This window comes from Brassica napus, chromosome C7 (genome assembly GCF_020379485.1).
Source record: "Brassica napus cultivar Da-Ae chromosome C7, Da-Ae, whole genome shotgun sequence".
Taxonomy (NCBI): domain Eukaryota; kingdom Viridiplantae; phylum Streptophyta; class Magnoliopsida; order Brassicales; family Brassicaceae; genus Brassica; species Brassica napus.
In genome coordinates, this window is record NC_063450.1 from 28366231 (window position 1) to 28438319 (window position 72089).

At 35.9% G+C, this 72089-nt stretch overlaps 3 protein-coding genes and 1 pseudogene across 4 annotated transcripts; 2 read left to right on the forward strand and 2 right to left on the reverse strand.

Moving 5' to 3' along the window:
• Positions 1-19031: 19031 nt before the first annotated feature.
• On the reverse strand, positions 19032-21771 carry LOC125590530. Its single transcript, XM_048764129.1, has 4 exons — positions 21373-21771; positions 20097-21030; positions 19252-20003; positions 19032-19058 (listed from the first exon to the last, which is right to left on the reverse strand). The coding sequence occupies exons 1-4, from the start codon at positions 21769-21771 to the stop codon at positions 19032-19034; spliced, it is 2112 nt and encodes a 703-aa protein (XP_048620086.1).
• A 4453-nt stretch (positions 21772-26224) lies between these two features.
• Positions 26225-34802, reverse strand: LOC125590532 (annotated as a pseudogene).
• Positions 34803-45415: 10613 nt separating this feature from the next.
• Positions 45416-60121, forward strand: LOC106399983 (U-box domain-containing protein 34). Its single transcript, XM_013840410.3, is given in 10 exon segments — positions 45416-45782; positions 53544-53671; positions 53766-53881; positions 53960-54081; positions 57613-57726; positions 57880-58109; positions 58193-58294; positions 58403-58834; positions 58964-59713; positions 59799-60121. Coding segments are annotated over 10 exon segments (2433 nt in total). The 5' UTR covers positions 45416-45553; the 3' UTR covers positions 60009-60121.
• Positions 60122-63823: 3702 nt separating this feature from the next.
• On the forward strand, positions 63824-71237 carry LOC106401396. Of its 2 annotated transcripts, none has more exons than XM_013841904.3 (15): positions 63824-63967; positions 64693-65190; positions 65260-65500; positions 65967-66262; positions 66740-66922; positions 67075-67833; positions 67948-68045; positions 68143-68202; positions 68287-68375; positions 68814-69272; positions 69363-69437; positions 69594-69664; positions 69747-69804; positions 69911-70127; positions 70213-71237. In XM_013841904.3, exons 2-15 carry the CDS (start codon positions 64790-64792, stop codon positions 70806-70808), a joined length of 3603 nt encoding a protein of 1200 aa, XP_013697358.2. In that variant the 5' UTR covers positions 63824-63967; positions 64693-64789; the 3' UTR covers positions 70809-71237. The 2 variants fall into 2 exon arrangements, with proteins under 2 accessions (XP_013697358.2, XP_013697359.2); XM_013841905.3 differs by having other exon boundaries at positions 68152-68202.
• The last annotated feature ends 852 nt before the right edge of the window (positions 71238-72089 follow it).

The window sequence follows — 72089 nt, forward strand, 5'->3', positions numbered from 1 at the left end:
GTAATTATTTAAAATATAAATTTATATTTCATTTTCACTAAAATAAACCGTTTTAAGTATCTAATTAATTTTGTAATTATATTAAACTCATGCATAATTTTGTATTAAATTTGTGATATTAATTTAACATAATATTAAGTAAATCTTTTATCTCTAACAGTTAAGATTTGTTAATTTAGAATTTTGTACTACACTATTGACAATATGCTATCAATATGAATGATCAGTTTACAAATGTTATTTTGAAAGTGCATTCAGTTTTTGTTATTAAATATACTAGCTGGTTTAGTTTTATTGTTCAATATAATCTATATTATAATGAACAAGTTTTCTCTCTTCTTAAGGTGTCCACCTAAGCATGTATGGGTCCCGTTGGAATAAGAAAATCATTTGCTTCTTTTTTTTTTTTTCAGTCAGCAATCTTTTGCTTCTTCTAAACTTTCAAAATTAAATTATTAGGTGACCAATTTTTAACTTAATTTGGCTCAGAAGCCCAAATAAAAACGCCCCACGTCAACTTAAGTGGGTTCCGACGATTGACCGTAAATTGCTGAACACATGCTTCTCCATTTAACTTTTCACCTCCCTTGTCTCTCGACCTCCCACTTCTACTGACCCTCCGACGAAGGGCTGTACTGATATCATTCAAATTACCTTAAGAAATAAATTATTCTCTCAAATAAGAGGTTCAGTTGTAGTACTCAAGGATCGAATCCACAAAGAACTAGTGAACCTAATAATTCTAAACAGATTTGTTAAGCTAGGTTGTTTAATGTTTTATATGTAAAGTTGCAGGTTTGTGAACAAGTAATTGCTCGATAATTGATTGGGGTTTTGGTACTTAAATGGAAATAGCTAGACTTAGGGTTTTTATTCAGGAATTCAGGATTATAATCCTACAGATGCCTAATAAGTTGTATGCATTATATTATAGAGCTCAATACTTAATAACAAACCCTTAGCCTTTCGCTTTCTAGGTTTGTCTATTGACCAGTGTCGATCGATTATTCTATAGGAACATCGATCAATACACTTGGTGAAACGTCGACCGATTATTCTATTGGAATATCGATCGACGCTCTTGGTCAAGCATTAATGCGCAGATTGAATATGCTCGCTAAGCTTCCTATATGAGCTCTCGCCTACTCTAGCAATCTTAGCTCAGTTAAGATGGATTCAGGGTGAGATGCAAGCTATCGCTTATGTCTACAACTCCTAGGGTAAGTTCTAGGTAGCTAATCTAGAAACAGTCATTAATGACAATCCTAATGATAAATATCACAACTTAGCAATCTATAGTTGGGGCCTAATGATAAATATCACAACTTAGCAATCTATAGTTGGGGCTAATCCCTAATAACCTATTTAAACCCTAAATTTAACAAGAGAACTACTCAGACATGGCCAAGCAATTCATAACAACAATAAGGTATAAAAACTGCATAGATAAATAGATAGATATCAATGGAGTTCCAATCACAAATCTCTTTGGATCTTCTCTCCAATCTACTAAAAATCCTAGAAAACCTTTGCTGTAAATCAGTAAAACAAGAAATCACACTTTGCCTCTAACATGTTGGCAAAGCTTATATAATTAGGTTAAAACTCGTCAGGGGTAATCTTGTAAATAGGTGAAGATTTGGGCTCTAAGTCGGCTGAGACAAAACGGGTTTTCTGCGCGCTTCGCTGTCGATCGATGTCACGATGTGAACATCGGTCGATTATTTCTCTTCTGTGTTGACCGATGGTCGTGCTCAATGGTCATCTCGGGTGCTTACTCCAAATATCTCCAAAATGCTCCAAAATCATCACTTTCCTCCAAATCACTCCGGATCCTATAAATATGCTAAATATACTCTATAATATAATAATTAGTAGTTAAAACACTTATAAAGCATGGGTAAAAGTGGGCCAAATCCATGGTCTATCAACTACCCCAGACTTACCATTTTGCTTGTCCTCAAGCAAAACAAACAGACAGTCTCTCTCAAATAGGTTTGAAAATAGCAGGGATTCACATAATTTAAAACTTAGAATCAACACCTTAAACAGTCCTAGTCTCAGAAGCACACTATACCATATCCTTGTCTAGCAACCAAGTTTATCTAGTCAACAACTTAGCAAATCATGTCTGACAATCCCCTCTACCAACCTCAATTCTTACATAAATAAAGTGTAGACTTTACTTTGGGGGTATCGATCATAGGATGCAAGGATGTTCAAACAAGTATCTGGACCTGCAGGTAAACAATAGTTCTTATCCTCTCTCTCTACTAATTTTCTCTCTCAGTCAAAGTCTGCAAATATTGCAAGATCATTGACCAAGATTGGACAGACTTCTATGAATCAAGCTTTAATGGTTTTAGCCACCAAATCCTGTTCACTTCTTTTTGACCTATATCCGAGGATTATTTGTGAATCAAGCCTTAATGGTTGTAGCCACCAAGTCCTGTTCTAATCCTTTACCTATAGAATTCTTATGAAGCAAGCCTTAATGGTTGTAGCCATCGAGTCCTGTTCGAATCCCTTCCTAATAAATTTATCTATATATATATATAATTTTTTTCTTTGAAAACTATATCTATATTTCGAAAATAGAGAGAGAAAGTGTTAATAATGTACACAAGGCTTTAACTTTCAGACTTGTTTGAAGAATCCGATCTCATGTATACCAAGCCCCAAGACAAGCGGAGTTGAGCTCAATTAGGTTGGAGGTCAGCTTTGGTTCCTTCAAACACTCTCAGCAAGTGTAACATAGTTGACAGGTTGATCCACTTTGGTATCTTTAGTACTATCTGCAACTAGTAAGTCTAGAATGGTGTGGTTAGATAACAAGCAAAATCAATAAGTTCATCATCCCCTTCTTGACTCAATAAAAACTTTTTTGAAAATATTTTAATAAAACTCATAAATAAACTACTATCAAATTCAGTCGGAGTTATGGTGAGAACTAAATCATAAGGACTCAATGTAATAAGTTAGAACGATATACCAGACCGGAATGGATGTCGATCGATGTAAAGGTGTTGATATCGGTCGCGGCAGGTGATGTTCTGTCGATCGATGTCGGCAGTGTTTCCTCGGTCGATACTCACGGCAATCGTCTACTCGGATCTTTTTTTATATATATATGACCTGTAATAATGAAAAACCAACATAAATACTAGATTAATAAAAACCAATTAAATATTACCTATTAGTGGGTTGCCTCCCATTCAGCGCTTTGTTATAGTCATTTAGCTTGACTTTTTGGAGGTGATTTGGCTAGTAATGTTGAAATCTGGAACTTGCTGGGAAACAGGTCTCCATCTCTTTTCTGCGCTTGTTGAACCATGTACCAGTGAAGTCTCTTATTGCTTCATCTCCTCTGCGCCATTTGTCCTTCATTTTTACAGTTGTGTTCTCTATCTTCTGCAATCTAACTCCAAGACTCTCAAGGTTGAACTGATGACTCATAAGTGCGGCGTAAGTGTCAGTTGAGATCTCCTCTCCATGGTTGTGTGTACCAGATCTGTCTGATGTCACCTTTGGTACTAGCCTACCTCAGTTTGTAGCGTCGTCGATCGATGTCATTTTGTGACTGTCAATCGATTTTTTGTTGTGTCTGTCGATCGATTTGTTGTTGTGTCTGTCGATCGATGCTGATGCTTCTGGTTGACGGGTGTTGTATCCGTGAATCTCTACTATCTCCCTCTGTATTGCTTCTATCTTGGAAGTCGAAGAACTCATGCTAAGGTTCATTGGGAAATAGATGTCATCACATCTTCTATCAAGCTTCTCTTATGTAGTTTCCAGAGTTCTGTAGATCTCTTCTACCAACTGATCAATCTCTACTCTGGTGTGAAAATCTGGTTGAGACTTCAACGGATGTGAGTGTGGTAGCTTGTCGTTGACCGATGCTGGTAAGCGAATGTCGATCGATGTTGGTCGATGTTTGTCGGCCGCATGCTGAATTTTGGCTATGTCTTGACTCATCTCCTCCATGCATGTAGTCAACCAACTGATGCTATCATTCAGTGGATATTAAACACCATCAAACTTCATCTGGAAGTCTCATTCATTCTTCTCGTAGGCTCCACAGACTCCATAGAACATCTCATTGATCTCGTCTTTGGTGTAGATCTCTGGTACCTGCTTGGTCTGTGTGAATGAGCGAGCATGTTCTGGAAGACATATGTAGATGTGCTCATCTCTCGAAGCTCTTTCCATTAGCTTTCTGATATCATTCTTGGACACATGGATGATGTGTCCATCCATATCACTTGCATATCCCTGATCATCTCTGTAGACTCCATATTCATCTTTCTCCTCCCAGTGGAATCTCCAAGTTCCATAACGGTCATAGGCGTGTTTTCCAAACTCGGGGCGTCTGTCGACTGATGTTGGCTAGTCAACGTCGATCGACGGTCGAGTATGATGTTGAATCTTCTGCTTGAAATGATTGTCTACTCCACCAGCTGTGTTATAGGACTCGTCTGTAACCCTTTGCTGATGTGCTGGGATGTTGCGTTGTTGTATGAAGAGATTATCTGCTCCATTAGCCATCTGAAGAATGTCTACAATGTCCTCTCTGGATACGTGCAGTGCATGTCCATCTATTGCTCTTGCGTAGCCATCTGGGTCTCTGAAAATACCAAACTCATCATGTGTTAGATACTGGTCATCATAATTAGTATTTCTTCTTACAGTGGATGGTGGTTTCGGACGGATGTCGATCGATGATGGAGGGTTGTTGTCGATCGATTTGTTGTTGGCTTTGTCGATAGGATGGCTGAAAAAAGTGTCCTTTCCCAACAGGTTTCTGCTTGATGTTGATCTGCTTCATCACGTCTTTGCATCTTGAGAAGTTCCTCATATGTGAAACCCTCATGAAGTTCATCTGCTTCTGACTCATGAATTGCAGTTTCTACTGCATAGCTTTCGTGATGGTGATCATCTGCCCAACTGCCAATCGAGTAGTCTTCTTCTCGTACACGGTTGACTCCAGTGTCAATTGATGGGTAGTAGGCAATGTCGGCCGATGCTCGTTTTCGGCTTGTCTGATGAAGATGAGTGTCGATCGATGGTGAGACGGTTCTGTCAATCGACGGCGCATTCCTTTTCCAAGAGGAATGGTGGAGAAGTCCATCTTCCTCATCAAGAACGGCTTTGTACTCTATAGCTCATTCCTTCTCATAGTCTTCATCATACTCTTCCGTATGCATGGTGTGTCTGGTGTGTGCTGCCATAGTGGGATTGTAGTAGTCATTCTCCCAATCTTTTGGACTACTGTTGACCGATTCTTCTTTGGGACTGTCGATCGATTAAATGGTGAGCATTGTCGATCGATGTCGCATTGTGAGTTTTGATCGATGTCGAATATTATGTTTCATACTCAGCTCCACAGTGGCATGCTGCGATGAGTCCTGGATCATCAATTCCTCTGGAGGACGTATGTGGCCTCTTGACAGGAATAGGGTTGTAGTGGACATGAGGATCTATGAGCGTCAGGCACAACTGGTTGGTTTGCATGTTGCACACTGTTCCTACTGTTGACAAAAAGGCTCTCCCAAGTAGTAGAGAAGATTTCCAGTTTAGCATGATATCAAAGACATGGAAATCAACTGGAACTAGGGCATTACCAATCTGCACCTCTAGGTCTCTTACAATTCCTCCTGAGCTCTTCTGAGAACAATACACAAAAGTGAATGACTCCTTGGAAGGCTCCACCTTCAGACTCAGATGGTCTGTCATAACCCTAGGTAGGATGCTGACTGATGCTCCTGTGTCGAATAGTGCATGTGGGAATTCAATACCCTTCACCGTGCATGGTATTGCAAACTTCTCAGGATCACTCTTCTTCTTCAGTGTAATCCTCTTCTTCATCTTTTCTCTAGCTTCACAGAACATTCTCCCAATTTCCTCTTCGGTCTCTCTGGTTTCTCTGAAGAACATCCACAATCTGTTTGTAAAATAAGTCTCCTCGAATGGCTTTTCTAAAGGAATCCTGAAGACTCTCTTTTAGAAACTTTTCCTTTCCTTTTCATTAGCTCCCCTCTTCAGATGTTTCGCCACTTTTTCCTTTCTTTTCCTCAGGGTTCTTCCCATGGGAACCCTATCAACTTCCATAGGATCTGCTGCATCATCAATATGTGCACTGGTGGCCTCTGGTGGGTTATCTGAAGGTTTGGGTTGTGGCCTAAGTGCATTGAGACGGGCAACATCTATCTTTGGCATCTGCACTCGGTATGTAAGAGGTGTGCGTCGATCGATGGGTGCTGGAGGTTGTTGATCGATGGTGTTATCTTTCTGTCGATCGACGGCAGTATCAGAATGTCGATCGATTTTAACATAAACAGGGTTGGGCTGATGTGAATGTCTTGCTGCGAACCCCTCGTGAGTCAGGATCCTCACGGCACTGCAAGATGAGGTTGACTCCGTAGGTGTCTTCGATCGATGCTCCGGAGAGCCTGTTGATCAGTTTTGATCGAATTCTATCGATCGATGTTGGAAGTTCGGCGTCGATCGACACCAATGCGATCCCCCGTAACTCATCGAGCTTTCTACTTCGAAATCTCTTTCTTGCAGCTTCTCCTACTTCACCACTTGCCAAAAATCATCATCTATGATGGCATTCACGCGGTGCTTCGTCACATCATCCCCTATCCCTCTTGCTAAGGCTTCCTGCCTCTTAACAGCTTCTCATGTCTGAACAACCTGCATTGCCAGCTTCTTCACATGGGTGCTCAAAGTCTCAAACTTTGTGTTCAGGTTGGTGTAGACAGAGTCAATCTTCCCATTGAAGTCCACCGTCATGCGCTGCTGTCCCTGAAGAACCTTTTCAAACATCTCTTCAATCTTGTTCTCTTGAGTAGGTGGTGGTGGCTTCTGGTAGTAGGAGTTTCTGTAACCCTTGTTGTTGCTGCTGTAGTTGTTGTTGTAGGGTTTCTGCTGCTGCGAACTCTGGTTGAAATTACTTCTTTGTCCATAGAAGTTTCCATTCTGGTTTCCAGACCTCTGAAATCTTGTTCCACTAATGAAGTTCACATCTTCTTCTACCTCTGCTCTACCCTCTGTGTCTACAGTCTCTGCATCCTCAACTAAGCAGACCTGCTTCCTGAGAAGCTTGTGAACACTGTCCAGCTTTGCCTTCACCTCATCCATCTGATCATTCCCGAGAATGGTTGCAGATCTCTTCCTTTCAAAGTCAGTGTTCTTGATTCCTGGTGTTGAAGTTCCAACTGTTGGAAGCATCAAGAGCCATCTGATATTGCACCGCGATGCCTCAGTAGAAAGTACTGAGCAGCTGTACTTCATTGAATCCATGGTGTGGACAATCTCTCTGGTAAGACTTGATTCTGATCCAGGAGCTTCTGAATGATTCTGCAGGCTCCTGAGTGAATGTAGCGATCTTGCTTCTCAAGTCTTCAGTACACGCCTCATCAAAGAAGTTGCATAGGAATGCATTCTTGATGTCGCTCCAGGATGTGAGAGATCCTGGTGGTAACTGCTTAAGCCAATGCGAAGCATCTCCGGCAAGTGAGTACTTGAAGAGCTTGCATAGGAGGTAGTCTTCAGAGACTCCCTCGACTTTAATAGCAGATATAAGATCCTCGAACCTCTCCAGATGGTCCATAGGATGCTTGTGAGATAACCCATAGTAGGGTGTCTGTCCCACGAGTGGGTAGTACTCCGGCTTCAACTCGAAATTCCCCCTCTGAATAGTTGGAGGACGAATGGCTGATCTGTTGGTGTAGAACTGATCTGGATGGTTGTAATCAGCCAACGTTCTGGGTCGAGCAGCGTCATCAACAGGTAGAGTAGTGCATGTAGCATCAGTATCAGACTCAGGGATTACAGCCCCTTGAGCGTCTATCCTTTGACCTGCTGCATTACGTAGATGACCTTTCTTGTCATGCAGATCTCCCTTCCCATCACGTACAAGTATTCAGGTTGCAACCATGTCTCGCGGTTCAGTATCGATCGATGTCGGATGGAAAATTTTGGTCGATGGAAGAAGAGTGTCTTCGGTCGATGGTGATGAGCGAGTGTCGGTCGATGAGACTGGTGTCTGGGTCGACGGTGGCTGACGAAAATCGAGCAACGAACAAGTGTTGTTGCCGATCGATGGGGAACGTATTCCTTTGCGGATTGAACGCTCCAAGCTTGCAGGATCTGATGAGAATAGCAGTTGAATTTCCTTGTTGCTTTTGGTACTGCTGGGCATGTACCTAAAATGACAAGAAAAACATTTTGTGTTAGAAAGTGGTTTTAGGAAGAAACATATACTAAACAAGATTAAATCTATAAGGCGATCAAAGCTCCCCGGCAACTGCGCCAAATTTGATATCACTCAAATTCCCTTAAGGAGTGAATTACTCTCTCAAATAAGAGGTTCAGTTGTAGTACTTAGTTATCGAATCCACAAGAAGCTAGGGACCTAATAAATCTAATCAGATTTGTTAAGCTAGGTTGTTTAATGTTTTAAATGTAAAATTGTAGGTTTGTGAGAAAATAATTGCTCGATTGATTGATTGGAGTTTTGGTACTTAAATGGAAATAGCTAGACTTAGGGTTTTTATTCAGGAATTCAGGATTATAATCCTACAGATGCCTAATAAGTTGTATGCATGATATTATAGAGCTCAATACTTAATAACAAACCCTTAGGCTTTCGCTTTCTAGGTTTGTCTATTGACCAGTGTCGATCGATTAGTCTGTAGGAATATCGATCGATTAGTCTATAGGAATATCGATCGATACACTTGGTGAAACGTCGACCGATTATTCTATCGGAATATCGATCGACGCTCTTGGTCAAGCGTTAATGCGCAGATTGAATATGCTCGCTAAGCTTCCTAGATGAGCTCTCACCTACTCTAACAATCTTAGCTCAGTTAGGATGGATTCAGGGTGAGATGCAAGCTATCGCTTATGTCTACAACTCCTAGGGCAAGTTCTAGGTAGCTAATCTAGAAACAGACATTAATGACAATCCTAGTGATGAATATCACAACTTAGCAATCTATAGTTGGGGATAATCCCTCATAACCTATTTAAACCCTAAATCTAACAAGAGAACTACTCAGACATGGCCAAGCAATTCATTACAGCAATAAGGTATAAAAACTGCATAGATAAATAGATAGATATCAATGGAGTTCCAATCACAAATCTCTTTGGTTCTTCTCTCCAATCTAGTAAAAATCCTAGAAAACCTTTGCTGTAAAATCAGTAAAACAAGAAAGCACACTTTGCCTCTAACATGTTGGCAAAGCTAATATAATTAGGTTAAAACTCGTCAGGGGTAATCTTGTAGATAGGTGAAGACTTGGGCTCTAAGTCGGCTGAGACCAAACGGGCATTTTGCGCGCTTCGCTGTCGATCGATGTCACGATGTGAACATCGATCGATTATTTCTCTTCAGCGTCGACCGATGGTCGTGCTCGATGGTCATCTCGGGTGCTTACTTCAAATATCTCCAAAATGCTCCAAAATCATCGCTTTCCTCCAAATCACTCCTGATCCTATAAATATGCTAAATAGACTCTATAATATAATAATTAGTAATTAAAACACTTATAAGCCATGGGTAAAAGTGGGTCAAATCTATGGTCTATCAGTTACGTTGACGTACTTTGCATTGAGTGTGCCGCTTTCATCACACTCTTAAACTCAACTCTGTCGGTCTATCTCCCTTGATATCAAAACCCGAGGCGTCTGGTAACTGGAAAACACCGGATCCCTATAAAATTGTGTGGGTTGAGACTGGTATCAACCATCTCCCAAGCGCCTTAATAAGTTTCTCTACCGCCAAACCTAAATCACTTCTTCGAGAATGTCTGCCTCTGCTGGTATAACCACTCAACCATCTCATCATGCAACAACGATCTCCGCCTTGGTCTTTCCTCCCAGGTGATTGTTGTCCAGCTACTCCATTTATGGGATTCACGAAACAGAGGTTGGGAGTTCATGGGTATAACCTCCTGCTTGTGGGAACCGAAATTCGCACTGTCGATTTCCGTTTAAATTAGGAAAGTTAGGAAAACCCTAATTTCCCAGAGGTCTCGGATATCTGCTAAACCACGAGCCAAGCAATCAGAACACGAAATAAAGACGAGAAAAATAAGAAATCGTAAAAACATAGCAAAAAGAAGTCTTATTCCGAATTTGCGTATGAGCATTACAACAAGGTAGAAGCCTCGGCTACGAGAGCTGTCGGTGAGATTCCTAGTTCTAACAACCTAAGACTGTAAAACCTAGTTGTGTCGCAGCTCGAGATAACAAAAACATAAAGTTGCCTAAATGCTCTAAGTGCTAAGTTTGCTATTGAAAAGTCCCCATTTGTGCCTCTCGCCTAGGACTCCTTATATACTCCCTCCATGGTCGGTTTGAGCTTTCCTCTTCTACCCTTAAGCTGTCATAACTCGAAAATGGAGATATTCCTTTTTTCTCGATCTTCATGATTATCCACGGAAACTTAACATTTATTTGCGGAAATTTGACATTTTAACTTTTCTTGCGGACTGAGTATAAACCGCCATAGTATCTATGGACTTTTCCTTAAAAAATCGTAAGTGGGCTTCTAATCACGTTTTAGACCAATTTGGGCCGTATTTCGACTCGAAACGTTTATTACGATTTTTATCGATAAAACTAAACTTTCCGCGATTTTTATCGTAAATTTTAAGTGATAACTCCAATCGATGGGAGTGAGAAATGATATGGCTGCGGTACATCGGAGCTAGCATTAAGGAACAGACGAGAATGCATGGATTTGGGTCGTACCCGTTGATCGACGTTCGAGACAGTTCGGTTGCTACGTAGTGACCTGATCCGCGCTGGATCGGTCGCTACGTAGCGACTGAACAAATGGCTTGGTCGGTCGCGGGTTGGTCGCTACGTAGCGACCGACCGAGTGGCTTGGTCGGTCGCTACATAGCAACCGACTCGTTCGCGGGTCGGTTTCTACGTAGCGACCGGCTCGTTCCTGACCGGTCGTTACGAGGCAACTTTGTTCGGATTCTTTTCTGATGTTTTATGAACGTGTTCTTGGACTATGGGTGTTTAGTTTCGATGGATCAACCGAGATTAGTGCAAGATTTCACCGCAAGGTTCTTCGTAAAGATTTCTCTACGAAGATTTCTTTTTCGTAAAAGCGTTCATACCTATTTTTACGGATATTTGGATGTTAACTTTGCCGTGTCCGTTTTTGACCCCAACACTGGTACTAGATGAAAAGGTGAGAACATCATCACCTTAACGTAATCGCTTTATTCAATAAACCCTTCCTCAAGATAGTTAAAGTTTTACAAGTTTACTCCTCTCTCTATGCAGAATTCCATGATCCCTGGATACCTGGCAGTGCCAATCAATACAGTCAATCTTTACGAACATGTGTCATTGTGCAGGTTGTGTAAGAAATTTTCAAAGTCGGTGGTTGGGACATGTGAGTTTGTACACTTACTGAATCAGTTGGGCTACGGACGTCAATGCAGTTAATCCAATTTGTTGGTAAACACTTCTTTGGGTTATTGTGGAATTATGATTACCACTTACCAGCGAGTGTATTGACTTTTTCAGTGAATTAATTTTGCATAAGGATACACACATGGTCAAAACAGGCCGTATTTGATATATGTATGTTTATGATATACACCAAACACTAATTAAAAAAATGTGTGCCTGTTAAGACATGCTGCGTGGCTGTAAGTTCTAGGGAGGTGTTGTTTGGGTTTGTTTCCTTATGCTGATGACAAGAGTTTGTTTTGATCATCCATGTCGTGAAAATGTTTAACTTAGTTACTTACAATTTGTGTTTGCCTTTAAACTAATATGAAACTGTGTTTCTCGCTACAATAAACCAAACACACCGAATCAAAATTTATGTATACTGTAGCTTCAAATACGACAGCATTTCTTCGGAGCGAACTGCCAACGGTAAAATCAAGCAAAATAATTTTTAACTAGGATTCTATTAAGCAACTCACATTTTTTTCTGTTTGTCTACAGATGTGTGTCAGTCAGCTAAACATTGCTCAGTCCCTCAATTCCAGTGTTCAATCATGCCAGGCCAGTCTCAAATTTAAACATTGTTTGTTGATGCTTTTTGGTAATTCTCAATTTTCATCTTATCTATTGTTTGTTTAGAATTTGCCCATCCAATTATGTTAAATAACTTCATGCTATCAGTTGTGTAGTACGATCTCAGATCAATGACACTTCTAAATTCTGATGTACGTCCCGTTGGCAACAACAAGGCAAATGATGTTTCTTCTTTTGGGTTTAAGAGTGTTGCCCACAGATGTTATTGGGATTTGCGTTAGCTTCTTAGCTTCGACTATATTTACAAGGAAACATGCCACTGCTCTATGTGAGAATGATGTTAACTTCTGAATTAATTTATCCATGAGAGTAATCCTGATTAGGGCAAACATTTGCTCCACATAGCTGAAGGTATGCGACCTTAAACTTTTTTTCCTTTGTAATTGAAGTTAGTGCCCTTCCACCATTCACTTAAGGTATCTCTTTTTTTTTTTGATCAAAAGGGTGTCTCATTTCTGTTTCATTTTTCAGCTTAATCTTAAAACGAATATAGTAATTTCTCAATGTCAGCAGTTCGTTAGGTTATAAGATACATCTGCTATCTTTTCATAGTTTTGGGAATGAGTTTTCTGGCTATCTATTTAGGGATACTATTAATCTTGTGGATGTTCAATCATCAAAGTTAGTCCCTCCCGAGACGCTCTCTCTCTCTCCTCCCATACGCTCTCTCCTCTCTCCTCAGCTTACAAAATTGCTCACGTCCGCTCCGGCGTCCGGCGGCGCGTGCGCGCGCGTTCCGGCGCCGGAAGCTCACCTTTAACGTTCTGTTTGCTTTTCCTTCGATGTTGCCTCTTTCTCTCTGTGTCTGCGTCGATATACTCGCGGATCTGTGTTTCGGATCTCGCTCCGGGAAGTTCTCCGCCCGAGAGGAGCGACGGTTCTGGTGGCGACTCAGTCTCTTCTAGATTCGTGGTGAGACGCTGGATCGGTGGCTCGAGGTAATGGTCGGCTTTTGGGTTCAAGAGTAGACCAGTTTTCCATTACAGACTCTCTGGTTTTCGTTGCCCGGGTGGTGGTCGATTCGCTTGTTCTCCCGTCGATTTGGTCGGAGATTATCTCTGGTTTCGATTAGGGGATAGGTGACTCCTGTGGGCGGTGTCTCGGCTCCTGGCGGAGTCGTCGCGAGTCAGACTCCTCTTCATCGGCATCAGGTGAGCTCCGGTGGATTCTTGTACCACGGTGGCGAGTCTTGATGAGTCAAGTATGCAGGCGGTCGATGGTACTTGGCTTAGCTCTGACTTGTGTAAGTTTCGGTGTGTAGCTGTGAAAGGTGTCGTCTATGGCTCCTCGATAGCTGCTCACGGGGCTTCTCATTTTGAATCTCCACTTCTCGGCCCTTGTCTGTGTTCTCTGTGTGAAGGCCTCGGCTTTCTTTATGGAGTATCGCCTTGTGGTTTATGTTCTGTTTGTCTCTGTTTGGCACCGGAGATGGACTCTTACAGCTAAGAGTGTTGCTCTTCGGTTCTCGAAGACTTCAAGTGTGGGACGATTCTCGGTTGCAGTCGTTGATCGCTTCAGTGGCTCGCTTGGTTCTGCTTACATCCCAGCTCTGTAGAGGATCAATTGTTCTTGTGCAGTGGTGCAACATTTCCTCTCTTTGCAGGTTTCAAGGCTTCAGGTCGAGGGTTTGGTGGCGCTTACAACCCGTCTTCTGCTTGGATCGCATTACTTCCGAAGTCGATCTTAAAGTGATTCCAGTGATCTGGTGTTGACTATCCAGAGGGCGCGGATTAGCCTTCGGGTGCGGGATGAGGTTAGTAGCTTTTGGACTATGTACTAATACCACCGGTTGTGGTTGGTGGTACAGATCTCAGTTGATCTCGTGGATTTTATATCAATCAATTGGAGGAGCATTTTCGGGGAGGCCAAAATTACCGAGCATGGTCTCATGTTATATCAAAGATACTCTCTCCATTTGGCAATGCTCTTCCCATGGTCCTGCTCTTGCCTCTTATCTAGCATGTTAGCTAGTGTTATTTGTTTCATGTCTTCTAGGTCATTGGGTTGCTTTCCCTTTCTGCGTTGTTTAGTTTTGTTTTCCATTTTTCTGCTACTTGTTCATCATTGTAAATTCTGTCAAAAAGCAAAACTTTGGTATAAAATTTAACATTTATACCAAAAAAAAAAGTTAGTCCCTCCGACTAAGTGAAATGTCTTTTACTAGCGTTGATATAAACTAATATCTGCAACGCCACAATCCAAGTTTAAGAATTTTTGGAAAATGTTTTATCCATTCTGAGATTGAGTAACACTTAAATAATAAATATACAACCCGCGCTTGCGTGGGGGATCGCCTCTAGTGTTATCTAATACAATAAAGTAGCCTTTTTCTCATGGGGGAAATTCGACACGTGGCATCTCCATAATTTTCTAATGTTTTGTCTTCTTAGCATATGCTGTATGGGTTTCGGTGTTAATTGTGAAATCAAGTGGACTTTGAGCCTTGGCAAACCCAGCATAATTAATGGAATCTTCGTAATATTTTAAGTGTTTCATTAGTGTTTTTATGTTGCTAGGATCAAGGCCTATAGGCCCATTAAATAATTTATTTTTCACATAATCTGTTTTTTTTTTTCATGTTCTCTAGAAACCGCCGGTTGTCTGAAACTTTTGATGTTACACTTATCATCCACTTCCCTGCAATTGAGTAATTGCTCTTAATGATGTAATTCAGTCGAAGGATTCAGCTCTTTCCCAACCATCCATCTTCCATGTCTTTGTTCCGCATAACTCAGTGTTTGGCAATCTTCCTTCCGACCGAAACCTTCTCTAAAAGCAGCGTTGATTATGGGGAATTCTCAAGTTCTTCTTTCAGAGTTGAAGGCAGGTTGGTGTAGACAGACTGTTGAATGTTGTTTCACAGTGACGTCTCATATCATCACAATTAGTTTTGTCCTAGGACTCGTCTCTATCAACCAAAAGGTTTTCTCTCTCTCTCATCTCCACCGGAAAAGAAAATACCACATCGTTAGGGTTTCATAGCGGAGGGTTTCGGTCCTTGATAGGAGAAGCTTTCAGTATCATCCTAGATTCTTATTAATGGCAATCAATAACTAAACTTTTTTAGTTCTTCCGGTCCACAAAGAATTTACATTTGCTCAATTTTTTCGCATGTGTCTGACGATTGAAAATAAAAATTAAGTTTTAAGTCTTGGATTGGATTCTGGAGACCGGGATGCTGACAAGTCGAAAACCGGAGGAAACAGACTAAGGCTCTTTGGCAAAGTTTCTTTCTCAGCGGTATCCACATGTGTATCACTGGTTTCATATGTTGTTTGCATGTTTCACATTAGTGTGTGGCGGTGTCCTGTAAATTGAGCTTCTAAGGAGCTAGATGGAGAATTCATGAAGGTAAACCAGTCAACCAGAACAACTCTCTCAATCTGATTCTTGCCAGGTGATGTTAGACTTATGTAGTTAATTTGTTAAAACTCCAGATTATGTTATGTACATAAGATATTATCCCACGTTCGTCATGGGCGTGTGTCAAATCCGCAGTTCTTTGGTCTACACAGCAGCCCGCCATACAGGGTTTATTGATTGGATGCATTGTTTATTCTGATGAACTGGTACCAGTTAATTGCAACAAACTCTTTCAATGTCAGAGGTAACAACATATAACAGTGTTCTTTTATTACACACTTATTAGCCTTTCTTTGTTTCTTGGAATATTGGCAGTTTATCAATTAGTAAGAGAGTTATTTGATGTTTCTAAATTTATATGATCATATAAAACCTTTTTTGAAATGATTTATATCATCTAGATATGTTTTCAGAGGCTTTACTCGGTGTCTAGCTTCAGGTACTGTTTCAAGTCTACGGAAATGGCTGATTTTAACTGTTTTGTTACTATGTTGATTATATTGTTGTCCATGTCCAAATCATGTTTCCCGCCAAGAGATGCAGTTTTGTTTATGCGTGTTTCCGATCTTGATTTCTTAGTCTATTATATAATTGATTGATATTGTGTGATTTGACTCCATTAGGTTCAGTTTCTGTCAACAAAAAAGTAGAATCAAATGAGAAATCTGCCATGAGAAAAAGAAAGAATCGGTACATAGGATTAGGATGCGCCCTTGGGAAAATTGGGCCGCTGAGATATGTAATCATAGAAAAGGCTCTCGAGAATTTCTTTGAACATTCAACACCGCTCAGGAATAATCAAGAGCTTATGATGTAACTGCATGCAGGATCCGTGGTGATAAAGCTAAGGTGAATTTTCCAGAGGAGATGATCCCTTGCGTCTCCAAGAAATGTCATACTCCTAAGACATCTTAAGAAGCCAATGGCTAAACCAAACAAAAGCTCAACGCCGTCAACACATCTGAGTCAGTACTGCAACAATTCTTTTGACAACAACTCTTTGGTGATGTGAGTTTCATGGAAGAGAAGCTTCAGATGTACACAAATCAGTTTGAGTTAACAAACTCTTTTTCTGTTGGAGATAACAACAAATACCAGTATTCCAGCTCCGCTCAAGGCAGTAACTCATTCGACTGCTCTTGGATTTGGCTGGAGTGATCACGAGCCAAGATCTCTTCAATGCTAGATACTTTGAGAGTTGGAGGCATTTCGGGCATATGTATACCCGTGAGATTTGGATTTTCACGGGGATGACTGGGAGAAGATGTAGAAAGAATACAAGCAGCCAAAGAACTGAAACCATAAGAGGTAACTCCCATGTGAGGTCTTGCAAGTGAATGTGGATTTATTTTCTAAAGATGAATTAGAAACAGCTTTGATAAGATTTTGACAGCCGTGTATTGGTATAATTTTTATCATAAAAAGCAAAAAGTGTAAATTCTTTGTTTGAAAAATAAAATTAGGAATTTATCGATCGAAATATCAATGTGGCCATGTAGGAAAATATACAGGTTAGATTCCTGTTACTTTTGCTTTTTCTGTGTTTTTGGGAAATATTGGTACTTTTGTTAGTGACTTTTGATTTTAAAATTTGGTTCATCAATTTTTCTGCCAGATTTACTTATTCCCATAAATTTTTTGCGTTAGTGAGATGGACGAGTTGTTGGCTTCCTGCCAAAACAACTGTATCTTTGGGAATTGGGAGAACAATTTTATCAAGAATTTTGGTACCATCTATGTTTCATATATGCAATGGGACCAGTGCCGGCTTTGGCCATGTGCTGGCAGTGCTTTTGCACAGGGCCCCACTTGTTTTTGGTAAATTTTCTTTATAGTTTAGGGCTCTTGAGTTTTGATTTTATACAAAAAAGTCCTAAATTTTTGATTTGTACAGCAAAAAAGAAAACTAAAAATTTTGATTATGCACAGGGCCTATATATGCTTTGGGCCGGGTCTGAATGGGAAAACTATCTTTACAAAACACAATGGCATTGCTTGAATTCAATGAAGGGATCAAACATGACACAACATGGTTTTATTTACTGGAAGTGGAATGTTGAGTACATTTCCTAAATGGATGTCCTTCATAGATTGGTATTGTCTGCAATGATGGCAATGTTTCTGGTATTGTTTTGAATTTTTTTTGGTTGGTGTTGTTTTATATGAGCGTTTTGGACAACTTTTTTAGAAAAAAAATCTGATAAAAGAGTCAAAATAACTTGAAAGCCCACAAGATTATACGTTTACGTTTGAAGGCGAATATAAGGTGCACCAAAAAATTAAATAAATGTTAGAGGGCAACATAGTAACTTAAAAACCAAAATAACATATAACAATAAAAGTATAAAAACAAATATTAAAGAAAACTACTAAAACAAGGTAAAGCACAAAAAGATATTCAAATTTAGCTATTTTTCAAAAAATTGAAAATCAACAAAACAAAACAAAAAATCTGATATTTTTGGTAAATTTTCTTTTAATGTCACATAAATATTTATATTAAATTAATAAAACTGAATTCAACTATATATTAGCAGTCAGATATTTAGTTATCATATAAAAATAACTAAATAGTAATTTTTATTATAAAAACCGGTGCGTAGAGCCGGAAAACCACTAGTAGAAGTATATGGCTGTTTTGTTTACAAAAAGATAATCAAGCTTATTTTTATATAGACCATATTCGTGTATTATTCATTAATGTAATTGCTTTTGTTTCTTTTATTTGTGCAATTTCGAAAGTGCAATAACTATTGTACCAATTTATGTCATAAACATAAATGACAGATGAATGATTAAAAAAACATTATTTCATGTGAATACTTTTATTTTCAGTGTGTTTATTATCAAATGTTGTTGTAGGTTTAAGTGTAAACTATTTTCAGGGTATATTTTTGTTTTATATTTTTAGAAATTTAATTTTTATATTTGTGTTTTTAGTCATATTTTTGTTTTTTGTATAATATTTTTCTTAAATGATTAATAAGAGGTTTTCCACCAAAACATAAAAAATGTGTTTTCTCGCTAAAACCGAAAAAACTTGTTTTCCCGCCCAAACCGCAAAAAGAAAACTCGTTAATTTTGAAATAATTCTAATGTAAATATATTAAACTAAATAATTAAATGTAATATAGTTAAAATTAATATTAAACATATGATTAAATCAACACAATGATATTTTGGTAATTTCTTTACTAAACTCATTTGAATGGAAATAAAAATAAGGAAACAAACATAAGATCCATTTAGATGATTCATCTAGATGAGTTATGTGGATGGACAAACAAACAATCACAAAAATCTGAATGGATCATTTGAATAGATCATACAAATGAATCATTTGGATGGAGATGGCAAATGGTGAAACAAACAGCCCCATTAAGATTTTATTGTGTTTATTATTGTGTTTTTATTTAAGATAGGTCCAAAATAAGATAGGTCCAAAATAAATAAATAAGTTATACAATATTTTTGAAAATCGTATGCCATACAATTTCATTAAAAAACTAATAGTTTTTGTTTTTGTAATAAATAACATGTTTGTAGTAGACCAACCCAAACAAATCACAAGAAATCAACCATTTTTAATAATGGTACGAGTTAGTCATTCCCTATACGAACTACACAACGTTTAAAAGTCGTATATTTTTTTTTTTTTTCGTCGAAAGGCTATTCTATTACTCAAACTTGAGGTGACCTGGGTAACCAAACCGGAATAGAACAACCAATAAAACATAACTCCCTATGGAAGGATCTAGCAGTCTTAGCCAAAAAGTCAGCTGTTTGATTGCGTGCCCGTGGGACGTGAACGATTTTAAAATCCGGAAAGCATATCTGTAGCGTCTCTATCCTCTCCAATTCCGTCGCAAAGCTTGGCCACGCCTGAGGTTCCCTCACCATTGCTATCAGTTCCTTACAATCTGTCCCGAAGCTCTGGCAGTTCGAATGTTGCAGCATATTCTCCATCGCCCATCGCAGTGCCTCTACTTCCGAGTGCAAAGCTGATTCACGCCGAGGGAAATTCCTTGTCCCCATAAGCTGTGCATTCCCAGATCCATCCATCCACGCCCATCCACATCCACTAAAGTTAGCAGAAGACGTCCAAGATCCATCTAGCAAGCAAATATTTCCCAAGCTTATGGCTTGGGGCTCCTCATTTGTATTAGCTTGTGTTACAGGTTGTACCACATCATTAGCATCAAACCAGGCTTGACATTCGCTCTCCGCATGTCGGACTAACTCCAAAGGATCTCGATCTATGCCCCTGAAGAGTTTCTCATTCCTAGCCTTCCAAATGTACCATATTATCCAGGGATAAGGGTCCATATCACGATCAGGCTCAATAATGTTATTTTTCCTCCAAAAGAGATAATCCATATTCGTGTAGATGCTTGATACTGGAAAGATGTTCGGGCTTGTCGGAGTTGAAGCTAAAGACCAAACTTGAAGAGCTGGTGGGCATTCAAAAATTGCATGTGTGACAGTCTCCTCTGCTTCTCCACATCTTGGGCAGTAGTTATCACATCTCATATTGTGTCTTACCAGGTTCCTTGTTACTGCCACATGACCAGTTAACAATTGCCATATAAGATGACATATTTTCGTAGGAGCCTTCAGTTTCCACGCAACCGCTTGGAGCTTGGTAATACTTGGGTCCAAAACTTCCCTTTCCTCTGTTTTATTCAATAAATTCTGAGCCACCCAATATCCAGACTTGACCGTGTACTGACCATTCCTTGTGAAGTTCCAGCAGTAAGAGTCTCGACGATGAGTTGAGCTTATGACCAAACTCCTAATGAATGGTATGTCATCAGGATGAACATAGTTCTCCAGTAAGCCCACATCCCAATCCTTCGATTCCTGATTAATAAGATCGCTTACTCGCATATTAGGATGCATCACTGGTGCCATTGGGGCAGCTGGCCTCGCGGGATTCGTTGGAATCCATGGATCCTCCCAAACCTTAACCTCATATCCAGAGTGTATCTTCTGTCGAATGCCCAATAATAGCAGATTCCTTGCAGCAGAAATGCTTGTCCACACATAGGATGGGCCAGTAGCAGCGTTTACTCTTAGTGGAGAACTCAGCCTATAATATCTCCCCCGTGGCACACGGGCCACCAGAGAATCAGGGAATTGTACTAATCTCCATAGTTGTTTTGCCAACAATGCCAGATTAAACTCATGGATCATGCGAAAACCAATCCCTCCCTCTTCTCTGGATAAGCAAACCTTGTCCCATTTCGCCCAGTGAATCCCTCTTTTTGGTGGATTCGAGCTCCACCAAAACTGAGCGATAGCACTAGCTAAGTTTTCACATATCTCCAATGGGAGAAGGAAGGTCGACATGACGTATGTCGGGAGAGCGAGCAGAATGGATTTAATCAACACTTCTTTTCCACCTTTCGAAAGCCATCTACCTGTCCATCCATTCATTCTATGCATCAGCTTATCCTTCAAGAATGCAAAAAGTTTGCATTTAGAACCACTTATGTCTTCGGGAATGCCTAAATAAGTTCCCATTCCTCCTTCATTCTGTATCCCAAGCACATCTTTTATCTCCTGTCTAGCAATTACACTAATCTGCTTACCGAAGAGTAAGGACGATTTATCAAAGTTGATACATTTACCTGATGCATGACCATATTTCCTGACTACTTTCATTATTTCTTCACATTCACGGGGCTCCGCCTTACAGAAGAAAAGGCTATCAATAGCAAAGAGAAGGTGGGATACCGACGGACACGCGCGTGTGACACGCATCCCCGTTATCCTCCCTTGATTCTCTGCATGATTAAGAAGGCTAGCGAGCGCTTCCGTGCATAGAATAAAAATGAAAGGAGACAAAGGATCTCCTTGACGTAGTCCTCTACCTGGAGTAATATTTCCTCTTGGCTCTCCATTCATAAGGACCTTATACTTTACCGATGTAATACATCGCATGACCCAGCTGGTCCAGATCTCTGAGAATCCCATCTTATGCAGAACAGCTTCGATAAAGGACCATTCCATCCTGTCATATGCTTTGCTCATATCTGTCTTGATGGCCATCCTTTTATTGCGCCCACTTGGTTTGGTTCTCAGAGCGTGAAACATCTCCTGAGCAATCATGACGTTATCAGAAATCTGTCTCCCAGCAACAAAGGCTGACTGGGTTTCCGATATCAAACCAGGAAGCACTTTCTTTAACCTCTGACATAAGACTTTAGAGATTATCTTGTAGCTGACATTGCACAGACTAATGGGTCTGAACTGAGTCATCGCATTGGGCTTCGTTACCTTCGGGATAAGACATATATTTGTATCATTTAGTCCATTCGCCATCGTTCCCTCAAAAAGGAATTTGTTAACCATAAGAGTTAAATCCTCCTTCACAATATCCCAGAATTTCTGATAGAAAAGCGCAGTCATCTCATCTGGTCCTGGGTTTAAAAGTCGTATATACTATCTACAATTATGTATAACTCAATATAATAACATGGTGGATATGCGTGGATGTTGATATGGTCCTTAGACCACATCTCGGTCTTCATAGAAGTCTCTTTTCCCGAAAACCGATGTGTTAGTGTGATTCGTCTCTCTATGATTTTTAAATTCCCATGGGATGATGTGGTCTGATGCAACCACATCATGAGAGCTACACATTCTCTCCGGCCAATTCTCTGCTTTTAGATTTCGAATATAAAAGATATGCAACTAACAAAAGGTATCTTATTCAAATTTTTACATTAGATTTCTATTACTCCCTCCGTTTCATAATACTTGATGTTTTGTAATAGTGCACAAAGATTAAAAAAATTACATTTCCCTAGAAAAATATTTTAAATATATAATTTTAAAATCAGTTAACCAATTATAAAAAAAACTGTAAAATCTAATTAATTGAACAGTTTCCAATAAAGTTAAAATTAACCTTAAAATCTCAAAACTTCTTTAAAATCTCAAAACTTCAAGTAAATTGAACAAAATAAACCTTCTAAAACATCATCTATTTTGAAACGGAGGGAGTATATATTATGTGATAACCCTGAGGACCTGAGGTATATATATCCATTATGCGATGGAGGTAATGCCAAATTTCTATTATCGTTAGTAACCTTTCTATATACATAATAAGGTTTAATAAATAACTTTTTGTTCAAACAATAAATCATTTATCTTAACGTCAATGCGTTTCCAACGTTCAGTCTAATTTTATATTAACATGTGTCAAACAAAATTATTCAGTTATAGATGATTTTTGGTCTTTAAGCAAATATATAATGGATCACAATTCACAACGGAAACTAGAGATGTTTGGCCACTCCTCTAGTAGTACACGAAGGTGCTCACATCGGTCCCATAATGAAGAAACGAGACATCGCGATGAGTATGGGGTCCAACGAGGTGACAACTCAGCGGACCATTGGGACATAAAACATAAATTACAGTACGAATTAAGAACATGAGACTGTGTGGGATTGGGAACCAGACGTAGAACGCCATCTTTCATCCATCATCGTACGGTCACTTTCCATCTCGAATCAAATAGATGGAATTCATATTGTTGATAACGATTGAAACTCATCATCATATTGACCAATCCCTTATTGTGGAGTAACTTAACGACAACTTAACACATTATTATAGTTAAAAACCGATAAATAAATTTTTATTTTCACAAGTCTTAATATATATATATATATTGTATGTACACAAAATAAATAAAAATTACCAGGAGAAAATCAATAACTGAATAAGAGTTAATTATATTATAACATGTAGTTCAATAACTTTTTGTGTTGTGTACAATCGACAAGCTAATCAAAACATGATTATGTCTGTTAAGACTCAAGATAAAGAGACTGGAGAGAGCTTTTCAAATTTGGATTGCATATGTGAGAACATAGACTGATTATTTTTTCTCAGTTTTAAAAAAGTAAAAAACAAAATAGTATTTGCTGTAACAATGTGTATCTTCTTTTGAATCAAATTTTAACATTTATTTAAAAAAAAACTTTGTGTACAGAAAATAATTTCAGTGAGGTCCAAAACACTTCAATTGACAGTAAGATACAATTTATGTACATTAATAATTTAATCAGAAGCGGCGGCTTTGTGGTCTCCAAGCCACCTTCCAAAGTTTGTTCACATCATTCTTCTTCATACTATTGTTTAACAATATAAAATTATACAAATAGTTTTGGATCGTATGCAATATTTTATACAATATAAATAGTCCATAAAATATGATAAGTTTTGATGTAAACGAAAACTCAAATTATGTCAAAAATAATGATATTCAATGATAATAACAATTTTATTTGATTTTTTTTTTAAAATACATTTACAAAAATATTGTTTGAAAGAAAATTCATTTATCTTTCAAATATAAAATGAAAATATTATAATTAAATAATAAAAAATATAAATAAAAACCATAAATTTAGCAAATGACAACTATTTTCAGTGTGTTTATTATCAAATGTTGTTGTAGGTTTAAGTGTAAACTATTTTCAGGGTATATTTTTTGTTTTACATTTTTAGAAATTTAATTTTTATATTTGTGTTTTTAGTCATATTTTTGTTTTTTGTATAATATTTTTCTTAAATGATTAATAAGAGGTTTTAATAATTGTATTAAAATAGTTAGACCACACCTATATCAATAGGTTATCTTCCTGTTTTAACAGAATAGATTTGTATTTTTTAGTCATATTTATGTTTTTTGTATAATATTTCTCTTAAATGATTAATAAGAGATTTTAATAATTGTATTAAAATAGTTGGACCAAACATATATCAATAGGTCATATTTCTGTTTTAATAGAATATATTATATAACATGATGTATGACATATGAAGATTTGCAAATAAAAGTTTAACATTGAAAAAGTCATTGTAAATAATTCAAGAGTTTAGTGGTAGAAAAGTCTAAATCACCAATGGACAACATAGGAAACTTCAAAAAAACATAGATAATAAAGACAAACACACACATTGTAATTTCTGATTTAAAAAGACAAAACCAAACAATTGTAATTTCTGGTTTAATAATTTAAATAAAGCGGACGTTTCTATAAATTACACTTAATATAGCTTATTCAGTCAAAGATTTAATTCATACAAATAATCCGGTTAACATATCTGTATGAACAAAACTTAAAATACAATAATAATCGTAAGGAAATTAATATCAAAGTTAATATTAAATTGGACAAAATTTGTCATAAATATCACATAATGTAAAGTTTTAATTAGTGTTCATGTTTTAATAAGAAATATATTACTAATCATTTGAAACAGTAAATTAAATTACTGCATGCAAACTATAAAATTTATGTTTAAAATATTATATTAAACTATTAGTAATATGGTAAATGGTAAAGTTATATACCATTATAAGTATAAAAATGAAAATAATCATTTTCACAGTTGCGTAGGTCATGATCTAGCGTCATAATGGAGAGCCTTTGTAGGCCGATAGGTTGATAGACTAAAATCTCTTCATTGGTAGGATAGATATGATCAAATTTCGGTAAACTAGTCGGTCATTGAAAGTTTTAGCATTATCAGATTTTCTGTAAAGAGGGAAAATCTTTTTTTTTTTAACCACTATCAAATTTGATTTAATAAAAATGGATAGTAGACAAAGAAAACACACCAAAGTAAAATAAATAGGTAGTCACTTCTATTGATCAAAAAAAAAAAAGGCAGTCACTTCTCTAATTGGACCACCAATCAACTTGACTTGTTTTCGTAGGATCCTCCTGCATTGATCTACAACATTTTTGTCTTTTTCTTGTTAAAATATCTACAAGTAAAAGCTTTTACTAGATTTAGTCTAACAGCAAAAACAGAAAAAACAAGAAAGAGAAACCCATTTGTTCTTTTTTATCAGTACTTTAGTAACAGTCGCCGTCAAAAACTATTACAAACAGTTGTGACTGAAATTTCTTTACACATAACAAAATCTAATATCTCTCAACCTTACTTTTCTCTATGGGCTTGTTGAAGACGAGAAATAGCAGATCAAGATCCAGTGACTGAGACAAAGAGAAACACAATTCACAGTGACTCTTCTCTTCTAAGTCCTTTTAACACTACTAAAACCTTTTGCAGATACCTCTGCTTTTCCAACCTTCGTCAATTGACAATTGGTAAAAACCACAATTTTTTTTTCTGCATCAGAACTCACTCCTGAGGCGTACGAAAACCCTGTCTTTTAGGACATGGATCCTTTGCGGTTCATAAGGTCATGCCGTCATGGTAATAAAGGACACACATTGGTTGTCCGAAAATGCAGAAGGTGAACCAGAATATCATGTTTCCTACCTAATGATCAGTGATCACATTCCAAAACTAAAGATGTAAAGTGGCTATGATCAGAAATAGAGTTATACGGTCTTTTTATCTTTCGGGTTTAGACTTTAGAGAGCATACCATGGAGCCAAACCTTTCTTGTAGATAGTTTGTGATAAAGACCAAAGGGAAATAAATAAGGTATATATAAATTTGCTGGTTAGAAAATGTGAAAGAAGCTTCAAGATTATTTGTGAAGATCGACTGCAAGGAAATTATGTAAACACGAGAATGTAAGTAAGAACAATGCTTTTAGTGCTAGAATTCTTTATTTCAATAGCGTGTTCATGTTTCTAGAGAGGGAAATAAATAAGGTATATATATACCTCATGAAAGACTATACAGAGACTAAGAAAGCAATAAATAATGGGTACCTGGAAAGTTTTGAGTGGAGGGTTAAAGTTATGAACTTATGAATCTCAGATAAAAGTCTAGATCATCGCAAATGACTAATACTATATATATGTCAAACCATCCATTTATGAACAGGCTACTAAGAAAACAAGATCTCCATTAGGTCTCTTCTTCTGTTTCGTATAAAAAGGCGGTGTTTTAGGAAGAGAAGAGCTGTGCCATGTTTTTTGTTTTTTTTTCTGTAAAAGTAAAAGGGTTAAACCCAAATCTATTAAAGACACAGACTTAACTTCTAGGTGGAGGTACAGCCCATAGATGGACCTTCTCATGGGCATTCAAATGGGCCGAAAGCAATAGTCCATATCCACGTGGCCAGCGGAGATCACCTCGGATTCACTGTATCGGGTTTTCTCTCAAGTGCCTCTGGCCATACCATGTTCCACATTCTCCAATACTGATAAAGGAAGACAGTGTGCACATGAAATTTGGTTAGTTCGTGACCTGAAAACAACGAGAACTAAGCAATCATCTGCTTGTAGACTTCACGATCCCCCAAGCAGAGGAGTTCTGCCAATATGTTTAACATGTGGACATGACCAATGCAAAGAGACTTGTGATCAGAAACTGAAATTACATCTCAAACTGTGAGAAAGTAAAATGATCAATTTATTGAGGAGATATCATTTTTTGTTTCGCTGCTCTGTCTTTGGAAATTATGTTGAAAGAGAAGGGGTCGCGAAGTTGGGCCTAATATTATAGTCTAATGGCTAAATTAATAAAAAGAAAAATGTGAATACAAATGGGCTTACGGGTCACATGGCAAAAGCCTGGTTGGCTTTAGTGAATGAAACTTAAGAACATCCCACATCGGGGAAGTAGAGAGGAGATGAGCAATATATATATCCTCATGTGTTATGAGTGGTTTAACGGCTCAAGGAGAGAAGAAGTTTCCCCACGCGCGCGCCGCCGCTGTCTGGCTGGCTCGGTTCGGGCTTGGTGGAGGGCCTCTGGCCCAATATGATTCTTTTGACCAAGTTAAGCTCAACGCTTTGCCATTCATTTCGGGAAAAAACAGCATGCAATTTTATTTAAAATGACAAGTAGTTTGTCTAGAAAATAAAGATGTCATGCATTTTATCCTTTCGAAAGTTTTAAACGAGATAAGAGAGAGTCTTGGGGAATAAGTTTCGCAACTCAACTTCCTCGATCTCCGCGAGATTCCCGCCCACGTGCAGCAGCTGTTGCACTGCTGCGGGAAGTGGGTCTTCTCCGTCTCTTTAAATATCGTCTCTCCTCTTCATTCGTTTCTCAACATTTTTGACATCAAAACCAACAGCAAAATTCCCTTAGCGTAAGTCACAAAACCGAGAGTGTTTCGTAGAGTTTATATTTCGATAGGGCGATCACGAGTAAAGTTCATCTGCCATGATTGTATCCCTGGACTCGATATTCGTACAGTACTGTCTCACTAACGGAGCGAATATTTAGAGTTAAGGAAAGAGATTATATCTTGACTCCATGGTCATTTGCGAATACAATTTCTTATCATTCTTGTATTTGCTCTTTTTGATCGTTTATTTCCTTAACGTATCGCTTTTATTATATCGTTTATTTCAGTCCGGTTATCCGGCTTCTACAATCTTAACTCTTATTTCGCTTTCTATTTAAAGCGTTTGATTGGATTGAAAAACAGTTTAACAATAATTTGTTAACATTTTTTAGAACGATGTTTGCGATTTGCTCTGTAGCATTTCCGCGAAACGTTTCTTAATTATCTCATAAACGGTTTGCGTTTTGCTCTGTAGCACTACCGAAAAACGTTTATCTATATACGATTCGAAGAAACTTTTTCTGGTTTCATTGAAACGATGTTTTCGATTTGCTATTTGCTTATCCGCGAAACGTTTCTTTGTTCTTTTGTAAACGTGTTTGCGAATTGCTTTATAGCCCTTCTGCGAAACGTTTCTTATATATTTCATAACAATTTGCGGATTGCTTTCTAGCATTATCGCAAAACTTTTTTTATATACGACTCTTAAAACAAAGTATATGAATCGTTTCCATAGCCGCTTCCTTAAGCGAGTTTATGAAACATTCTAAGTCTATACAAAATGGTTTCTGCTAACGCTTTTCTAAGCGAGTTTGCAAAACGTTTTTTCCAGACTAATATCGATATGATTTGGTTCAAGCACCAAAAATGACCATCGATTTTAAACTATTATTTATCTTTAAAATAATATGTTATTTATTGAATGGAGTACTGATTCGCTTTCATGTTTTTCTCTACAGAAAAAAACAATGACGAACGATAGCAACACCCCCCCCCATTGACACCACGAATGTCACTCAGACTCCACTCAATGTTGCAGCAACTGATGCAATTGGTCTGACAACCGCTGGTACCAACACAGCGTCAACCGCTGCAGGAACAACAACTACTATCCTTCCAGTGGGTAATGCTGATGATGAAACCACTCGATGTAGCCTATTCGGTGCTGGTCTTTATCAGACGGGTTCAGTTTCAGGAACCACAAGTGGTCTGGTGGCAGTTCAAACTCCTCCGTCTGTACCTAGCGTATTCACTCAAGGACTGATGCCAGACAAGTTTGATGGCAAAGGCTTCAAAACGTGGCAGAAGAAGATGTTGTTCTTCCTCACAACACTGAAGCAAGACAAATTCATCCAGGAGGACAAGCCCCGTGTCCCTTACGGGATTGATGATGTCCACACTCTCGAAAGTGTTGACATCTGGGTGCATTCTGACTTTGTCTGCAAAGGATACATCTTGGGTCGTCTCATTGACCCATTGTACCGAGTCTACTGTGATATTCCCACTACGAAAGAGCTGTGGAGATCCCTGGACAAGAAGTACAGAGGTGAGAACGCTGGCTGCCAGAAGTATGTGGTCTTAAAGTTCCATGACTTCAAAATGGTGGATTCAAAACCCATCATGGATCAGGTGGAAGCGTTTCAGCTCATTTTCCATGAAATCGTTGCTGAAGGAATGTCCATCTGCGAGACATTCACAACTCTCAGCTTCATTGAAAAGCTTCCTCTCAAGAACTACTTGAAGCACAAGAAGAAGAAGATGGGGCTCGAGGAGCTTATCATGAGGCTTCAGATGGAATCCAGAAACTGAACTGCTGACAAGGTCACTGCTAAGGAGCATAGTGCCAACATGGCTGAGCACAAAGGCAAAGGAAAGGCACACGCCCATTCTTCTGCCAAGCCTTCCAAAACTGTTGCAGCCCTGAAGGCTTCTGGAAAAACCTTCAAGAACAAAGGCATTGAAATCAATGCGAATGTGGAGAAGTTCAAGGGGAAGTGTCACTACTGCCACAAAGTGGAACACAAGACTGTTGAGTAGCGCAGCAAGATCAGAGATGAGAAGCATCAAGCGAATCTCACTGAGGAGGATCTCGTTGCAATGGTGACTGAGGTCAACATGGTTGAAGGCAGCAACCCTAAGGAATGGTGGTATGACACAAGAGCAACCACCCACATTTGCACTGATAGGACGATGTTCAGCACTTATCAGAAAAGTAAGACTCATGAGAAGTTGTTCATGGGAAACACTGCAGTCTCCAAGATTGAAGGCCGCGGCAATGTGGTTTTGAAGATGACATCTGGACGTGAAGTCACTCTAACGAATGTGAAGCATGTGCCTGACATGAGGAAGAACTTGGTCTCGGGAACCTTGCTCAGCAAGAATGGATTCGCCACAAGTCTTGAGGCGGACAAGCTCGTGATTAAGAAGAATGGGATGTATTTGGGAAAGGGGTATGTTAAGGATGGACTTGTCAAGATGAATGTAATGACAGTCCCTCCGAAAGTTGTAGCTCCAAATGTTTCAATGAATAAGAAGCCAGTTGCTTATTTAGTTGAGTCTTTTAATACATGGCATGAAAGATTAGGCCATGTAAACTACAAATCTACATAAATATTAATGAATTTAAATCTAATTCCTAAATGCAAAATAAGTAAACAAAAATATGAAGTATGCGTACAAGCTAAGCTCACAAAAATGCCATCACCTCATATTGAAAGAACAAACAAACCTCTAGATTTAATTCACACTGATTTATGTGATTTAAAATACATATAAACTAGAGGTTGGAAAAAAATACTTTGTGACCTTCATAGATGACTGCACAAAATATTGTTATATATGTCTATTACATAGCAAAGATGAAATCTTAGAAAAATTCAAAGAATTTAAACTCGAGGTCGAAAATCAGCTTAAAACAACTATTAAAGTAGTTAGAAGCGACAGAGGAGGAGAGTATGATGGTCCATCAAATGCATTCTGTAAAGAACATGGAATAATCCATCAAACTACAGCTCCTTACTCACCAGAATCTAATGGAGTTTTTGAACGCAAAAATCGAACTCTAAAAGAGATGATGAATGCAATGTTGCAGGAATCTGGGTTACCCCAAAACATGTGGGGGGAAGTTGCTTACCACTAATTATATCCTCAACAAAATTTCACACAAAATAACTGGCAAAACTCCATATGAATTATGGAAAGCTAATTTACTTTCGCATAAATACCTCAAAGTGTGGGGGTGCTTGGCAAAAGTTGCGGTGCCGTCACAAAAAAGGGTCACTATTGGACCTAAAACAGTTGATTGCATCTTCATCGGATATGCATATAACAGTAGTGCTTATCGATTTATGGTATATAAATCTGAAATATCAGACATTCATGAAAAAACAGTCACGGAATCAAGAAATGCATTTTTTTCGAAAATATTTTTCCAAATAAGGAAAAACAAAGTTCAAAACGAACTTGAGAAGAAAGAGACAATGACAAGAACTCAGAAATTGATAAAAACGTCGAGATTTCTATAAATGATATTTCAGAAAATGAAGAAAAAGATGAACCTCGAAGAAGCAAAAGAGCTCGAAAGGAAAGATCTTTTGGTGAAGATTTTCTGGCATTTTTAGTCGAAAATGTTCCAAAAACTTTGGCAGAAGTCATGGCTTCACCAGAAGCTCCATTTTGGAACGAAGCTGTCAGGAGTGAATTTGATTCTATCATGCAAAATTATACATGGTACATAACAGATTTACCACCTGGCTGCAAAGCATTAGGAAGTAAATGGATAATGACACGAGAACCTGGTGGAAAATACAAATCTAGGCTTGTAGTTCAAGGATTCCGACAAAAGGAAGGCTTTGACTATTTTGATACATATTCTCCAGTAACGAGAATAACATCAATAAGACTGATGATAGCAATCACAGCCTTAAGAGACATAGAAATCCATGAAATGGATGTAAAAACCGCTTTTCTAAATGGTGATTTAGAAGAGGAAATTTACATGAAACAACCTGAAGGTTTTGTCATTCCCGGGCAGGAAGACAAAGTATGCCGACTTGTGAAATCACTATATGGGCTTAAACAAGCTCCTAAACAATGGCACAGAAAATTTGACAATACAATGATGTCAAATGATTTCAAAATAAATGAATGTGACAAATGCATATACTACAAAACAACCAAAAATGCGTAGGTTTTGCTATGCCTATATGTATATGATATGCTCATTATTGGAAGTAATAAAAACATTATCAATCAAACAAAGAACATGCTCAAAGGGACATTTGAGATGAAAGACTTGGGATTAGCAGATGTAATTCTCGGGGTTAAAGTCACAAGAAATTCAAATGAAATTACCTTAACCCAATCTCATTATGCTCAAACAATATTAGAGAGATTCAAAAATTACTCTAAAAGTACGGCAAAAACTCTGTTAGATCCCCAAATGCACTTGAAAAAGAATTCATGTGAAGCGGTTTCACAAAACGAGTATGCACGTGTGATCGAAAGTCTCATGTACTTGACTAATTGTACGAGACCAGATCTAGCGCATGCAGTAAAAGTATTTAGTCGATATACAAGTAATCCAGGTCACACACACTGGAAATCTATAATGAGAGTACTTAATTACTTGCACTACACCAAAGATTTTGGGCTTCACTATGGTAAAGAACCAGCAGTTTTAGACGGATACAGTGATGCTAACTGGATATCAGATTCTAAAAACTTAAAATCCACAAGTGGATATGTCTTTACACTAGGAGGAGCAGCAATATCATAGAAATCTACCAAACAAACAGTGCTAGCCAGATCCACCATGGAATCTGAGTACATAGCCTTAGACAAAGCAGTAGAAGAAGCTGAATGGCTTAGAATTTTTTTGGAAGATATTCCTATGTGGGAGAAACATGTGCCAGCTATACGCGTACATTGTGATAGTCAATCAGCTATAGCTCGGGCTCAGAGTAATCTTTACAATGGTGAATCTCGTCACATCAGAAGACGACATAAAACCATTAGACAACTTATCTCAACTGGTGTAATCACAATAGACTACATCAAATCGGCTGACAACCTAGCGGATCCATTTACTAAAGGTTTGCCATGAGATATTGTTGCTAAGTCATCAAAAGGAATGAGTTTAAAGCCTATAACGAATGAGGATGCTTGATTGCAACCCTACCTATCATGACTGGAGATCGCAAGACGTAGGTTCAAAGGGAAAACAAAATCAAACTGAATCTAACCAAAGCACTTGATTCAAAGCAGTCTCTTCCCAGCTCCTAAGATGATAAAAGTGCTAACAAATATGAGAAGGATAAGCATAAGCTTTTAATGATTCCATAGCTTCTAAAGCAGAGTATTACTCAATACTTTTCATGGTCAATCACCTAATGAGTGTGAAATGGGGTCGTTTCTAGGAGAATGAATGCAAGGTTATATTCTCTAAGTTCACTCATGAAAATCATGAATAGTTCAGGGCCACAATGAACACAATAGACAACTAAGCTCTACGAGAAAATGAAGCTGCGTAATGCTTGTTATCTCGGTCTACATAAAACACCGGTTGGTTCAAGACATCATGTTCACCTTCTGGTAAAGTAAACCTGACAGATATTAACTATGAGTGGTTCAAGGCTTAAAAATGCCACCAACTCAAACACAGTGAATTTTCGCAAACACTCTCGATAAGTCTGTATAGTCTAGTCAGGATTAGAATAAGTATAGTTTTTAGAGTCTATCGAGTCTGCATTTAGTCTGCATATGTTTAGAAGAGTCATTTCTATTCATATGAAGGATTGTTGGACCTAATATTATATCCTAATGGCTAAATTAATAAAAGGCAAAATCTGAATACAAATGGGCCTACGGGTCACATGGCAAAAGCCTGGTTGGCTTTAGTGAATGAAACTTAAGAACATCCCACATCGGGGAAGTAGAGAGGAGATGATCAATATATATATATATATATATATATATATATGTATATATATATATATATGCTCATGTGTTATGAGTGGTTAAACGGCTCAAGGAGAGAGGAAGTCTCCCCACGTGCGCGCCGCCGCCGCCGTCTGGCCGGCTCGGCTCGGCGTGGGCATGGGCTTGGGCTTGGATCTTGGTGGAGGGCCTCCGGCCCAATATGATTCTTTTTGGACCAAGTTAAGCTCAATGTTTTGCCATTCATTTCCGGAAAAAACAACATGCAATTTTATTTAAAACGACAAGTAGTTTGTCTTCAAAATAAAAACGTCATGCATTTTATCCTTTCGAAAGTTTTAAACGAGATAAGAGAGAGTCTTGGGAAATAAGTTTCGCAACTCAACTTCCCTCGATCTCCGCGAGATTCTCGCCCACGTGCAGCAGCTGTTGTGGGAAGTGGGTCTTCTCCGTCTCTTTAAATATCGTCTCTCCTCTTCATTCATTTCTCAACAGTTTTGACATCGAAACCAACAGCAAAATTCTCTTAGCGTAAGTCACAAAACCGAGAGTGTTTCGTATTGTTTATAGTTCGATAGGGCGATCACGAGTGAAGCGTGATTTGTCTGCCATGGTTGTATCCTGGGACTCGATATTCGTACAGTACTGTCTCACTAACGGAGCGAATATTTAGAGTTAAGGAAAGAGATTATATCTCGACTCCATGTTCGTTTACGAATACGATTTCTTATCGTTCTTGTATTCGCTCTTTTTGATCGTTTATTTCCTTAACATATAGCTTTTATTATATCGTTTATTTCAGTCCGGTTATCCGGCTTCTACACGCGGCACATACCAAAGGTGGAAGAAGCAGTAGAACATGCAGAGGCACAGGTATAAGTTTGGAACTGAAAGCTTCAACACTCTTTCAATAATAGCGTATAGAAGATGCGGGGTTTCAGACTAGAAACTTTTGCAAGTATATGAATATTTATGCTATTACCACCATTAGACGTATCTCATTACTAGATAACACAATGTAAGAGCAACCATGAAATATGCCAAGCTTTTCAAGCTAACGTAGTAGGAGACTTCAGGATTAGCCTAAAGTTTTCAACACTGTCTGGTCAAAAACGTAACACAATGCAAGTTGCCAATAAAGTAACACAATGCAAGTAACTAATGTACCTAGAGTTCTTAAGTTGTAGTTAGTATGACCGTAAGAAACCAACTTCAGTCACACAATGCAAGTCACTGACTCAGGAGCATCAATGTGACAACTGACAGAATGGCGGAATCACACCTGCCAATTTCAAGATCCCCAAGGTTAGCCAACTAAATTAAAAAAAAAGAGTATCACACCAGAAACACCAACATAGCTTAATTATAGACTGGATTACAAGACCTCAGTCATGGTGATAAACAATATGAAGAATGATGACAACCTTCAGTAGTATCAGAAAGAAAAGTTATAAGTTTCTCAGTAAACAATCCAGTAATGGTAGTTTACTCACAGGTTCAGAGAGAGGCATTTCTGAAGTACCATTTTCTCGACGGTAAAGGGCCAAAGGAACTATTGATAGGGAGAGACAGCAACATAAAAAAAAGAAGCATTTTACCAATACATGCGGATCAAACTCTAGTATTGTATTATAGAGTATGCTAGATAAGATTTGTCTTCTTCTTGTTAGCGGTCATAGGTTAAAATTTCGTTTAGGTTATATCCTCGTGATATGGATCGTCAGGAAGGGTTTTACTCACCTGATATGGATCTTATCCTAGAAGATGTACCGACTTTTATATGCATCTAGAATCTTATAGTCACTAAAAATTTTTCTCAAGGCAAAAAAATGAGAACATGATAAAGAGTTAATTTAAAAGAATAAACGGAGAGGGAAGGTAGATAAAAAGTAGAATCAAATTGTCAATTATGTCATTTGTGGCTTCTTCTCGTTTATTTAATTTAAGTCTGCTGTATATTATTGGCCTAGTCATCTATATTTGCGCGAGTCTTGCAGGCTTAACTAATAAGTCATAGTCGAGAATGATTAAGATATTTAATTATTTTAAATATCTCGTTCTCGTTAATGCCTTGTTAATTGCTTGACAACGTTAATTATTATTTAGTACTTGATTATGCGGGCATATCCTCATCCTGTGCTCAACAGAAATTCACCCAAAAAAAAAGAAATTTGTGTACATAATAAAAATAATAGAAAACATTTTCATCCAACAAAATCAAAACCAGGTTGATCATAAATTTACATATATATAGACGATCAGATCGTACCCAGCTATTATTTGCAAGAAAGCATGACCACTAAAATCACTTCACAAAATTAAGAAAAGTTAAAATATATATGTAGTTTTATACCTGTGAACTATTCTAAAATTAATGATGTTTAAACGGATAATGTATATTAACACATGTAGAAAAATTCTATCGGATTAAAATGCTGAAATTTCTAGACTTTGGTAACCCTAAAAAGATTGAATAATCATTTATCATTCATAAGATTTAATTTATATTTGTGTGAGTTATACATGTAGAGTTAGTTCTGGAAAAGTAAGAAAATCCCCTATTATTAATTTATAAAAAATCTTGCTTAGGTGTCAATTAATTAGAATGTCAATTGACTTCAGGTGCCAGCATAACAAGCGATTTAATAATGTGTAACTCCAAAATCAATTCGCCAGAAAAATTTATATTAACCCAAACATAAAAGTATATGCTAAGAACCATAAATAAACCAAGTTCGAGACCATAATCGTTAGGCATATTGACAGTTACGTATAAATGAGAGTTTCCTTATTAAAATATTTTTAATTATTGTCAAGGAAAGCTGCGGATCTTCTACCTCAAATATCGACAGTTGAGTATAAATGATAGTTTTCTTATCACATATAGATTTTAATACTATTAACTTAATACTCTTATGCATAATATCCGATATGATTGCCTTGAGGTAGAAGAGAAAGAAAAATATGGAAAATTTATATTTAAAATACAAAAACTTTGTCAAAACAAGAATTGAAAATATTTTTTGGGGAGCTAAGAAAAATTATAATAAGTGCAAATCGTATTAATTAAGGGTAATTATAGACGACGTTAACCTATAAGCTATCATATTTAAACGATAAGTATCACTAACGATACCGTCATCTTTCCAACTCGCCAATCAGCCAAAAAAAGCCCATTATTATGTATAGTTGCAAACTTGCGACCACTTCAAGAGTAATCCAGTAGTTTAACAAAGTTATGGTACTTTCAAAAGAATAAATTTGGCTAAATAAAATTTATTATGTATCTATTAAGACATTTCTTTGGCAAAAATTAACTTTCAAAATTTCTAAATCTGTATAAAATACATCAAATAAATTAATAATTGTATTGAGAATACACACATAGAAAAATAATATCTACCTAAACCCTACAAAGAATATATAAATAGAAGACTTCGGATAATAAATATGCACGCTAGGGGTGGACAAAAAAACCGAACCATACCGAATTAAACCGACCCAACTGAATCCAAACCCATCTAATATATCTCTAACCCATTTGGTTCAAGATTTTATCAATCCAAATGGTTCTGTTTGGTTTGGTTTTAAACTGAACCAAACCGGAAAACCGAAGTATTTTTAATTAGATTAATTAAATATATACTAATAATATTAAGATTTGATATATTTAACCTAAACAACTAAACATAATTTTATATATTTTACTTTTAAATGAATAGAATAAACACAACTAAAAAGAAAGTAAAAGAATATGAAACCCATACATTAACATCAAAATAATGATTCGTGATGTTTGGTTTTACGTTTAAATATGAAGAAAATAATGATTTAGTGTCAAATGATGATTTATTTATAATTTTATAAATCATATTTTTGTAATCGAACTAGAACAAATTAAAAAGGTCAACTTGGTTAAACTGAAAGCACAAACAAAATCAAATTAAACCGTATTAAACACAAACTAAACCGAACACAAATCGGACCGAACTAAAACCGAACCAAACCGAACATAAACCAAACCAAACTAATTTGGGTTGGCTTTGGTTCAAGATTTCTTACGCCCAAATAACCCAAACCGGACCCAAATTGAATCAGTAATTAAACTGAAATGCTCACCTCTGATGCACGCTATAATAAATAAATAACTAATTTGCCGTCCATAATTTTTTCTAATTTGAGAAGTATAACTATGTAAATGAAGGCCATCTCCATGACTCCATCCAGCGATTACTTCCTCTGTTTGCGTTTGGTTTAATATATATTTAATTTATTTTACAATAAAGAATATATCCAGGACTGCAAGATCCGGATCGATGATTACCAGAAAATCCCAACATAAACCCAACTATCTTTGTTCCCAAAGTCAAATAGGCACATTAAATATCATATCCAACCTATGAGTCTACTTCAAATTTTCTTATACTTTATACTAAAGATACGATTCTAGAACCGTGTCCTATGAGGTACCAATCCGTGATTTCGATTAGACGACGATCGTACAATCAAAACTTTCAACTATTTTAAATTTCAAATTTATATATATTTTGTCACAATACTATGCAATTAGTCTTTGTACATGCGCAGCATTAAATCGAAGTACTCCACTCTCTAGCTTGTGATATTCATATTATCATCGGTAAGAATCGTAGGAGACTCACTACAGGAAAACATATTCTTTAGGAGGGCAGTATTCGAGGTTAATTCGTCGTAAACGGGATGTTACGATGAATTAACTTCGAAAGACGTTTCGTTGTTAAACGTCCGTCGTAACGGAGGTTTCGTCGTAAATGACTTGTTATGTTTACGACGAAATAAATTCCTCGTAAAGCGAAAAGAAAGGTTTCGTCATAAAAGACACGTAACGCTTCGTGGTAAAGCCCACGTAATGCATTCGATGTAAAGCACACGTAAACGAATACGTTGTAAAGCCCACGTAAAAGTTTCGATGTAAAACCCTCGTAAAAGTTTCGATGTTACTCACTCGTAAACTTTCGATGTAAACTCCATGTAATGTTTACGAGGAGTTTACATCGATTCTTATTATATTATATATAATAAATTTATATTTATATTTAATATTCAAAATTTAGAATATTTTAAATTTTAAAACGGAATATGAAAATGAAAAACATATTTTAAAAAAGTATTTAAAAGTCATACAATAATATTTAAATTCATGATACAAACCGAAATATAAAAAAAACTACATATTCTCGAAGTAGTCGGTGGGGTTGCTCGGCTGTTGACGGTTTGGATCGGACTCTTCGGGATCCCGTACTGGCAACCCAAGAGCGGCTCGTCTCTCACTCAACATTCTCTGCATAGTCGGGTTTCCCACCGCCATCACGTCTAGCAGATCCTCAAGAGAGTCTAAACGAACCTGCTGGCTATCCAATCGAGCTTTCATCTGAGAATTCTCTTCATCCCGTCTCGAAGTGTATGACGAAGTTGCCCTTGCAACTTCGTTAACAGAGCCAATGCCGACTGTTCGTCCCTTCTTTTTAGGAGTCACCTATAAAATTAAAACATATATTAATATGGTTAATTATGTTAAAATATTAAAATAACGTAAATAAAAATTTTAAGTTATACCTCTTCGAAGATTCTGTCGACCTCTTCGGTGGTCAATGTGATAGGTAATTCATCGGGAGATTGCTGGGTTAGTTGCGTCTCCCGTTCTTCAATCCGAGCAGCCACTGCATGGAAGAGTTTCTCAGATGCAGGATCCACAAAAACTCCGTCGGATGTGGCGTGAGTCATCTTGAATAGCTCAGACAGAGATGGTAAGACTCCCGTCTTCTCTAACTACACAAAAAAAAAATTTAATATTAAAATTTAAATAAATTGAAAATTTTAAAATAAATATTAAAAACAAAACTTACAGCTTCTAGAAGGATTCATGCATGAGGTTTTTGTCCGGTTCTGTGAACCATGGGCAAATGACCATCTTTCTCCTTCGTTCTTCGAGAAGCAGAGCACGAATTGGCCTTTTTGATCGAAGAAGGTAGCTTCCAATAGGCGAAGAGGCCATCCCACACATCCGTCGTGAGCTCAGTGGGCTTTTCCACATACCCGTAGATCTCCCACTTGTCCTTCCAATCGGAGACAGTGTTGCAAAGGCGGGTCTTTGCCTTTGCACTGAATTCCCTCTTCACCCTCTCGGTGATTCCCAAAGACCAATGCCAGTTTTGATGAAACACAAAATTTTTGAAGAAATTACAATTAATAATAAATATTTAAAAATAAAAAGTAATATTTAAAAGTGAAAATTTAATTAAATTTAAAAATCTTACCGCAAAACATTTAAACCAAGTGGTCTTAACGTGATCTGGTGTCATGCTCCAGTTCGGATATGCCCCGTCATAGTAACCCTTCATCGTCTCCGAAACGCTCCGGCTAACACGGTTGTTAGCCCCCAACCTGAAACAAAAAACAATTTAATTGTTAGAAAATAAAAATGATTTAAATTTTAATGTAATAAAAATTAATAACTTACCAAAAAGTTCATGGCGGTCTATCGGGGTTTAGAACTTCCAAACCCTCCCGTCCAGGCTGGAGAAACAAATCCTCCACCGTATATCTCGCGTATGGTGCATATGAAGGCACACGCAAATCTGGATGAACTGCACCTGCTGGGGCAGGCTGACGTTCAGCCGCTGGAGGAGGAGGTGGAGGCATCTGCGGTGGAGGAGGAGGACTCCAAGAAACTCTCTGATAAGTCTGAGAGTCTGGAACTGCATCAGAAGACGATGGACCGGAAGAAGATGCTCCGGAACCATCGCCAAACAACTGAGAATAAGTAGGTGCTGCTAGTTTCCTCCTAGGAGCCATCTAAAAAAAATTAATCAATTACGACATAGTTAAAATATTATTCTGTCACCTAACTAATCACCTAAACTATTATTCCGTCACCTAACTAATCACCTAAACTAATTACCTAACTAACCACCTAAACTAACTAACTAAAAAAAAAAGAGAGAGAGAGGGGTACCTTAGAGGGAGAGAGCAAAGAAGTTTGGGAGGAATGAACGAGGCTTGCCTCGTTCTGCGGCATCTCAATATATAGAGAAATGCATTCGTCGTAAACTTCACGTAATGTTACGACGAAGTTACCAGGCCCGTCTTTTTTCATTTACGACGAAATTACGAGGAATCGATTTAACCATTTACGACGAAGTTACCAGGCCCGTCTTTTTTCATTTACGACGAAGTTACCAGCCCCGTGTTATTTTTACAAGGACTTTACTACGCTTAACCCTAAACCCTGAGAATGAAATCCCTAAACCCCAAAGTCACATATCATCTAACATCATCATCTTCTTCTTTACTTCTTCTTACTCTTTCTCCAACTTAAACCCTAAAACTCCAAATAATTTTTTTAAATCTAAAGAAATACATATTATATAAAACAACATTTGTTACACATACATTAAGATGATAAAAACAATATTTCCTTAAACAAACAATATAATAGAGAAATACAACATTTGTTACATATATTACATCACTCTAAATCGTTTTCGTTCTCATCAATATTACATCACTCTAAATTGTTTTCGTTCTCATCAGTATCAGTACAATCATCATCGTCGCTTCCCTCGAACTCGTCTTCACGTGCTTCATCTGTCGCATCTTCGGGAAGATCTTCATATTGAAATTTTTTCGGGTCGATCAAAAGGAATTCATCAGTTTGTTGTTCAGGTACCTCAACTTCAGTGATAGCGTCTTCTTCTTGCAAAGGAGGTTCTTCTCCAGTGACAATGCGTCCACGAGGTGTAATTTTGATAGCAGCTAACCAGTTTATCCCGGAAGTTCGAAGGTGAGGATAAGGAAGGAAGCTAACTTGGTCGGCTTGTGAAGCTAAAATGAAAGGCTCAAATTTGTTGTATCTTCTCCCAAAATTGACATCCACAACACCAAATTTGTTATATCGAATCCCTCGGAACAGGATCAAACCATTCACATTTGAAGAAGACGCATTTTAGCTTCAATAACCCAGGAAATTCCACTTCAATAATCTCCTGCAAGATCCCGTAAAAGTCTGTTTCACCTTTCACACATATTCCGTAGTTACTCGTTGCCCGATGTCTCCCATACTCGTATGTGTGAAAGGTAAATCCTCGTGTGAAATATATAGGTGATGTGGTGACCTTTGCTACTTGACCTTGAACCAAATCGTGAAACCATAAGGGATGATATGGATTGTCATAATCAACATGCACAAAACATATATTCTTAATTAATATTGAAGTATCAAAAAACTTGCTTAATTAATATATGAATGAGATATATTATGTACCTATGATTTTAACCACTTGACAAAGTGCTTATCTTTCCGTGTGTTCACATCAGTTGCAGATATTCCTGGTATTGCTTCTTCAACTTGAGATACAAACATGCTGAAAATTAAACAAATGATCAAGTCATATATAATTAACTTCAATTCATATAATTAACATTCACATAGTTAACATTCACAAAAATATTTACCTTTCAAAGTAACGGGTCACTGCATCCTCGCAATTGAGCAGAATATAAGTGTGGGCACTATGTTTATCCTCTTCACATGACCACCATACTTCTTTTGTTTTACTACCAAACCGTCCAATTTGGCAGAAAATGTCAGGAACACCATCAATTGCATATGATGTCGATACTCCACCATCATCATATCTTCTAGGAACTCTTTTTCTCGTACGAACAGTTGGAGCAAAGTAGTATGATGTGAAGTTAGATGTTTCGGCTGTCAAACTCCCTGCAACTATTAAACCTTCCACCTTTGCAAGATTTCTTGCTTTCCCCTTCAAATGTTTCATCTGTCGCTCATACGGATACATCCATCCGTTGTGAACAGGTCCACGAAGCAATGCTTCATACGGTAGGTGGACAACTAGATGCTCCATGACGTCAAAAAATGAAGGAGGAAATATTTTCTCCAGGTTGCACAATATGATCGGAATGTTCTCATGAAGTTGTTCGATGACTTCTTCCTTGAACGTACGTGTGCTAAGATCTATGAAGAATGTTCTGATGGTTGTATATTGCAAAAGTAATCAAATTAATAACATATGTATATATATTATAAATTTTTAATTACCTGCAAGTGCTTCATGGACATTTGCTGGAAGGAGCTCGGCAAAAGCAAATGGAAGTAGTCGTTGCATAAACCCATGACAATCATGACTCTTCATTCCGGAGAAATTTTGACCTCGTTCAACACATCTTGACAGATTTGAAACATAACCATTAGGAAACTTAACTTCTTATGCAACCCAGTCAAACAAAGTTGTTTTGGCTTCTGATGACAACCGAAAGATGGAAACATGAACGTTTCCATTGCTCTTGATATGTAACTCACTTCTTGAGCAAATATCAGGTAAGTCCATCCTTGACTTTTTGTTATCATTTGTCTTCCCAGGAACGTTCAGTATTGTATTCATGATGTTCTCAAAAAGTTCTTCTCAATATGCATGACATCCAGATTGTGGAGTAAGAGAAGATCCTTCCAATAGGGTAGCTCCCAAAATATACTCTTCTTATGCCAATTGTGAGAGACACCATACCCATCATGCATATTTCCAGGAACATGCCAGTTTCCTTCAACCTTAAATGTTTCCTGAGCTCCGTAATAATCAATGTCCGCTTCGATCTGCTGGCCTGTGAGATATGGAGGAGGGCTGTCTCTGACAACTTTTTTGTGCCGAAACAATGTCTTATTTCTTCTGTACAGATGGGAAAGTGGAAGAAAGCGACGATGACAATCAAACCAACAACTCTTCCTACCATTCTTCAGTTGAAAAGCATCCGTCGATCCAAGACAATATGGATAAGATAATCTTCCATGTGTTGTCCAGCCAGACAACATCCCATAAGCAGGGAAATCACTTATCGTCCACAGCAGAACTGCTCGCATCGTAAAATTGTTTGTCAAGGAACAATCGTACGTCCTCACCCGTTCCGACCACAATTGCTTTAGTTCTTCTATCAACGGTTGAAGAAAAACATCAAGAGACCGTTTTGGATGCTTCGGCTCAGGGATTAATATGGTCAAAAATAAAAATTCTTGTTCCATGCACATATCCGGCGGTAAATTGTACGGCGTAAGAATGACTGGCCACAAAGAATATTGTCTCCCAGACATTCCAAATGGACTAAATCCATCGGTGCATAACCCAAGATAGACATTCCGAATATTTGTAGCAAAATCTGGGTGTACCTTGTTGAAATGTTTCCACGCTCTTGCGTCTGAAGGATGTGCAACCTTGCCATCTCTCTGGACATGTTCAGCATGCCACCTCATCGACGCAGCAGTCCTCTCAGATTGATATAATCTTTTCAATCTGTATGTAATTGGTAGGTACCACATCCTTTGGTACGGTACCCTATTACTCCCACGGCCTTGCGGTTTGAATCGTGGTTTTTTGTAGAATCGACACTCTTCTAACTTGTCATCTTCCTTCCAGTAGATCATGCAGTTGTCGATGCAAAAAATCAATCATCTCCGAAGGCAACCCAAGATTATAAACCAATTTCTGAATCTCATAATAAGATTCAGCAGACACGTTGTCTTCTTGCAAATACTCTTTAAACAACTCCCCCATGCATCCATGCAATTCTCAGGTAAATTATGATTCGTTTTAATATTCATCATCCTAAATGCTAGAGACAATTTAGAGAGACCTTCTCTACAATCAGTATAGATTGGTTGATTTGCAGCATCTAGCATTTCATAAAACCTTTTTGCATTCAAATTAGGTTCTTCTACATTTCCAGTTCCATCAGCTATTGTTGTAGTTGTTTCTAAAAATGCATCACTAATCATATCTTGAACCCTATCATGATCTACCATCTGCTCCTCCTGATGATAATTATATTCATTATGCAAATGATTCGGTTCTTCATTATGATGAGCATCCTCAAAATTATTATTACTACTACTTGCTTCATTTCCCCCATAACCCTCTCCGTGTTGATACCAAATGTAGTACTGTGGTGTAAATCCTCTGTTTACTAAATGCTTCCATACATTTTCACTACGTGCAAATTTTGAATTCTTGCATTTTCGACAGGGGCAGAACATCTTACCGCTTTCCTACGTGATCGGTGTACAGCCCGCCTGGTGCATGAATGTCTCTAGCCCGCTCAGAAATGCGTTCGTCACCCTCCCGTCTGAATCTTTGTGCAAATACATTCAACCCCGTAACTCGTAAATACTACCGCCACCGGCCATTGTTTTCTTAGATTTTGTTTTGAAAATTTTTTTTCTGATTTTTTTTTTGTTTTCGTTTGTGTGTTGTGAGGAAGAGAATTGTGGGAAATGACATATATATAAAGAAATTTTCGAGTTTGGTAGGTGAAATATAACAACGAATTTACAACGAATATATAACAACGAATTTACAACGAATTTAGGTAAGTTAAAGCACATTGAATATACGTTTTTACCTAAATATAACGGTAACATGTTTCGTTGTAATGTCGATGTAACGGTTACGACGAATTTCTCTTTCCACGTACTTTCGTCGTAAACTTACATTGACTTTACGACGAAACTGTTTCCTCGTAAATCTTCGTTGTTATAGAAACGTTTTTTTGTAGTGACTTGTATAGTTTCTTAAACATTTCTACAGTTCTACATCATTCTTTCCCGACCAACCCTTGAAGTCCATCCAAAACTCAGATCCTTTTATACATTGGGATATTCTTGGTTTGTTCTCTAACAATTATTTCAAGAGTTTAAATGTTAATAAATCACTAAAATGAAAATGAAAATGAAAGCTAAAATATATCCCTTTCGTTTTTTATTATTTAACATTTTGAGATGTTTTAGTTTTCAATGCAAAATTATTAAATTTTAATATATTTTGTCTATCTCGGAACCAATATTACAAATAAATTGCTCACTTATTTCACATACCAAAAACATAAAATAATAACACTATGTCGTTAACTATCCATCCAAAAAAAAAAAATATATATATATATAGAGAGAGAGAAAGATGTCAATACAATATAGTCGTAACCAGAGAGATACCCATCTCTGCAACATCATTTTCCAACCCACTCTTGAAACAAAATCATATCAGTCGCAAAGAAAACATATTTTTGGTTGCTTGAGCTATACGTATTAAGTTGATTTAGATGATGGTAATGTTGACTTAAAAGGGTCGAGAAATGAGCGGCGGTGGTCCAAAGGCGCAGGAGGGTGAGTTGTTTGTGGCGGTGGCCGTGAAGAGTATTATCGGAGATAAATTAGGCGGCGGTGGAAGCCGCCGTGCAGTACGGTGGGCCGTCGATAACCTCTTACCTAAGGCTTATCGGTTTGTGATGATCCACGTCATCCCCACCATTACTACTATCCCTACCCCTAGTAAGTCTCTCAATCGACAAATTTCACATGTTTTTTGCTTCTGTTTTTTATTTTCCATTTTTACATGAATTAAATGGAATGCAAAAACATATAGAAGCCAAATAGAAAAAAATACAAAAGGAAATAAGCAAAAATGTTAAGTTCAAAAAAAGAAATAAGCAAAAATGTTTTCTTTTAAAACATTTACAAATATGGAGTGCCTTTTATTGTTAATGAAGATCATAATTATACATGTGAAAAAGATTATATATGTGAGCATTCTTGTTCATGTTATAAAAGTAACTAGACCATGATCCGCGCGCCAGCGCGGATTTGAATTTTTGGTTTTTGGTTATTTATTTAACTAAATAATGTATTTGTAATATTTGATTTATTATATTCACCAAGTAAATAATTTTTTTGGCATCTTAAACCATCTATTTACGATAAATATTCGATATCATATAAAAAATTGATCAAATAGACGTAATTAGAGAATTGTAGACGATATCTAAAAACAATGGTTATTAATGTAAAATATGAAGAAATATTATATTAAGACTTAGTATGACGTAAAAGATTATAAATTAGTTATACATGTTTAAAGAAAATAAAATAATTTTTAAACTTCTATGAAAAATTTAACATATAAAAAAAGGCGATGAATTAGTCATCAAATTGTAAATAATTTCATAATTTTATTAATAATAGATTATTTATAGTCTTTGTTTTTCGTCAATATAATTATTAAATGTCCATAACATTAATATGTTAAAAGGCCATATGATGAAAGCCCATGTTGTAACCGTTTTTTTCGGGAAGTGTAACAAAAAAAAATTACATTTAACTCTTCGTTTTGTTTAAGTTTGTGTCAGTAAAAGATTAAAAAAAAATCTCTCTATCTTTTTCAATGTTCAATTTGAAGCTTATTATGCGGAAATCATACGCAAATATAGGCAATTGATTGGAATCTCTATATCTTTATATTCTTATAAATTTTAAATTTATTTCTTCTTATGCAAGCAAATCAATTACCGAAGTAATAGATCAATTGGTTGGAATCAAATCTATTCTAATAATTAGTGTAATTATGGTTACAGTTTCTATATTTAATAGGTACATTAAAGATACGACATTGAAGATATTCTGTTTTGATTAATAGAAGATATTGGATTTTGAGTTTGTATTTCTTGATTTGTTTTTTTATAAAACTTAGAAAATCAATGGGATGATTGGTTGGTCGATACATCCTATAAAGAAAACGAAAATTATAGGTGGTTTGAATATTGTACATCGATCGATGCATGATGTAAGTTGACTATATAAAACTTGAACATGATCATTTCAAACTAAAGTATAGGTAGGTTATATGCATTTGTTATATTGTAGTTAATATATTTTAAATATTACATAAGTCAAAGTGATTCACGTTTTCGTAAAAATAAAATTCAAGTTCATTATTGGGCCGTACTCGTACGTAATAAGCTACGTTAAATATGATGTATTTTTAGGTTTATTTAATGACATTAAGTTTAAATTTGATTAAGGAAAACTCATTAATTTAACTGGAAAAGACAAGCATTAAAATAGGTAGATTTATTTAATGACATTAAGTTTAAATTTGATTAATGAAAACTCATTAATTTAACTGGAAAAGACAAGCATTAAAATAGGTACTTTAATTTAATTATCAGTGGCATGGAAGTGTAAATAAGTTAGAAAACTTAGGGGTATTTTTTAATGGGTACTTCTCTTTTAATAATAGAGATGGAAAAGTCTATCTTTATTCATAACATAGAGGTTTCTTATATAGGAGATTACAACGTCATAGATAAATGGAAAGATTACAAATCATAATCTCTTGGTTATGAGCCATCCACAATCTGGTTCATAGCACTCCCCCTTAGATGCCATAACCATTTAGAGCTTGTAATGTGCTTTAATGTTGTCTCATTAAAACCTTACCAGGAAAACTCAATTGGGACAAAACCATGGTGAAGGAAAAAGAGTACAACACACATTACTCCCCCTGATTTGGACATTACTGAAGATCCCTTGGATCTCTCCAATTTTCTGCAACCCGTGGGTGATGAAGATCTTGGGCAGAATATGCTTCGTCCTCGAACATGATAGTTGGTTCTTCTATACCATCGGTCATGCCACAATCTGATCGAACATATTGAGTCATCGACCTCAAATACACACACACGAAATCTTGGATAATGTTGCTGTGATATGTGTGTACCACCATGTGTAAAACATAACCTGTCTGAAAACAAATCAACAAAACCAAATACCCCCTCTTTGGGCTGGTTAGTATAAAATAAATCAAAATCAAAGGCTTCTTCATCGTCCTTCTTATGGACCAATCAGATCAGTGTCTAAAACAAGACTTCTGCATCGTCCATCTCAGGACTAAATGAACTTCTTTATTGTCCACCTTTGGACTGAATGGATCAGTGTTCAAAACAAGTGATCTCACGCCCATGTACTAGATAATGGGTGAGACTGGTCCATATTAAATCTCTTGAGTACCCTTTTCTGTATATACTATTTGATGCACAAGGATTTCATTGTTAATGTACTCAAGCTGTAATCCCAAACAAAACTTTGTTTTCCAAGATCTTTCATCTCAAACTCTTTCTTGAGATATTCAACTGTTTGGGAAATTATATCCAGAGGTTCCTAGGATATTCAGATTATATACTTTGATGATTATCAATATTGTTCTCGAGAACTTGATGTACTTTCAGCTCAATACCCTCTAGTACTTTTATTATCCAGTGGACCATATAAATATGCAGTCACTACATCAACTTGTTGCAAGTATAATTTTCTCTCTTATATAGCCAGACTTATGAGAAATCTAAAAGTAGTTGCATCCACCACATGGGAGTATGTCTCATCATAATCTATTACTGGTCTTTGTGAGAATCCTTGTGCAACATCAGCTTTATATCTCACGATTTCTATTCCTCACAAGACTCATTTATATCCACTAGTTTTAACATCATATGACGTCTTAATCATATGGCCAAATATGCATTTCTTCCTTAAACTATTTAACCCCACGTTTCCATTCAATCCAATCTGTTCTACGAGTGCGCACTCTTATATTGACGTGGGTTCATGATCCTCGCTTATGTTCATAAATTCAAGTGCTACCTTGTATGCAAATAAATCATCTTATGTCGACATTCCTTATTGGTTCCATTATGCTCCAGACATGATATAATCGATTGAGATTCATTATTATTAGGACCTTTAATACTTTGCAGCTTGGCGTCCCAAGCTACATTGTTTGGTACCTGTACCTTAGAGCCGGCCGGCCTTATCTCCATGTCTGGGGTGGTTTCCTTAGTAACTTCGGATTTGGATTTTGATTATCATTCTCTGCACCTTTCTTTTGTTTCCGAGGATTCTTATCTTTTGGAACCTATTGGTCTACCACGTTTCATACGTTGTCTAGACTCTGTAGCAACTTAATTGTGTCTCTTGGACATCAAATTTGTTGGTGCTTTATAAGCTGGTTTATATATGACTTAGTCATTCTTTTTCGGGTCAGGAAATGTGTCTGGCATTTGATTAGCTAGCTTTGTAAATGTATAATCTTTGGACGTCTATTTCACATTCTTTAGTCCGATGATCTTGCCAATACATTGGTGGTTGATTCCATTCTATTTCTTTTACCATTCTTTTATCACCTTTATTATTATTATTATTTCTCATCCTGGTCTTAAAATAATCCGTGTACCAGGCCTCAAATATAATTACACATAGTTGGCTCAATGTACTTTATTATTATGGGAGAATCATATCCAACATATATCCCCATCCTCCTTTTGAGATCCCATCTTAGTTCTCTGTGGTGGAGCAATTAGTACATAGACAGCACATCCAAATGTCTTATGATGGGGTATGTCTGGCTCTTGACCCGTTAATAATTGTGATAGGGGATATCTATGCTCACTAAATGGCCTGATGCATATGAACTTGGGTGCATGTAAATTTTGTGTGGCCGAAGCTGTGAATGGGAGTTTTGACCTCATAAGTTATGGTCTATCAATCAGCTACTTGCTTTTTAAAAGATTTCGGCCAAGCCGTTCTTGGTATGGACATGTATCACAGAATTGTCCACACTTACCCCCATGGACATACCATAATCATTTAAACGCTTGGGACATGTATTCACCAGTATTATCTAGACATATAGTCTTTATTTATGAAAAAGGGGCTCGTAGCCGTTTTACTGGTGATGGCCTAATGAGTTTCCCTTGTGTACATGCTACACACGTGAGATTCTTTGGGATAACTCTTCTTATCTTTTAATGTGTGCCTTTTGAATATCAATTTTTGCATCATGTTTGGACCAGGATGGCCAATCCGGTTGTGCCATAAAGTGTATATTTTCGCAGGCTTTTAGCCTCTATCATACTGATCTATGCATAGTCTAGGTCAGTAGAGAATGCATGTATAGTCTTTAGGACTTATTATGGCCTTGGGCGATTTTATACATATATCTGAAGGAACTCTTTGTTTCCTTCGCCCATTGTTTCAATATGGAAACCATTCATTCTTATATCTTTAAAACTCAATAGGTTACTCTTGCTCTTAGAGCTGGGTGAATATAAGGCATCACTGATTTCTAGATGCATACCCTTAGGCAATAATATATTAGCCTAGCCATAGTCTTCTTTCAGACTCGCGATACCTGCTTTAGTACTTATATTGGCGTTTTTCAGTGTACTCATATAGAAAAATCATTCATTCATTTAATCTAAGAAGACAATGTAATAGAAATAAATTCAAGGAGATAAAAATTAGAGAAAGCATACAAGCAAAGCAATCACACAAGTTTGATGTCGAAATCAGATTATCAACTTGATTCTTTTAGGCAATCATAAGTCTCATATTCCATAAGATCATCTTGATCATGTTCGAAATTATTTTCACCATCTTTATACACCAAGTGGGTTTCAGGATTCTTCCCTTCCAGACTCTCTTTGATAGAGGTCACAAAAATGTTTGGGAGTCCTTCATATCTTAGCCCAATGGTTCCCCATTCCACATCTATGGCACACTGATTTGGTCAAGCTTTGTGGTTTAAAGGATATACCACGGCCACTGCCTTGACCATGGCTCAAATTGGGTTGATACCCACGGCCTCTGCCATAGTGATTCCCACGGCCAAATGTGTTATAGTGACCATGGCCACGTCCTTTCCACCCTCCACGGCCATGACCGTGTGGTCTATCATTCTGGATGTGGTTACCTTCTTTTTTTTTCTGCGGCCTAATTGGTATCAGGTAATGGGGTTAATCCATGAGGTCTCAATTCACTGTTTCTCATCAGTAATCCATTATTTTGCCCAGCTAGCAATAGACTCATCCACGGTCTTATAGTCCTGGATTCTGGGATTCCTCCAATCAAATAGGGCCTTTGGTAATAACACATTTCTTTGGTGATCATATCTCGATTTTTAACTCTGTTCAAAGGTCTAGAGGATTCTCTATAGTCGGATACTGATCTTTGAGACTCTTAATAAGATGATGGCTAATAATTAATATTGCCATGTATCAATCTTTCTCATTGGCATTATTGCCTTCTATGATACATTCACCAAGTCTTTTTGACTTTAGGATAATCTTTATATCCAATGTCCACCGTAAATAATTATCTCCAGAGAGATTTAGGGTAGCAAAATCCAGGTTGATTTTCGACATCTCAAATCATATATCACTCAATATTTAGGTATAATTTTCATGCGGCCTTACTCTTAAAAATAATCAATTCGGATTTCAATATTGTGAGGACAATGAGACTATCAATCTTAAAGGCATTTAATCAATCAGTCAATTTCTAGCAAGTCTCAGCAATACTATTTCTATGTGCTCATAATATTATGGTTTATCAAGACTAGCAAAAACGGATTCAATTAATCATGAAATTAGGATTTAACAATCAATGGATTTTAGCAAGACTAGTAAAAAGATTTATTAATCATTCAATCAGTTTCAAGGCTGATTTTAGCAATACTAGAATATAGATTTCAAGCATGAATTTCAATGAATCAGTTTCAAGACTGATTTTAGCAATACTAGAATATAGATTTCAAGCATGAATTTCAATGAATCAGTTTCAAGGCTGATTGGTATTTAGCATAAACCATGTGTAAATAATTTATCTAGTATCTGAATTTATCAAACCTCAAAAACATATAATCAGATCAATCAATTGAATCGAACTTAGCATACAATCTTAAACCTCAAGACATTAGATTTTATCATGAATCTATCAACCTAGCATACAGATTCTCAATTCTCAAAGACATCCAAATCAGATCAATATAACCTATCATACGGATTATTTAGGGTTTCTATTTAAAACGGATCAGATTACAAAACTATCAATCCTAGCAGATGATATTAAACCTCAAGAATCATGCAATCAGATCATTCGGATTTTAAACAAGTAAACCTCAATCAATCTATCAACCTATCGGATTATATAAGCAAATCAAGCTAGCAACCTATCGGATTCAATCAATGTTTTAACAGGCTGGTCGGTTTAAACAATTTTAAATCAGATGAACAATTAACCAAGCAAGATGAGAAAATAAATCTATCAATTTAACGGTCAAACAATTCTAGCAACATAGCATCAGATTCAATCAGATTTAAAACCTCAATGATCAAAACCGAAAACAGTTTTGATTTCAAAATATTCGATTAGGGTTTAAATATGTGATTTGATAATTATAGTATAATTAATTCTGATACTTATATTATTCAGGGTTTATAGATATAGGGTTAGGGTTTATCGGATTTTAACTTGTAAAAACAGATTTGGGGTTTTAATCATGTAGGAACATGATTTAGGGTTTGGGGTATCGAACTTTTAAAGCTTCGATTTACTCAATTAGGATTTTTGATCTATTACCCTATGATTTTGATTCATAAAGATTAGGGTTTTAGGGTTTCATTCTTTATCAATCAATCCATGTTCGATTATGGGTTCTTAGGTTTTGAATTACCTTTTAACCTTAGATGATTGTTGAACCGGACCACCAAAGGAGTTGAGCCGCGAGCTGGACACGAACGGGTCGCGAGCTGTCTGATGTTGTCGCGAACGAGGAAGAAGTCGCGTGCTGGAGCTGCTATCGGGTCGCGAACTTTTGAGCTAGGATCAGGAACGCTTTGGGCTGAAGCTGATCGGAGACGCGAGCTGGAACAGATGCGGGAACAAGAGACGCGATCGGGGTTTAGGGTTCTTCGGATCGCCGGCTTGGGTTAGGGTTTTAGGGTTTTTCGATTTGGGTATTAGCTTAGGGATTTAGAGTTTCGTGCTGATAACATGTTATAAAAGTAATGGAAAATTCTATCTTTATTCATAACATAGAGGTTCCTTATATATGAGATTACACCGTCATAGATAAATGAAAAGATTACAAATCATAATCTCTTGGTTATGAGCATTCACAATCTGGTTCATAGCAGTTCACACGTTATCATTGATTAGTTTTTTTATCTGTACTTTGTTATCAAAACCCATTGTTTTTTCAAGATTAAAAAGATGTTGTACCTGTGACAAAAAAAAAAAAAAGATGTTCTGCATTCAGTCAAACGATTTGTCTTTCAACAAATTTTATATAATTATATACAGTTATGATTTGCTATTAAAATTTTCCAAAAAAAAGCATTTTTTATGTAACATGCATGATTTTATAACATGGTAATAGAATCATGTTCCAATTAATGTTCATGAGAATGCTGGTTGTTGCAGCCGGAGAGAGATTGCCGCTGAAGGAAGTGGAAGAGAGATTGGTGGAAATGTATGTGAGAGAAGTGAAACAAGAATTTGAATCAGTCTTTGTTCCCTTCTTGAAAATGTGCAAGAGTAGTAGTACGAAGGTTCGTTCACTTTTATTTTCAGCACACATTTAAAACCATTAAAAGTATTAGGGTCAAACTGTAAATTCCCTGAATTATAAACCCTCAATTTCAGGTTGAAACTCGGTTGCTAGAGTATGATGATCCTGCAAAGGCGCTTCTGCGCTTCATCTTCGAATCAGGAGTTAACAGTTTGGTTATGGGATCATTCACGCCAAACATATTTACAAGGTACATTACAACGGTGTGGTTTAGTTTTCCTTAAATAACACGATTATTTACACTAACCGGTCGGTTGATCTTGTTTAGGATAACAAAAGGTCCTGGAGTACCGTTGACTGTCTTAAGATACGCTCCAGAAACATGTGAAGTATACATTGTGTGCAAAGACAAGATCACTACAAAATCTATGGATCCATTAATCAACGAAGGTAAAAACAAAATATATATATATATTTGTGCATATCTATTTTTATAGACGATTCTCTTTAATAACACAAAAAACAAAAAAAAATTATCATAAAAACAGAAATCAAGAGAAACAGTCGCAAGTGCACAAAAAAAAGAAAAAAGAAAAAAAAGAGAAGCAGTCACAAAATCAATCAATACTGTTAAAACAAAAACACAATTTCAAACTAACTTTGGTCTACCGATATTATCAAATATATACCTTTATATTAACTATGTAAATTAATATGTCTCATAATAACTTAATTATTTAATTAATTGAACTAAATATTTAAATACTTAAAATAAAATAGCAAAAAGGTATTAATAAATCTTTTTCTAATTAAATTTTTACTATATCATTTTGAAAATATAAATATACAGATTTTTTAAAATATTAAAAATATACAAATTTCTAAAAATTAACTAATTCGTAACTATTATTAGATAATCATCATGCATTAATATTAATTTAATTTCGACGTATATACACAGTCTAAAATCTATAATATTGTATATATAAATTTATAGCATAATAAATATTAAATTTAATAATAAATATAACTGAAAACTCAATCTATAAATTCATTTTAAAGTATAAAATTAAACTAAACTATACAAACAAAGTAAAAATCCCTATATTTTACAATATACTTTAATTTAATAAAATATTGTAAAAGTAAAAATAAAATACATAATAATAATTAATTATAATCTATAAAATAAAATTTTAATAATTTATAAAATTAGATTCATATATTTTCTTGGTAAAATAAAATATGTAATTAACTAATATTTATATTATTTTAGCATAGTGGAACAAGTTACAGTTGATACTTTACGAAAATAAAATTTAAATGTTATTTCATTAATCATACAACATACTAATAAAATACAAGAAAATTTTAACAAACACATTCACTATTTTATAATAAAAATTATATAAATGAAATTTGACCAATACGAGACACCTTATAAGTTGTATTATTCTGTTTCTGTTTTAATTGTTAAAATAAACTAAAAATGTGTGACGGAACAATAAACAAATCATTATATTTTGAATATTTGATATTATATAGTTATATTTATATAAAAAATTTATTTAAACATATAATATTCCGTAAAAAAATATTGTAAATCAATACAATACATATATTAATTTACCTTGATGACTTTATTAAAATTATTTTTAACTATGACATTGCGTTATAGTAAGGTTTAGTAAATAAAATAATATAAATATTATTTTTTTGCAATATATACTATAATATGTTTCTCTTTATTTCAAAAATTTGTGACTGAAAAAACTAAACTTATACACAAGTAATAAAACTAAAAATGGCATTTCTGAGAAATTATTTCATCTAATTTAAAAAAAAAAAAATTAACAAAATCTATATACAATAGAGATTATAATTTTTTATTAAAACTCAAAGCTTTGATTACCAATAATTTAGATAAATAATGTATAAAAATTAAATATAATTAAATAAAACTTAAAATAGAGAAATTATGAATGCAATTATCATTCTATTAAATATAATTTTGTAAACAAAATAAACTCGATCTTTGAAAAAAACTGTCAAAATATAGTAATACTTAACGCACTAAGAAAATGGTATTAGATTATAGAATTTAATTGATTTTCAAAGAATTCATTTTAAAGGATAAATAATAAAATTTGAAGCATTTCAAAGTTTTGATGAAGATTTTAATGAAATTTTCTAATTCTAATGTTTTAGATTTTAATGGAATGTGTAAAAAAATTTGATGGAACCCAATTCCTAAATTCAATGATTTTTTTATCTCTGTATACTAAAATCCAAATAAAATTTTGAATAATTGAATTAATGAAAACCTAATAATTTATATATCATATAAATAAACATTTAAATAAACAGTCAAATAAAAACTTTTCTAGCAAAAATGTGATGAACAAAAAAATAGCTAAAACTCGATCATTTTTATATCACTGTGGAAAAATGAAGAGATAACAATGTATATGAATCTAAAAGTTAAAATAAGAGAATTATAATCATGAGTCATTTACGAATAAATTTGGGAGAAAAAGAGGTTCATCTATCCATTGCAACATGGACTTCAACAAAATATATTTTTGTCATCCGTCAAATAAATACTATACTTTTTAAAGTTATAATTGAAATTACATTCCAAATCTTTCGTACATATCTGATAGATAACAATATAAAGAATTATCTTCAAATCCTAATCTGAAACATACAAAATTGGTTCTTAGTAAACTTTCCACTAAATCTTATATATTAAAACAGAAGTCACAACTTCGATTCATGTGTGATTTTTTAAAAAATGGACTTAATGGATCTATTCCTAGAAAGTCATATTACATTTTATATCTACTCTAATCATTTAAATTTTGGGCCTACCAAAAAATTTTATTGGGCTATCAATAATTGGATTTAAACGATAGATGATCTATTGGATTTATAGATACTATTAATTAAATAGATATAATTTAATGTTGTAATACTATACCTCTATATGCTAAATATTTAAATATTTGTCGATGTTAACTTTTAAAATATTTTAAATAACAAAAATCATATTATCTAACAATGAATAATCTTTACTAGCTTAAACCAATAAAAACAAATTTCAAACTATATAGTTTATTTAAAAAATTAAACAAAAACTAAATGTTTAATTATTTACTCGATAATATAAATCTATGAAGCGAAAAGTTTAATTTTTTAAAAACTTTCTAAAATTTGTGAAATGTTACAATATCTTTGAATATAACAATAGAACAATATTTTACTAATCTTTATATATATAGTTACGATTTTAATAATGAAATAATAATCCGAAAATATATATATAGAAGAAGATACAAATACATGTGAAAGTTTGAAACAATATATTCAATGAAAAAATATACAGTAAACTTATTATGTTTTAAAAATTGATAGACACATATATATTATAATATATACCAATTTAGAATTGAAAACAAAATATTTATATAAAAATAAATGAAAACAAAAACTCGCGTGGTTGCGCGGATCGAGATCTAGTTCATTTTAAATACCAATACCACAAAATACACAAAAAATAAATAATATAAATAATTAATAGAATTAAAATACTAAATTTTATAGCACTATGTATTTTATAAGAATGGTTTACAAATTATTAATCCAGTAACACAAATTTTATAAAAATTGATGAATTACTTAATTGAATAACACTAGAATTAATGGAAAATTTAGTTCCTTCAAATTCAATCAAATGTCTAGGTTCAATACCTCAACCTAAAATTATTTTATAAATAATAATTAGATATAAAACATTTCAATTCCTTACCAATATCCCTCAAGAAAATCCCGAATTGGATCCCAAATTTCCATATGTATTTCTTTTAAAAAGATTAAATATTTATATTCTAAATTTGAGTGTATTTCTTTATTTTAGTCAATATGCTGTATTTCAAAAATAGAAATTGCAACGAAACTTTTCTTTAACTGATGATTATTCAGGGCCGTCGACAAGACCGCAAGCAGGTGCTTCCGCCCGCGGTTATCTGAAAGACGGGGCAGCTAGCTTCCACACTGTACAGTCTCAACCGTTGTCTGATCATCGGGAAACCATAGGTGAATTATATAAAATATCCATTGGAGATCCATATGATATAAAATGTGATGTGGTTAAAGTCGGCCTTGAAAGTGGCAACGAACCTATGCATTAACCAATTAGAGTTCACACTTTGAAAGCTGATATTTTACTTTTTCTTTTGGGTGTTAAAGAGGCAGGCACGAGGAGGTCAGTATCGGCTAAAGAGCTGAGATCAACAGATTATAGCCAACTCAAAACACCTAGTGATTCTAGTGCAAGAGTTTCAGAGATTGTAAGACGGCGTGGAGCATCAGATATTCCAAAACTAAATTACTCGTGTTTTGATCAAACAAACCAACCCAAATCGAATCTTGAGAACATCGTGGAAGAACCACCTGCAACATCTAAAAAAGCTAAGAAGGTAAAGTGTCATATTTGGTTCAGTGATAGAGACTAGTAAGAAGGAAGAGAGAGAGTTTGAAGAATTTGGTGTTTGTTTGATAGGTTGACATTGAAGCAGAGGTCAAGCGTTTGAAGAAAGAGTTAGAAAATACGGTTCTTAAATATAAACAAACTTATGAAGAGCTTACCTCCACCAAAAACAAGGTACATATATGAATATGATGTCAGTCCAAACCTACTTATTTTTGAAATGGTGAATCATTTTGCTTGCTTGTTCCTCAAGTAAAGTGTTTCTTTTGGGGTTTCTGCTAGGTTCATGTGCTAGCGTTGGAATGTTCAGAAGACGCTAGAAGAGTTAACAGTGCTGTGGAGAAAGAAGAATTTCAGAAAAAAATCGCTGCGCTGGAGAAAGAGCGGTACATGAAGGCTGCTAAAGAGGTGGAAGCGGCAAAAGCGTTGCTTGCGAAGGAGTTTTGTCAGCGACAAATCGCACAAGTAAACTCTTTAAGGACTTACTTGGAGAAGAAGAAAGTGATCGATCAGCTTTTAGGAACCGATGATCAACGATACAGGAAATACACAATCGAAGAGATTATCACAGCCACCGAAGGATTCTCCCCGGAGAAAGTGATCGGGGAAGGAGGATACGGAACAGTTTATCACTGTAGCCTTGATAGTACTCCGGTTGCTGTTAAGGTTGTCAGACTTGATAGGCCGGAGAAGAAACAAGAGTTCTTGAAAGAGGTAGCTAAAATAAAAACATAACTGTATTTTTTATCGGATATAAAAAATCATGTTTAATGATGGGCCTCGGTTAAGTTTTTGGTTTGATCCAATTTGATTTATTTTCGGTTTGGTATTATTACTCTGTAGGTTGAGGTTCTTAGCCAGCTTCGACACCCACACGTGGTTCTTCTGCTCGGAGCTTGTCCGGAGAATGGTTGTCTGGTTTACGAGTATTTGGAAAATGGAAGCCTCGAGGAATATATATTCCACCAAAAAATTAAACCGCCTCTGCCTTGGTTTATCCGGTTTAGGGTAATTTTCGAGGTAGCTTGCGGTTTAGCCTTCTTACACAGCTCTAAACCAGATCCAATTGTTCACCGTGACCTAAAACCAGGAAACATCTTGTTAAACCGAAACTACGTGAGCAAAATCGCAGATGTGGGTTTAGCCAAACTGGTTACGGATGTTGCACCAGATAATGTCACGATGTATCGGCACTCGGTTCTTGCTGGTACGTTGCATTACATTGATCCGGAGTACCATCGAACCGGAACGATTAGACTAAAATCAGATCTCTACGCATTTGGGATAATCATTCTTCAGTTGTTGACCGCTCGTAGGCCCAACGGGCTTGTGCACGCGGTTGAAAACGCGGTAAAGAAAGGAACATTAACCGAAATGCTAGATAAGTCTGTTACGGAGTGGCCTTTGGCACAAACCGAGGAATTGGCACGGATCGGTTTAAAGTGTGCGGAGTTTCGGTGCCGAGATAGACCGGATCTTAAAGAAGAGGTTATACCGGTTTTGAAACGGCTTGTAGAAACTGCAAACTCAAAAATAAAGAAAGAACAATGCAACGTGCGTGCACCAAGTCATTACTTTTGTCCTATCTTACGAGTGAGTAAAAGCTTACCCGTTTCGTGTATGATTTTAACAACCAAAATTCATAACCAGTTTTCATTCTTTATCTTTTGAAAAACAGGAGCTAATGGAGGAACCAGAGATTGCAGCTGATGGATTCACGTACGAGAAGAAAGCGATCTTAGCCTGGTTTGAGAAACACAATGTTTCACCAGTGACTCGACAAAAGCTCGACCACTTCAAGCTGACACCGAACAATACACTCCGGTCTGCGATTCGTGATTGGAAATCTAGAGTCCGGTTTTCTAATGCCTTTAATACATCATGTTGATTCGTTATTGTGGATTTTTTCTACAACGTTTTCATTCGGAGTTGTAATATTTTTTTGCCGTATATGCATGTAACTATATGGTGGTGTGAAGTTTTATGTGGTGGACAAAAAAAAGAAGGGGTTATGCGGTTTGGTTTATCTTTTGTAAACTAATAAAAATCAAAAATACAGTAGAAAATTGCTGTAAGTTTTCTGGTTACTGTATGAAATCAGACCTGTATGCATATAGTTGTAGCAGTTAAGTTATTTTGTAAATGTGGTATCTTTCTTAGGTAAGGCTATGCCGTGAGAAAAAGACAGGCAACATTTATACGATGAAGAAGCTAAAGTAGTCAGAAATGCTTAGTAGAGGACAAGTGAGTCTTACAATGATTTCATTTTACTCTTTGTTTTATATGTATTGGTTGATCTTTCGAAATAGGTTGATCTTGTTAGAGCTAACAGGAACTTGCTAGCAGAGTTGCTAATGACTGTATTGTGAAGCTTGATCATGGAGTATTTTGTTTTGTGGTGATGTAAGGACTTTGCTTATGACTTATGAGGGAAAGAGACTTTGACTGAGACCGTGGCGCATTACACAAAGTGTTTTGGCTATTGAATCGATACATAAACATAATTATGTTCACAGGTTGGTCTAAACTTTTCCGGGTCTCATTAAGATGAATGTAGCATTAAACTGGATATATTTCTACTCCATAGAATTTGCTGCCGTTGATTCCCGCCATTGTTTACTTCGTTATTGTTACAACGTCCAAAAATCTGCTTTTTTTTTTCAACTTTACAGCTATTCGTTTTGTCTAAAAATTATCTGCTACTTGATCACCATCTTTTCTGTTTTTATTTGTAGATATCGTTATACTCTAATTAATAAATGTATCAATTCATTTCAAATTTGATAAGGAAGAAATGATAAGAAAACTAGAGATTGTGTCATTCCTTATCAAATTTGAACTGGGGACTTCTGACAAAATGACATTTTTAATACAAATATAAAATTTTAATACTAAAACAAACATGTTCAAACATTTTTATTCAAATATAAAATTTCTTTTAAAAAAAATCTAGTGTTATTGAACTTGTTATTTGATAAACTCCTTTGAAATCCATTATTATTAAGAGTATGTTTAGTTGTGAATTTTAAGATTATTCTAATCATTTTAGAATATTCCGGTGAAGTTTAAAAAAAAAATCAAAGCTCATAATTTTAGATTCTTAGATGATTTAACAAAAATCATAGTAAATTTTCAGTTCACTTAAAATTATTAAAAATCAAATCAATTCAATTTCTAGATTAAATACAACTCCTAAAATTGTAAAATCAGTTTTTCTATTTTTTTTTTACAAATTTACACAAAATTTTATTTACTATCCGGATCAAGGTTTTTTTTTTTGAACGTAATATTATTGTTTGCTAGACTTGTTATCCCTCCCTCTTGAAGCTGTTCCATTGAGTGATATCTACTGTGAATGGTGTGTAGAGCCGTAAACAGGGTTAACCCACGTCCATTAGCCCATATATCTATTTGTCCATTTATTGTTTGCGGTCAGAAAATGACCATGTCCATTAAGAACCATGTCCATTAAGGACCAGACCCACTAACACCCGTGTTTAAATGGATTGCCATGGAATCCATAATAGACCGTATAAGAAAAGTTTAAATTTTGCGGTTTTGGCGGAAAAAGTCAATTTTGCGGATGTGGCGGGGAAAATCGATTTTTTCGGTTTTAGCAAAAAAAACCAGATTTTCCAATTTTGGCGAGAAACCTCGATTTTGAGGTTTTAACGGAAAAGCTCGATTTTTGCGGATTTAGCGGAAAAATTCGATTTTGCGGTTTTGGCGGAAAAACCCGATTTTGCGGTTTTGGCGGAAAAACTCAGATTTTAGAAACATTAGCTTTTTGTGACCATTGGACTGTCCATGTCCACATAGTCCAAATCCATTAACGCTCATTACCCATTGATCATGTGATTCTTGTCCATTTATAATCCGCTTGGACAAATAGGTGTCACCAAATTAGACCTATTTATATTTGGACATGGGCAACCAATGTTCAGCCCTCCATCTAACAGCTATAATGGTATCTGATGGTTAGATTATGTTTTGACACATTAAAACATTTAAAACCTACACACAGTTATCACCTATGTGTTATCTTCATTACTTTACAGATACAAAATCTATTCAAATCCCAAATGTTCATTTCAACACGTATCACTAAAAAAATCTTGTAATTTTACTAATTTTTTTCTCAACAATTATGGATCAAATTACCTTAATCAATCTACCAAAAAAATATTTATATATATACTAAATATTATTTACATCCCCTATATATTATTTCTGAAACATTACAACTTCTTTTTGTAGCCACGTGTCATCACTAAGATGATTCTTAAAATTATTAGAGAAATATCTTGGTCCATCTAATTATATAATAAGCTTTTTATTAAACTAACCATAAATTCATTATTAATGTCATTTATTATTTCCTTAAATAAAGATTACGGAATTGTCTAATGTGGCTAAAGTATATATGACAATTAATGATTTTGAATAATAAAGATCTAAAAAAAAATAATGTATCTTCTATCAAATTTGTTTAATTTTAAACTATTAAAATAATTAAAAAAATCACAATAACCATATTATAAAAATTTAGATTTTTCTGTACATGTTATATTTTGAATTTAAAAAAACAACTATAAATTACTAAAACTGTTAAAGTCTCACATTCAAATTTTGCGATCCATGGTTTAAAGTTTTTGTTATGACAAAATACAAATGATTAAAAAATCATATAAATAAAATTCTAATTTAATTAATCATTAAGATTTAAAATATATATGTATATATATCATTCTAAATTAAACTATAAACCATATTGAATAAATAAATATTTTAATTTTAAAATTTACTTTGAATAATTTTTTTTTGATAAAAGTTTTGAACTAACATTGATAAATTTTTATAAGTTATAAATTACTAAAATTATTAATCCCACAATGAAAATTTTGTTATCAGTAATTTAAAGTTTTTACTATTAAAGATACCCATGATCAAAAAAACATATGAGTAGAAAACATCATTTAATAGACATTAATATTAAAAATATACTATGTATGTTAATATCATTTAAATTTAATTACATATCCTATCAAATTTGTAAAAAAATTGTTTGCATTAATAAAATTGATTTATACGTTCGCACCAATTTAATTATATATATAATAATTACTGACTTTTAATTATTCAATATATATTTATTATTTCATAATATGTAAGAACATATAATATATAAAATAATTTATATATATAATGTTTATTAATTCCGCGCAAGACGCGGATCTTAATCTAGTTTGGTTATATATTTCATTGCTTGTATTTTTGAAGAAGGCTATATTTTTCATTGCTTCTTTTAAAAATCTGAAAGATCTTGAATAACAGACACTTCTCATCTATAGAAGTACTCAAATCAATCATAAATAGACATCTTTATAATATGCAGCCCCCCTAAATATATTCAAATAATCTAATGAATAACTTACTCTATAAGTTCACTGACTAAAAGGACTTGCAACTCTTGGTAAATAAACAGTATAAATCGAATCCCTAGATTAGTTCTCTTCTCTATCAAACACACAACAATGTATTCATAAGAATAATCTGTTAACAGTAAAATCTGCCAGAGAGGCACATATCTTTGATCGGAGTCAAATTTTACCAATCTACCCTTACATTTTCACCTTAGAAGGCGGATGTATTGGTTTACCTCAGGGGTTATACGATGGGTAAATACGTAATTTCGCGTTTCATCGCCGATCAAAAGCACAACAACGAAAACGAAGCCTTCGATCTCTCGTCCTCCTCCTCCTCTCATGGCCGTTGCTCCAACGTTACTTGATTTCGATTTTCGAGCTCTTTACGGAACGATCTAATCTTCGCTTTCTCTGATTCGAGGTACGGGTGATTCGGTTCTTCAGTCTTTGAACTTCAATCCGGATTCTAGGGTTTTGATTTCTGGTGAATTACTGTTGGTTATTGAAGATTGCTTTTAGTTCAAATTCTTATAATTGATTCAGGTTAGGGCTTCTAATCAAAAGTATCCAGGGACTGTTTTAGTTCGTTGATTCTTGGTTCAATTATGATTTTTTCGGGGATTTTGTGGTAATTGAAGTGTTATTATGTTGAAAATCATCAATCTTTATGTTTGATCAGTTTCAAATTTCTACTTAAAGCTTGCCATTGTGCTAAAATTGATGATTTGATCAATTAATGTGTTCTTTTCAGTATTTAGGATAAGATGGGTTTTTGCTATTTTGTTATGGATATGAGCATGGCTCTTGCAGTTTCTGGCTTAAGTTCTTAATGAATACATGCTTAGGAAGTATTAACACGTATGCAATGACTGCTTGAAGAAATCAAATCCATCTGAAACTTACACATAGATTCTACCTGTGTTTGTATTTAGGGTCTAGATTTTTTTTTTTTTTTCTTCTACGTATGGCCTTTTGAAGAGTTGGACTGTGGTAATCAAATGATTCACTTGACACCCTTGATTATTTTCTTGCTACATGAAACCTGCTGGAATTTTTTTCGTCTTTCAAGTAACGATACATATACCATTCTCATGGCAAAGGCTTGTGGCGTTGACTGATGTTTTTGCTCCATTTGTCACATTGCAGGTGCGCGCTAAATACAATATCCGAGAGCTGAATAATTAGCATTTATATGCTACGGCTTGTCATAAATAAAACATAAAGACTTTCGAGGGCTGAGGGAATGTCAGCACCTGGGAAGTTTGATTATTCTTCCGCTGCGCTAGATAGGCCTCCATACAGATCGAACTTTGCTGCACAGATGGAAAGATCAAGTAGCTTTCGTGAGTCCATGGAACATCCTGTCCCAACATCTCATCCAAGCATGTTGAGGGGCACTTCACCAATAGCACAAACCGATGTAACAAATTTCTTTCAGTGTTTGCGTTTTGATCCTAAGGTGGTTGCCGCGGATCACAAGTCTATTCGTCAAGGTGACTTTAAGCGGCATGCTAATCTTGCTCTTGGAATACATGGAGATGAGTCTCCTAGTGTAGCTCTGAAAGGGAAGTTAATTCCATCTCCTATACCAGAAGAGATCAAAAGACTAAAGGCTGGTCTGCGCGAAAATAATGTCAAGGCCAGGTAGTTTAACTAACACAAGTTAGTTATGTTTGAAGTATTCTTTTGTCTCATGTACTCTTTTTGTCACAGGGAGCGCGTAAAAATTTTCAACGAAGCTTCTTCTGTATTTAACAAGTTTTTCCCAAGTGTGCCTACAAAGAAGAGGTCTCGACCAGGAGGCTATTCTGGTGAACGGTTGGTATCAGGATCAGGCCTAGGTAAAATGGGCATTCAAGGTCAGACCCTGGCTGGTGGTTTTGAGCTTGACCCGCAGAAGTTGGATGAACGGCCTAGAACTGGCGTTCCAAATAAGCGAACACGTACTTCCGTGGTAATTCCTGACTCTCTTTTTTTCTTAACAAAACTTCCTTTAATGAATAATACCTATACCGAGTGTTTTAGTTGATTTTTTATTGCACTGGGAAGGTGGATTTTTGAACAAGTTATTGGTGAAAAATGGGCACTGGTCACCAATTGTAGTTTTGGATAAAGTATAGAAACTTCGTTACTTGAATCAATTTGCTACCAAAAGTAGTCATTTTCATTTATGTCTAATTGCATGAAAATTTAAGTGTTAGATAAAGGAATGCCATGTTATAGCAGTTGTATTTTTATATTCATTAGTACTGTAATGTTATGACCTGAATATGTTTGATACAATGAAACTAACTGTTTTAAATTTGATAGAAATGTGTAAAATTTTTGCATTTGATGTTATTTTCTAAATTTAGGTTTTTATAACGAGTCCGTCATAATTGCTTCTCAAAAACCTTTAATCTCTTTATTTTGTGGTGCAGATGGATGTTCGAAGCAATTCTATTGTTCGACAGTCGGCTGTTGTAGACAGAGATAAGGAAATAATGCGGCCGGCAAATCATAATGCAGTTCAGGGTGAAGATCGAACTTCAGCTGGTATTGATGGTTGGGAAAAGTCAAAGATGAAGAAAAAACGCTCCTGTATTAAAACGGACTTTAATCCTAACCTGGCTTCAAATAAAGTGGTTGATGGTTATCAAGATTTGAGGCAGGGCACACAACGGAAGCCAATGTGTGACTCCCGGACGAGATTGAATGGTGACTCGAACATGTCAAGGTATGACCTGTTGCATACCATAGCTTTTTGGTGCAGTTTTCAGATACATTGTCCAATGTTGATACTTACTATTCTCTTTTGTTGATTGTTGCCATGTTCTCAGAGTTACTTTGCTTAGATGTACTTAGCTTGCATACATTATTTATTAGGAAAATAAGCATAAGTGCTAATGTCATGAATTTCTATTAATTGCTTTTCACTCTCTCTTTAGCTGCATGATTATATCTGATGAACTAATAGAACTATGTGCTGGATTGATTAGAAATGACCGTGATTCAGATGATTATCTAATTTATTGAAGTGGGGCAGATTATGGATTCAAGGGTTTAAATTATACTGGGATCCTTCCACTTGATCTAGTTGATAACTTTGTTGTGTTTTACTTCTTTATTTTCTCACCTCCTGTCGAGCAGCTGGATTCTGTTTACTTTAATGGTTATTCTACATTTTAAAGTCTCCTGTTTTATATTTGTGTAGGCAAGCGGCTGCTAATGGAACTTCTGGATATGGTAGATCTGATAACCTCGCTCAGCAGACGAGCTTGGCTGGGCATTCCCCACGGCCAGGGCTCGATCCTGATCATAATTCTTTGTACATTGAGAAGAGAGAACGCTCCATTGGTTCGGATAAGGAAAGGGTGAATCAAAGGGCTGTCAACAAGTATGTGTTTTACACATATCACACATTTTAAATCTTTTCTTTTATCAATCACACGCACCTTGATTATAAGATTTCAATTTACCATATCATCTTCCTGATGTTTTTTCTGATCATTGTTCTGTGTACTTATTACTCTGTTGTATTTTTTGAAGGTCCAATATTCACGATGAGTTCAATTCCTCAAGTCTGATTTCAAATACAAAACCAAATGCTTCAGTTCGTGGACCTAGATCGGGATCAGGGTTACCTCCGAAACTGTCTCCAAGACTCCACAACACTCCATCCCCAAGTGAGTGGGATATCTCTGGCTGTACAAATAAGTCTCCACAATTGTCAACCCCGCTTACACATCGGAAGCGCATGACATCAAATCGGTCGTCGTCACCACCTGTCACTCAATGGGCCAGTCAAAGACCACAAAAGATATCCCGTACAGCAAGAAGGACGAATTTAGTGCCGATTGTTTCTAATCGGGATGAAGCCTACTCAGATAGTATTTCAGATGGTGGCTGTAGTGAAAATGGGTTTGGATTTCATAAACGCTCCCCAGCTGCTTCTCCTCAATTGAGACTGAAAGGTGAAAACAGCTTCTCCACAGCAGCTTTGTCAGAAAGTGAAGAATCTGGTCCCCCTGAGATCAAGTCTAAAGACAAGGGGAAACAGTCTGATGAGGTTGATGGGAAAGCTGCACAGAATATTCCGAGAGCATCCTTCCTTGGTTTGCAATCAAGAAAAGGTAGCAAGCCTGCTTCTGGTGAAGAGACTGGGGATGGTGTGAGAAGGCAAGGAAGGACGGGCCGTGGCTTTTCTTCCACAAGGTCACTCAACCCAATGGGAGTAGAGAAACTTAAGAATGTTGGAACAGCGAAACAGCTGCGCAGTGCAAGAACTATCTTGGACAAGAGTGAAAGGTAGGGGCCATTCTTATTTTACACGTAGTATCTAATTTTCTTTTTTTATGTGTTTGAAATTTTCTTGGATTCCATGTTGTTTATCTCATAGATTTATCCGTGAATTCTTTGCAGTAAATTGGGTCGTCCACCCACTAGGAAACTATCTGGTCGCAAGACTTGCGAACGCCAGAGAGCTACGGCAACAAATGCTTCACCACTAGATTTTCAAGGTAAAATAAGTTCAGTGTAAAAAGAATTTACTCTTTTGTCTGAATATATATTTGTTTTTTTTTTTCCTTTATTTTGTGGATTTATTACGTTTCTTAGCTGGTTCAGATGATGGCCATGAGGAGCTACAAGCGGCTGTTAACTCAGCAGTAAATTTTGGTAAGATACTGTTTCCTCATTGACTTTTAGGCTGTATACTCAATTTTTGTTTCTAGACTGAATTGTCTCTTGTCATCGTTGCAGCTCAGAACTTTCCCAACTCTTTCTGGAAGCAATTGGAGCGCTACTTTTGCTTTATATCTGATGATCATATCAATTTCATGAAACACGAGGTGGAACTTCTTACTTCATTCTCAGATCTCATAGTTATGGATTTGTCTCAGATCTCATAGTTATGGATTTGACAAACATATCTTTATTGGGTCATAACTATTCACACCTGACATCCTGAAGCAATACTGTAATAGTGTAGTTGGTTTCTTTTTTGGCTCAAATCTAGTTGGGTAATGTGCTATAAGGGAATTAGGGTTCGGATTTATATATTTAGAAATGAGTAGTAATATTTACACCATGTGTTGCTCGCTACGTATTTAGCTGCACTTCTCTATGTAAAGGCTAAGGAAACAGTAAAATTCCAAATAAGAAAAAAATGGCGTCAAGTGTCTGTTAGATTTGTTAAAAAATACGTGATTTGATAGATATCAATAATTTGGCGTTACAGAAGCACATTTTAGATAGTCAATAATGTACTGCATTTTCTCGATTTTCAGAGAGAACTCTTCTCCATGGGTCCCCCCTCACCCGTGCTGACATCCTCTGACTTTGATAGCCGTGATTTATATCCTGAGGAACTTGCAACTAGCAGTGTCGATTCCAAGGCTTCTCCACTTTACCATAGATTGCTATCAGCTTTGATTTCTGAGGACTCGATGAGTATAAATGAAGATGTACATGTTGATGGATTTGGGGCAATGCATGATCTTGATGAAGACTCAGAATTCAGTGTTCTGAATGATAATGGATTTCGAAACAATGATGACTATGAATCAGAAGATGGTGGGTCTGCAATTCTGTTCAGTGGTTTAATTAACTCGGCCTACTACCACTGCAGTGGCAAAATTCTAGATCATTCACCCATTGACTTCTCAGACATTCCGTATGATAAATTGGGGATAGATGAAAAGATTTATCTGGAAGCTCAGTCTATTGGAATATCCTTAGAACCAATGGTATACAGTCTAGCACCCTCTTAGTTATTGAGAAACTTGTTACTGCTATCTACTTTTTTTTTGCTGAAGTTTCTTGTGTGTTTCTTACAGCCGAGTATCTCAAATGTGGAGGATGAAGGGATCGTTGACGAAATAAAAAAGTTGGAGGAGGCCATCTGCAAGGAGGTCTCTTTCTCATCAAATATTTTGATTTATTGTGGATTCTGACGTTTCTTAAGCAACCCTTGTAAAAAATGGACAAAAAAGCAATATGTGCATGTCCCATGTTTTCTTCACAGAAAAAAAAAACATATTTTGATGGTCTCTATGTTATCCTTTCAGGGTTCTAAGAAGAAAGAGATGGTGGATAGGCTATTAAAATCTGCCATAGAGATGAAAGAAATTCAAGAGAGGTATGCATCTTCTCTCACTCCGCTTTTTGTGCACATTTTTTGTGGATCTGGATTATGATATGTATTTCGTTACTTTACATAGGGAGTTAGATCAGCTTGGTTATGATAAACTCATCGAGATGGCATATGAAAAAAGCAAGGTAAAACTGACTGTCTCTAAATAGGCTAATCTTCTTCATATTCACTTATCTGCTTAAAACTCCAAGGTTCTTGGTTGGTAACTCCGTCTCTCGTTTCTTTTTACAGGCAAGTCGGCGTCATCACACCGTTGTTGGAAAGAATTCAACTAACAAGATATCAAAGCAGGCTGCATCGGCTTTTGTTAAAAGGACGCTTGAAAGATGCCGTCAGTTCGAAGAGACAGGCAAAAGCTGCTTCAGTGAGCCTGAAATTAAGGATATGTTCATTGCCAGGTTGTCAGCGGCTGAAGATACTCTTGAGGATGATAATCCGTCGACTTCATGTACGATCTGTTTCCTAAAACAAATTTCTTTCAAAAATACATATCCGCTCGGCTTATTTGTATTCCTATGCCTTTTCCCCGACAGCACCCATTGGCTCACAGCCAAGCTCATCTTCGTTGGCACGCATTGGGCAGGACTTAGAGAACAACTATGCCAATTGTTCTGATGCTGCACTAGAGCAAACGACAAGAAGAGAAGACACATCATGGTCCAATAGGGTCAAGAAGAGAGAGCTGCTGCTTGATGATGTTGGTATTGGGGCACAACTCTCGAGCAGCACAAAGGGAAAGAGAAGTGAAAGGGACAGAGATGGGAAAGGGCATGCTTCATCTAGAAGCGGGACCAATAAGATAGGGCGGCCTCCTTCCCTGTCCAACGACAAGGGTGAAAGAAAACCGAAGCAGAAAGCAAATCAGATATCTTCATCTGTTAGGACCCCGGAGCAACCCAAGGCACCATTACCTGAAGCAAACGGCGAGCATGATAATTTGGAGGAGGTTACAGAGCCCATATTCGACTTCTCTCAGCTGCAAATACCAGATAACTTAGGAGGTCCGGAGTTTGATGCGCAACCAGGTGACATTAGCTCCTGGTTTAACATGGATGATGACGAAGATTTTGATATTATGGAGCTTGGAGTACCAATGGATGATCTCTCAGGGCTGAATATAAAGTTATGAGGTTACTTACCCCCTCTTATCTTTATATATGTATAGTCTTGGTTGGTTATACTAGTTAACAACAAAAGAAAGGGCAATAAAGGTAAAAGAAAAAGTTTTGCTTCCTTGAAGGCTGGAGAATGGGTTATTGGGATGTTAGCTCCAGAAAAATTAGGTCATATATAGATTCTTTACTTCTTCTTAGGGCTTCTTTTTGTCTTTCTATATATCTCGGGTGAAACTATCTTGATGGATGATTGTAGTTGAAGCTTCAGGCTGTAAAAAGCTTTCGTGGCAGGAGTGATGTTGTAATGATATATACAAATATAAATGGAGGGTCGTTTTCTTCTTCTTTGATCTTTTTTTTTCGTAGTTTTCATAACCTCAGAACTATTACCTTATATGTACATAGATTTTGTGCTTCTTAATAAAATTCAGTTTATCCTTCCATTTACAAGTTTACGGTGTATGCTCTTTAGTTTCTACCATCAGTTGTGTATGTAAAGGGCCTGATTTAAAACTGGAACATATTCTAACAACACTCACTGTAAGTCTTCTCGAATAAAACTGTTTCAGGGTCACTGTGCGTCCTTCTCAGTTGACCTCTATCAATTTTTAAATATAGTTTAATATAAGCCTATAACTTTGGTATATATTGAATAATTGGTTCATTTTTAAGGGTTAGACCCCCTTGTTTATTATGAAATCTCTAATAATTTATACATATAAGATTTTAACACATTGAATTTTGTTTCTACCTCTACCATTGCGTGGACACACGGATCAAACTCTAGTGCATAGATAAAAACTAGTATATATAACACAAAATATGTTGTTTGTTTTCAAATCAACTACAATACTCCTTTATTAATCTATACTACACTTTTTCATGATGATTTTTGGCCTTGTTGGTTTTAAGATTTAAATTATCTTTTAAACTTATTGCACCATCACGTATATATGTAGACTAGATGACAACCCCGCACATATAATAGTATTTGTTCATTAAATGGTTTTAACATTTTACAATACTACAATCTTTATTGATTGTAAAATGACGAATAAAAATATTGGTCTCTTAGATATATTATCGTTGTAGAAGAGTTAACGTATTACAACTTATTTTAATTATTCTTAAGACTTCCATATAATAATATTTGTTTATTAAATGGTTTTAACATTTTACAATACTACAATCTTTATTGATTGTAAAATGACGAATAAAAATATTGGTCTCTTAGATATATTATCGTTGTAGAAGAGTTAACGTATCACAACTTATTTTAATTATTTTTAAGATTT

What these genes read in the sequence shown, in the direction of transcription:
- LOC125590530 (XM_048764129.1), bottom strand. Translation starts at nt 21,771, where the DNA reads ATGGCGAATGGACTAAATGATACAAATATATGTCTTATCCCGAAGGTA. An exon ending in TCATGCGATGTATTACATCG is followed by an intron (nt 21,031 to 21,372) that starts GTAAAGTATAAG and finishes TTCGGTAAGCAG; the next exon opens with ATTAGTGTAATTGCTAGACA. An exon ending in CGGATTTTAAAATCGTTCAC is followed by an intron (nt 19,059 to 19,251) that starts GTCCCACGGGCA and finishes TAGTTCGTATAG; the next exon opens with GGAATGACTAACTCGTACCA.
- LOC106401396 (XM_013841904.3), top strand. Translation starts at nt 64,790, where the DNA reads ATGTCAGCACCTGGGAAGTTTGATTATTCTTCCGCTGCGCTAGATAGG. An exon ending in TAACTCAGCAGTAAATTTTG is followed by an intron (nt 68,203 to 68,286) that starts GTAAGATACTGT and finishes TCATCGTTGCAG; the next exon opens with CTCAGAACTTTCCCAACTCT. An exon ending in TGATAATCCGTCGACTTCAT is followed by an intron (nt 70,128 to 70,212) that starts GTACGATCTGTT and finishes TTTCCCCGACAG; the next exon opens with CACCCATTGGCTCACAGCCA.